General features: G+C 38.0%; 1 protein-coding gene and 1 long non-coding RNA gene across 2 annotated transcripts; one reads left to right on the top strand and one right to left on the bottom strand.

Annotated features, from left to right (window-relative positions):
- Positions 1-21,627: 21,627 nt before the first annotated feature.
- Positions 21,628-24,663, top strand: LOC139134262 (uncharacterized). Its single transcript, XR_011552757.1, has 3 exons — positions 21,628-21,722; positions 23,041-23,114; positions 24,455-24,663. It is a non-coding gene; the product is annotated as an uncharacterized lncRNA (long non-coding RNA).
- Positions 24,664-63,043: 38,380 nt separating this feature from the next.
- Positions 63,044-63,592, bottom strand: LOC139134183 (uncharacterized). The gene has a single exon (XM_070701097.1). The coding sequence runs from the start codon at positions 63,590-63,592 to the stop codon at positions 63,044-63,046; it is 549 nt and encodes a 182-aa protein (XP_070557198.1).
- Between the last annotated feature and the right edge of the window lie 8,497 nt (positions 63,593-72,089).

Raw genomic sequence — 72,089 nt, 5'->3', positions numbered from 1 at the left:
AAACTGAACAGAGCAAATTCATCTCTTATGCAGATGTTCCAGGATCCAATTGGTCTAATAAAATTGCATATAAAATCGTAAGTGATCAAGTGACAATGGCAATGATAATGGGTTTTTGGTAAAATTGCTATTAAATATATATAAATCGTCGTCTAGAAAACCAATCGATCATTTGAACTGGAATTTTGCTCATATCATTATCAGTTGAAGTGCTTGCAAGTTTGTGAAAAGTCTCCAATCTGCCACCTGGTTTGGCAGCCACGTTGCTAAGTACAGAATAATTCTGATAACCAAAAAAAATAATATCAAAAAATCTTCTTCACTACAATCAATATACTGATACAGATCAAATTAACAAGCATCAAAATTTTGACAACCTTTGACCTACTTCAGTAACTACAAGGACTGGCAGTTTGTTGTTTTTTGAAAGTTTACCAGTATGCAGAAAAATGTTTCGAAAGTTTTTGAATGGTTTTTACCCGACTTTGGCGTGTCGCAGCAAGTATACGGACTGTAGTTTTGTTTTTGTTTAATGTTTACTAGTATCACACAAAATTTATTCTTCAAACTTTTGTTTGACCTTCAATGACCTTTGATCTTTTTCATATACTCGGCAACTATAAGAGCTAGAAGTTTGGTTTCTTTAAAATGATTACCCGTATGCAAGGCAATTGATATATCCAAAGTTTTTGATGACCGCTGATGAACTTTGACCTAATTTTAAGTTTCTAAGAATCAATAAAAACTAGAGTTTTGGTTTCTGTTGGATGATGACAGCATGAGACATTTTTTATTTAAAATTTATGATGCCCTTGGATGACCTTTGATATACCCTGATGTATCCTAAAGCATCACGGCAAGAAGTTCCGGTTGTATTGTTTTCCAAACGCTTTGGATGACCTTCAAGCTTCTTTCCTGTATCTCTTGAGCTGTCGTGTTCAGATTAGGGAAATTACGAGTTGAGGTACCAATCTGAATCGTAATATTTTCAGTAACCGAAGCTGACACATCAAGATGTAGATTGTAGCACAACTTTAATCTGTATTCGAGATGGCTCCTGACACGCCTCGTTTCAAAGTCTTATCATCAGTTTACATTTGCTACAAAGTTATATACCTTCACTAAACTTACCTAAATAAAAAGTAATCATCATTATATTTCCCCGCCAGTCTTTGATTGTTTTTCAAGATTAAACAAGATTACACCATGGAATATCCCGTACTCGATTGTTAGGGGCCCAAGATTTTTAAAGTATTATTTTTCACATTTTTCAATGACCTTTGACCTGTGCTATACCTCTGTAGCTAAGCTATGGCAATGGCATATGCAGACCTATGTAAGAGTCAGGGAAAGGTTACTGTCAAATGAACATCAACCAGTTGGGGACCAAAATGTACACAAAAATTTTGGGGGATAACCTCTGACCTTTGACCCAGGCATACTATACCTCATTAGTTATACACGTGTCCGATAATAAGGTTCCAAATGAAGCTAGAGGTTTGATTTTTGGTATGTAGGGATAACTATCAGAGCAAAGTATTTTTACGAAAATGTAATGTTACCTCTATGACCTTTGACCTAAAATATATATATATATATATATATATATATATATATATATATATATATATATATATATATATATATATATATATATATATATATATATATATATATATATATATATATATATATATGTCCATAACTCAGTAACCACAAGTGCTACATCCTTCATATTTTTATGATGGGAAACCTACTGCCGGCACATCCTATAACTCATCAATTATGCTCATACCTAGTTCTGGGCTTACCAATAAAGATAGAGGTCTGATTTTCGGTACATAGGGATAACTATGGAATACAATTTTTCTGACAAAATGTCACACGACCCCGATGACCTTTGACCAAAATATACGTATCTATCTATAAATCAGTAACACAAGGGCTACACCGTTCACAGTTGGTATGATAGGTGACCTCATGATGGCACATCCTGTACCTTATTAATTATGCACATATCTAATTATTGGCCTACCATTACAGATAGAGGAGTGACGTTTAGTACATAGCTATAACTATCGAGTACAATTTTTTTAACAAAATTTCGTGTGCCCTCGATGACCCTTGACCTAAAATATACATATATGTCCTTAACTCAATTACCAAAAGTAATACACCCTTCTTATTTGGAATGATGGGAGACCTTATGGTGTGACACCCTGTGCCTCATTAATTATACACATATCTAATTATGGGCGAGCCAATACAGCTTCTTGTCTGATTTTCGGTACACAGTGATAACTGTGGTAGCAAAGATTTTTGACAAAATGTAATATGACTTTTATAACTTTTGACCTCTAATGTGCATATACGCTTATAAATCAGTAACCACAAGTTCTATACCATTGATATTCGGTGTGATGTGGGACCTTATGGTGCAAAATCCTGTGCCGCAATAATCATGTACATATATTATTCTTGGCTGGTCATAGCGCTAGAGGTCTGATTTTTTGGTGAACAGGGATACATGGGGGGGGGGGGGGAATTGGCAATTATCCAACAGACCAAAACGACCTTTCTGCATATAAATAAGTAACCACAAGTGCTACATGCTTTAAATTTGATAGGATGGAACACCTTATCGCATTATATGGTTATTGATTATCATTCTTGTACCTTTTGCCAGTGTTTGCAAGTGCTTGGGCCCCGTGAAGCTGCTTGCAGCTTTCATTCTTATTGAAATTACCCAGTAATTAATTAAAAGTATCACACTGTCCCCTCTATCCTTCTCGTACGATTCTGAATCAACTTTCACTCGCCTTTGCCACGTGAGGGACGCTTCGAGATAAAATCTCTACCAGGGAGGGCGTTACAGAAATACAAAGGTACAGGTATGGTCTTAATAGATGTAAGGTACCTACTCAAGCTAATCACTTTCACAACAAGTACGTATGGAAAACCGTATCTGTCTTAAGTGAAGTAAAATGATTATTTAAGGATGTACGATCGGAAAAATATAAGCGTACTGCGCCGATTTCCGCGCAGAAATGTATCCATAGTTACCACGCGCGCATAGTGACGTTCCGAGCGTTTTTGCGTTGTACAAAATGTCGTCTGCAGGTAAAGGAAAATCGCGCCGAGAAAATGTTCAGCGTGCCCTCAAAACACGCTTGAAGGTACGAGAATTCAGCAAAGAGATAAAAAAATGCAACATGACCGTAGCCTGTACAGCGTAAGTCAGAAGTGTGACGTCTGATTCGCTATACAAGAGGAGGTCGTGGTTATAATCCCATTGATAGTGTCGCTAGTAGACCTACCGGAGAATGGAAGAATGGCCGTCGCATTGTCGATTTGAGTGTACTAGCCGAAAATCTTGACACTTGTGTCAGTTGCGGGCTTGCCTTTACGATTGTCATCGTGTATTGGGGAAACGCCAAGTTCACGGCCTCGGCTCCTGGCTCCACGTAGTGTGTGACAACTTAGCCTGCAGCGAAGTCAACCTAATCCCAACGACAAGCGTCACGGCAATAAATATTACGTGATTTTTTGTATGCTGTATTAATATATAGACTCTAAAAAGTAGACGAACCTAAAAGTCTTTGCTTTGTTCTGTCATTTCCCTCTCATTAAAGTTAACAGGTAGACTTCAATTATGACCATGCCTGGACAAGGCCACTGCAGGTAGCCACTGCTGGTCAGCAGCATTTGAAGAGCGCCCACGTTCGACGAACCCGGGAGAGCATGGTTTATCGCCAGAACCTGTAAATCCTAGTTAGATTTTGCAAAATTGTGAATAATCGATCTCGGTGACCTACTAAACAAAACGTGGTTTTGAAAATTCACAAAAAGAGCTATTATTTAGCAAAGTTTGAGAAAATTGACATTAGTAGAAACTATCAATAATTAATAAATTACCAACTCCCATTCCTTAAATTTGGGGCATATTTGTTGCAATTTTGGTTAAAAAATAAATATCATGACTTTTTAACTCAATTTTAATGTAAGTAAAATCTTCAAAGTAGCTTAGGTTTATAATTTCTTTATTCTTTTACAGTGTAACGTGAAAAATGCAATCGTCATATAAATATGAAAATGATGACCTGTTTTATTGATTTTCAGTGATTTTGTGAAAAACCGTGAATTTTTAATGTCATTTTCTTAAAAAAACAAGCGCGGTGACCCCATCTTTTTTCCCAGTTTTGGACTATTCACATATGTAGGTATTCAAAAATCCCCATTTGAAAAAATTGACATTACTTTTACTTTTTCCGATCGTACATCCTTAATGTGCATTTGTTATATAGTGATGCACATTTGCTATATGGTGATGCACATTCGTCATATGGTGATGAGCATTTGTTATATAGTGATCCGCATTTCTTATATAGTGATGCACATTTGTTATATGGTGATGTGCATTTGTTGTATAGGGATGTGCATTTTTTATGGTAATAGGCATTTGTTATATAATAATGGGCATTTGTTATATAGTGATGGGCATTTTATATGGTGATGAGCATTTTTTATGTAGTCATGCTGTTTGTTACATAGTGATGCACATTTGTTATATAGTGATGTGCATTTGTCATATAATATTGGGCATTTGTTATATAGTGATGGTACTTGTAATATTATAATGAGCATTTGTTATGTTCTGATAGGCATTTTCAAAATTATTATTGGCATTTTTATTCTGTGGTCGGCATTTGTTATATTGTGATGTGTATTCCTCATATTGTGATGGCCATTCCTTATATTGTGATGCGCATTCTTTATATGGTGATGCGCGTTCGTTATATTATGATACGCATTCTTAATATGGTGATGGGCATTCATTATGGTGTGATGTTGATTCATCATGTTGTGATTTGCACCATACAACGTCTATTTTTGAGATGGAAATAAAACATTTAGAATAGTGAATCTCAATTGCTAAACGGTAGCTAACCATATGATACAATATCATATAAGGCCAAAAAAAAAGAAATGTTTCTGGTCAGGCCTTTCTTAAAAAAATGGTGCGGCGACGCGGATTTTTTTTTTCTTTTTTCTCCTCCTCAAGGGAGGGAGGAGGGTCAGTTAAAGCGCCAAAGCGTAGCGGCTAATTTGCATAATCATTTGCATATCATTAATTTATATTTGCATATGGATGTAAGCTTGCACATGCATCCACACATACATGTACACTCACAACAAAATGCAATGGTAACACACAAGTGTGCAGTTTGAACATCATGGAAACTCTTTATTACACTTAAATAAATCATCACAGTATTGTAATTACAATTGCAATTAAAACAGAAGATTCAGATTGAAACTTTGAGAGCAAGAAATGGTTCGTCTGATTGGAGTTTCATTAATACATATATTGCTAATAAATTGTCAAAACTTGCCAACAAAGGGAAAATTCACAAATTTAAGCTTTACACAATTCAAATGTAATTGAGTTTTATATCCCCGTACGAAAGCTACCAGGTTGTGACAAGATAATGGTGCAAGTTTGCAACATTATTTGTCTTACAACTTTGTTACCAACTTGTTACCAGGAGGTTACTAGGATGGTATTCAAGGTTGGTATTCATTGTTGACATGGGAATGGCTGGAACTGGGGCCAACTTTGTCAGAAGCTTGTAGACTTTACCTTGTCTGTACCTTGGAGACTCCCCTTATCGCTTATGACAATCTTTGTACAGAGATTGGATATTGTTACATAACAGTTTTACATATCCTCCTTCCCCCCTCCCCCACCCTTTCCATTAATTTGGGGATAATACCAATATTCCTGCAGGCATTTTAGCAGTATATTGAACCATCACAAGTGCATCCTCATCTTCTTTCCTTTACAAAACTGTAGTGATAGTTATACTTGCACATTAATACTGCACAGGTGTATGCATAAGTATGTTTGAAAACTCTTACCACTTAGGGACAGTGTCACTCATACATTCCACAACAGTCAAGTACAAGTTCTTAATCATGAACCAGATAAGACCTAATGTAGGATGAAAGAACTTATTTACTACTAAAATGAAAAGGGATAGCGGTGTAAGTGAATAACACTACAAAAATGAGAGACAAAGCTTATATTGAAACTTGAAATAACTTTTGTCTTGTCCAGCCTTACAATACACTCAAAATAAGGATATTCGGTCCAAATTGTCAATACATTAAAAAACCTGACATACTTTCCTTTTACACATGATAAATATATATGTATGAATGCAATACATTATAAAGTGAAGGATACGTTTATATTGATTACATCATGGAAATGTAAAAATTATTGATAATAGGAAAGGTTAATCATACTCATCTTGTTTTTGAAACACGAGTTTGGTAACAGCAATTACATTTTGTGAATGTAAAATGCCAATGTATAAAAATTATGAAGCCTTCTTCATCATAAAAGTTTCTATCATTTAGGTATTTGTTGCATGCACTTGTTTCTATGTTCCTGGTAAAATTTGAGATGCCTCTATTTCATAATTATATTAATTTTAGAAATTAAACTAAGAATTCTAACTATCAATGTCATACAGTTCTCAACATTAGGTTGAAGTAAATATATTAGGTTGGTGTTTGGATCAGATTCTTAATATTTTACTATCATATCATTGTCAGCTACAAAAATATTTCTTCATGTAAACTATGCAACTGCAATATCAAAAATTTGTGGCAGTATGACTCGTAATGTAAATTACCTTTGCAAATAAAAAAATGAATACAAAGCATAAAAACAGTGCTTTTCTCGTTGGTTAAAAAACCTATCATTACAAAGCAACTCATTAAAGTCTAAGTAAGCTAGAAGTTATAATGACAGCACAAAATTGTAGACAAAAACAGTGAATTATGCAAAGCACTTCATTTATGCCAGTGATGTAGCTTGTCATGATTGAAGTCAAATTGACTGAAATAAAACACTCGTACAGTAGCGTCAAAAGTCCCATAGATCTACAAATTACTGAAATTTTTCCTCAGTGGAATTATGGCTCACCAATTTATATGTTTTTCTCTTTCTGCATTGTCTTGCTTGAGCACATTAATCGTTGATGACATCGTTGAAATTTGGTACACTGAGTCTGTCAATTTGATATTTTTTGTGACTGAAAGCTGAAACGACAGAAATTTGGAACGTAAATGATGAGTAATAAAACTTTTGTCCAGTGCAGGAGTACAAGGAACAACCTCTGCTTTTTCATCTTGACTACAGCCACTGTTTGTTTAAAATTTGAAAATAGTAAGTTGAACTTACTATGCCTAATAATATTCATACATTGCATTAGAACCCCACAAAATTGGTCCCCTTGTCTAGATCTACGTACATGTACAATCATTGTATGACCCTGATTGATACAAAATTTTGTTTGATCAATAAAGCAGCTGTTATTGATGAACATAAATGAAAAGTTGCAATATACATACCATTTATCGATCCCGTTATTTCAACTTCTACCGGTATAATCCAGAATTCTGCCACTGCCTATCCTTAGTGGCTGCAGTATTTCTTTCAAAGGCATTTGCGATGTGGTGATTTGCACTGTTTCTTGGGCTTCATGATTTTACTTTGGCCTTTAGCACTCCATTTCTTACCAGTTTTCACAGGCAGTGTGATTCCTTGATTGGTGTATTACTGGTTTGGTTTTGGTGACCTTCGACCTCTGCCCATGTGTGACATTGATTCATTGCTATTTGAGGTTGCCTCATTCAGAGTTTTCCTGTCTCCTGAACAAAAATGAAATCATGCATGAAACATAAAACCTGATAATTTAAAAAAAACAGTATTCAAGTGTCAGAGTCCTAAAATTTTTTTGCAGTTGAAAGAATTTACAATACAACTGGCAGTCCCCATGGTAATTAAATGAGCACAATTTTTTTGGTCAGGTTTTCACAAACAACCATGCATATTTAAACCAACCTTCCCTCTAGGTCTTCAGTGTTGCAATAATATCACAGTCTGAAAGATTTTTATTACTACCAAGATTATTTATTTTCAAAATTCATCATGGCTCGATTGGTTTTTGATTAAAATATAAAGAAAGAGCATTTTTCACAAGTTAACAAAAATGATAAATAGAAATATTTTTTCTTTGAAGTTTACAATAGTAAGCTGACAGTCATTTCACTTCACACCGTAGACGAGCAGTCATAAATGCAAGGTTAGTTTGTAGGTGACTGTTACAAAATACCGAGTGGATATGCGTTCTCAGATTTGGAAGGAGATAATATTCCTCAGCTCACAAAGTACAATGGTATAAATTACGTTGAGAAATACATAATTCACTAATGACTTGCAGAAAGTTTTCTGCATAATGAAATTTTGGAAGACACACAGTATGAATTCTCAACCATACTGATTAACGCAACATTCAGAAAATATGAATGAAATGATCATGCTTGAAATGTGGAGAATTGTAAGCTGACCTTCATAATGATCTGATGTTCTGAAGCCCTACAACCACTGTCAATAGGTGAAAATGTACTTGGGATTTTATTCCCGTTCATTATCGAGTGTAATGTATTTAACACAAGACTGCACTGCTCTTGCTCTGCCAACCTGACGTTTTCGGAAATACTGGGCACAGAATATGATTATAGAGACACTGATGGGGTCAATTGTTGTTTCATTTGATTAAATGTGTAAACAGTTCTCCAAAACCCAGCCAATACTGCAACCTTAAAGCTATCTCTATAAAGGGAAATTGCAGAAGACGTACAACACTTACCTGATTTCTTTGCTATGGCGCGAAAATAACGCTGATTAAATTACCACCAAATTTCCATGCGATGCTGTACCGGTATTTTTCCCCGACCTTTATACATTTGTCCTCAGTGACAACGATGAAAGAAACAGTCTGAATACTCCATGTTTCTTCAATTCACCAATACACGACAGCAAACTTGTTCGAAGCCAAATAAATATCAGTCAACGAGAAAATATTATCAAATTATAACAAATGAAGTAGTATTTAACGCAGCAGAGCCTAGAAGCAGATGTAGTATATTTCAACGGTAACTTTGTTCAGTTCAGATATTTGATTTGCCACCAAAGATAACAGAGCACATCACATGTTTGATTTGGACCAATCAGTAAGAAACATTCATATGATTGCTGATGTCATCCAGATTGATCAGGTTGATTGTAGTTGTTTTGTTTCATGTAGTTGATTTGGCACAAGAGATAACAGGCACATCACATGTTTCATTCGGGCCAATCAGAAACATCAACATGATGTATGACATCATCGGACCACTGTACTTATAGTCTTAGATTTGATGTAAACAATAATGGCAGTCTGCAGGTCTCATGTGGTAGAAGTTGCTTTGGTTAGGTGTGGTGTTTTTCTTCCAGTATCTTCAAATTACTGTGACAAGTGTAATATTGATGAATGTAGCTGTAAAATGTAAACTTTGCTGAGGTTGAAACACATATTTGTTATTCCCGTCAGTGGTATAAGGAAAAGTGTATGTTTATTATATGTAAGCAGGTGCAGATGAGCCCCTGGCTTTGAAGTAAATTTCCAAATACATTTGAAAGGGACTAGGACAGCCAAGTTTTGTAAAACTAATGAATCTGTATTGTAGGCGGCAATGCACCTACCATTAACATTTATCATCTGAATGGAGTTTAAATGCCTTAACATATGGTTCAGTATTAAAATACCCCTGTTCAAAATATAACAAAAACATCTCAAAATATTTCTGTAGCAATTTTATGTTTCTAAAAAAAATACATTTTTTGATAAAAATAATTTGCTGCAACTATAGGTTCATGAATATCACTGGATGAAAGTGAACAATTACTTCGTAATAAGTCTTTTTTTTTTGCTTAAAATGTAAGTGTGTTTGTTACAAAAGACAATATTTCAAGAAATTAGGAAAAACTACAAACCATTGTTTTCCAACTGAAATATCTCAGTATCAATGTTTTCATGATCTAACATTTTGCCAGCTCACTGGTAATCTTATATTATGGACTTACTACAAGGCTCACACATCCTTATGTAATCTCTATAAGGCCTGCCTGAATATCATACAAGCAAGATGGACTTTGTACAAGGATTGCACAAGGTAGCCAGATTCTGTAGATATCGTGTGAGGGTTGTTACAAAGATGGGCAACTTCTAAGTCAGTATCAGGCAAGTTTATCAAGGATGTCACAAAGTCTACACTACGTTGCAGTTTGTTGGGGCAACCTTGTAACTTTCGTACGGGTCATTTTTGAACGACAAACCCGCGAATAATTTTTCATTACGGGGATAGATTTCAACCAGCGGCCCCCCCCCCCCAATAACTTCTACTGCCACTGGACATCGTCGTTCGATTCTTGATTTTAAAAATACCACCAAGATGATCACAAGACATGAAATAAGTACGACTAGAATCCCTCGAAAATCAGGTGTGAAATCTTTCAGAGGACGTGTCAGAGTGGCACCACACGCGACGCCAGTATCAATGTCAACGCGTTATAAACCCGTCGACCAACATGGCCGCCGCCATATTGAAATTATGCAATGTGAACTCGATCGCGATCGTGACCGTACTAGGACAAAACTCATCGTTTTACAATCATAATCAACCTCACCAGTTAACTCTTGTTTCTTTTGCGATCCATTTCGTTGATCAAAGCATGGGAATGTGATCAAAGGCCCTGCTAGTGCTACACTGCCTACCTCTGTGAACACTTGTCCGCGATGTATACTGAGTATTAAAGGTCTTTGTTGGTCGTAATACAGCGCGTACAGGCAAGCCTTGCCACTTCGGTGCCTGGTATGCATATTTTTTTACTCACACTAAACGTTTTCATATCATTAACAGGAAGGAACCTAATGACTGGATTGTTTGTACAGGATAAACAACAGAAACCGACACCGAAATATACTTGACATGTAAGCCTTGAGATAGATTACTATCACCAGTCTGGGTGCAAATTAATGTCTTTACGACCAGATTACAAACAATCCTGTCATTAGGTTCCTTCCAGTTAATGATATGAAAACGTTCAAAGTTTGGTTTTCACGGTCGGATTGGTAGCTGACGGGCTGTGCGCCGGCTTTTTTCTGCCTCTTTGGCTGTGTAGCGCAGCGCCGGCCCTTGTACGGGCTGGCTACACAGCGAATCACGGCAGAAAAAGCCAGTGCACGGCCCACAGACGACACCGACTGCAGCTAGGTTACAGTCACCCAAAGAATTGCAACAATAGCAACTGGACCCGATCACCCGGCAATTCTACAGTGCGTGTCACCTTGGTACTGCAACTCGGCGTACAAGACGGGCACATTTCGCCTACAACACAAACATTAGCTTGGGTATCACGACACATTTGAAAGTCACGGACAACTTATCTGATGCATACCATAATTCACACCTTCCACCAGGTTGAAAGTTGCAGTGAGCGCTAATGTGTAGACAATGCATGCATCAGCTGGTAGCTACGCAGAGCGTGTGAAAAGGATGGCTGGACTATTTGAAAGCGTAACGGGGAGAATCAAAGCGTACGGGGAGAGGCGAAAGTTTAAGAATTTTAACCAAAAAATATAGGGATGCAATAGCTGTTACGGTCACGTTTTGACGAGTACCGCAAAATCACGATTTTGCGACCCACATGCATTTTCGTCAAATCTGTCTTATTCTAAATCATCTCCTGAGCTTTTTTTTAACATAACCTCACTTGTTTGGTATCATTAGAAAGGCAATTGATTCCACTTTAAGATGAAATATTGTATTGTGCAGTATCTTTTACAGTTTTCATGAGTAGTGAGTAAAAGTTGTTATTTATGACAATTTTTTTTTTACACCATTTTATTTGAAAAATAGCTACAGGGAGGAGAGGAAATTTCCCTCCCTGTAGCCCCCTTCAATAAACGGAACATGTCACTACATGTCAGTGCGGTAACCATAACAACCCTTTGGAATGGCCACTGATGCCGGTGACAGATGGTGATCTAAAAATAACTCAATGGGGAATTCCGTGGCATGTAGCAACTCGTTCTGTAAGGGCTATTTATAAAATCATTATGTTTCCGAACTATGTATTGTAAGGGACACGACATGTATAGACATGTACGTGCACCATCAAAATAAGGGGAATTCCATGGGAAATTACGTGTGAGTCATCACCATCAAACTACGTCTATATAATGGGGTTTTTACCAGTGATGCCAGTCAGTTGACGGAAGCACAGCTACCTCTTTGGAACCGGAGTACCCTGGTTCATTCTAGCTGATGAAAGTATGTGAAGATGTGAATATTTCCTACGGATTGTCATGACTGAGGTCTCATATTCTGCACCTATCGGAACGGCTTTCATGAAAAATTTCTAAGGAGTTTTTTCTGAACACGGAGTTAACTTGCTCATGCGATAGATAGAACTTTAGAAATTTCCTCTGGACTTAAAATGTGTCGGAAGACCATAACTTCAAACAAAATGAGACATTTTAGATAAATGGTACTGATATCCAAAGTGTAAGTAGTTGAATCTTTTTTAACAAATGAAATGATGCTTCTTTCTTCCCGAGTATTAATACGAGAAACAATATCTAAATCTTTTTTATCTTTATCTATAGTTGTGATAATAGTGCAAGGTGTTCTTGAATCTGTTTTCATAGCGATACTTCCGATTAAATCGTCAAACTCATCTCCGGTAGCTAACTTTACACATCTAATGAGAACTGTACCATGTTGAAGTATTTTCATATTATCAGTCATCTGTTGATTTGCTGTCTGTAAAGTTAATTCAGCTGCCTCCTCACCGACACTTTTCAAGCCCAGTTTCTGCAAAGTTGTGTCCCAAAATAATCTTACTGGAACTCCGCTAGCATTGTATGAGCAATAATTCTCCCCCTCGTTTATCCACCTTCGCAGTGTATTATCTGATGACATTATTGTCTTAAGAGGTTTGATCTTGAGGTGAATCGGTATACCGAGTAGTGTAATGTATGGATTCTTAGGAGTAAGCCAACGACGAAAATCTAGCAACTTGTACTTGTTAACATTACTATCAAAATAAATCACATTCGGAGTTCCTGGCAGTTCAGCAACTCCACCTGCAATTTCACTATCTAATATATCTAAGATGTTACGCGGTACATTATAAGGCCTAAATTGCTGACTAGCCCCATCCCATGTCAGAGCAAAAGGAGTAGGATCATTTGCAGCCTTTGTAGCGTCTATTGTGGTTTCATCGACATCTTTCAGTTTGGAAAACTCTACAGCGTGTTCGTGTTTCTGTACTGATGCGGCCGATAAAACGAAATGTTTTTCGCGGTCCTTGTAACGAAGGACGTAATCCTTATTATGATTACCTGCTATCTTAGTATCATTGTTAATTTTAACATCACTCAGATCTTCGAGCTCGAGATTTAGTCCATAATTTACACCTAGACCAAAAACAGGACCAGCTGACATTATTGTAGTATATACAGTAAAAATTAAATAATTCCTTATAATAATATACAACGCTTAAGGATGATCATTTGGATTGAAAGCAAAACGGGTGAACCCGTTACTGTTAATTTTAACCCTTGCATTGACATATCACGGTTTACTAAAATAAGACTGCTAGAGTGTGGACTATATAATTCATGGCATAACATAACATCGTCGAATAATGTACTAAAATACCAAGAAGAAAACCAACCGAAGAAGACCAAATCAATACGACCAGGACACTACAATATCGATACACTCAACAAAGCAATCGGGTTGCAGCAGAAAATCAATTTCGAAAAACATCTACCCACAAGCAAAGTTTATCTAACTTTGGCTAAAAATGTTAAAGTTTATTTTAATGCCACAGGTAGCTTTGCTAACCTCGTAGGCTTTTCAGATAGGTCAGATGACAACCCCGTAACAAAAAGTACTATGAGTCCGAAGAGAGCAGATTTCTTAACAGTCACTAAATACATAGTTCATTCAGATGTCGTTGATGTTACTGGAAATTATGTTACAAGCGGCTCCGGTGAATACATACAGGGGAAAGTATCGGATTGTTTACAAATACTTCCCATCCGGGATACAAAACAAATAAGTGAAAAGGCCACCTATGACTTAAAAAACGGGGGCTCAATTTCCATGCCATTGAGAAAGGGTTCAGACTATATGAGTTCAATGCGTATTTGGATAACAGATCAGGATGGAAACATAGTTAATTTCAATAACTGGCCAACTAGCTTTTGTATTGAATTGCTGTAGCTAACGCATCATAAACCATCCCACGACCAATCCTCCAGCAATATAGATCATTTCATATTTTTTTGCTCAGGACTGGGCTGATAATAATCTGAGAATTGAACTGCTTCGCCTGACGCAGAGTTGGCTTGCGCCACCGCTGCTGCTTCTTCAACTATTTCTGCATCTGTATCTCTTAATTCAGCCGCAGCATGAATATCTTTAGCCTGATTTTCTCTTTCCCAATCAGCCTGGAGTAATCTTTTTTCTGACCAGACATTGCGGTCATGTTCAAATTTTTCTAATGCCTTATCATGTCTAATTTTTTCTTCCATCAGAGCCCCACTATTCCCGCTAAGCTTTTGACCGATAATATTTCCTCCTGTGAATGCCGTTGCATTTAATACAGCACCGAGAACTGTCATTCCTATTGCTGCAGCCATAGCTAACTGTATATATTACTAAGTATAATCTTCGGTGGAATATTATTATTATTATTATTATTATTCGACTTCCGTTCCAAAGGTGTCTCTATATATTACAAAGTATAAGGTTCTGCAGGAATAATATTTTTCTGTTCATGGAGATCTTTTGTCGCAACCGCGGCAGCAGTTGCTCCACCTTATTTTACCTATCCAGAGAAATTTGGTCGACTTGGATCGGCCATATCCATTTTCAGAATCGAAATTTGCTGGAGATCATTAGATATCCCATCACAAGTCCAGTGATTACAATACCATCATACATTGTGTTTACAACTGTTTTAGTATCCATGATTGCTGTCACGTATATAAAATAGAAAAATAAAATAATTTCCAAAAGGTCCTTACGGAATTAATCCATCTCATACAATGTAGAGGGACCGGGACTTGGTTTAGAAAACTTACTTTCCGCCACGGGCTCTGTAGGCGTCGCTTTCTGAAGCGGCTCACATGTAAGCGGACTTGGTCGCTTAAGGGGACAAATATGTCGAGCACGCCCCCAATATAGCCCTAATGCAGTCAATGAAACTCCTATAATTCCTAAAACAAGATAACATTTATTATACCAGCTATCACACTGTTGTTTCGTCGTAGGCGGTAGGCTTATACAGTTTGCCGCTACCGCATCGCTATCATTAGTCATTGCTATTGCTTTTCGTTTCTTCTCCTTGTTTTGCCTGTTCCATTCTGCCAATCTCTTCCCTGCAGCAACTCTCCCTGGATGCTTCGTCAGCAATGTAATTTTCTCTATATTGCGCTGCGGCTCGTTCCAAATGGTAGTCGTCAGGGCCCCTTCGGGACGCGTTTCCGTTTGCTGAGTCGGTGTTGGAACCGTTTTTGGTGCTTGCGAAGTTGAATCCATTTATTTTGGGTATTATATTAAGCCCGATTTTTTTTAATCTACATGTTTACCCGTAATTAAACCGGTGGAAACTAGAGCAAGTAGGGGTCCCCATGTGTAGGCTATCCGTCCTGATAATCGTTTTATTTCACTGTTTAGAATAAAATCCTTTTTAAGATCAGTGGCATAGTTATCTCGGTCATCGATTGGAACTACCTGACTTATTGCATGGGCTCCTAGATCTATGAAACTTTTAGTGATGGTATCACTTATAAGAGAACTGTATTTCGCTTCATATATTTTGAAGGCTATAATTACCTTATCATCCCCCCATTTTTCCACGTCTCCAACTGAAATCTCCTTGCCAAAAATAACTTGCTTTGACCACTTGCGATGACACAGAGTATTTTTTCACGCTTTGTCTCTATTATGGATCAGGCACTGATGGTAGTGCCGCTGTCGCTGTCGTATTTGCCTCTGCTGATGACTTTATTAAATTCTCCATTGTTTTTTGTATGTTATCTATTCTTAGTAAAAATAATCTATTCTTAGTAAATTCGTTTAAACCTGAATCCAAAATATAGTATTAACATAGTTCCGAAGAGAAAATATGGAATATGAAAATTCTCCTCCATTAAAATCTATCTGTATATAGAAACACGTATTGTAATCATGAGTACAGACGCATTCCCGGTTGCTTTTCAATTGAATAAAAAACATATACCGACAGTACAGCATGCTGATATTCCTTCCAAACCAAACGACATAAAACCTATTCTCATGGACTTAGAAATATATGTAACGCTGACAGATAAATTTACTTTTCATCCGCGGGATATATTTAAAGATAACGTAATCACTCATCGAACAGCTAAAGAAAGTAATATATGGTTGGGCGGCCCAAACATGAAATACTGGGACCAGCAATTAAATTTCGCCGTATGGTGCAGCACCACTGGTTGTGGTATATCATTCGCCCATCTCATGGACAGCAAATTTCCGCCGCAAATACGATCATTCTGTCGTTTTCATGTATATTGTACAGTACGTCGGAGCCTTCACGAAATTTCGGTTGCACTTCCAGACGATACTGGAGGTGTCTTCAAAGCCGGCGACAATCCATACAATCTCGTGAAATATGAACTTCTCTGTACAGAATTTGGAAATATAAGTCAAACGAAGTCCGACTTTCGATATCGAAAAGGCCAAAACTCAGGTCTTGGTTATGGTTATGAATATTACACTAATCGTGGGCCCGTTCGTCAGCCTTCTGCTGTATACAATGGTCACGACTTTTTCCTCTCCGCCAACAGTGGCGTTTTCTATACACATACCATTTTTGGAAAGAAAAAACATGTACTGCCCGACAAAGACAGACCACATTATTATTTCTTCCGAAATGATGGATCGGAGGGGCAATACAATAGTTTCGTCCCTCTGAAGGGAGACTCCGGATTAACAAAGGCCGGTCTCGCCCGCCTCAATGAAAGCCTTGAAGCCTACGTATATTGCATACTTGGTGCACAAGCAAATATTCGCAGTACCATAGTGGGCGATACTGGCAGCGGCGTTCTCCTCGAAGATGAAATTCGTAATACCGACAAAGTAATCAGTTATAGGCGATATCAAGACACAATAACAAATACTGGTGTCAAACTTGATATGGCCGTTTCACCCAATTTACTTCTCTTGCCGTCTAAAATGGTCATTCTTTCGGGCCCGGCAATCACAGGTTATAATAATGAATTGCAATATGCAAAAGAATCTATGGTCTTCAAGGTAAATGGGATGTAAACACAGAAATTAGAGAAAGTGCTAAACATGAGATGGATGGGGACGAGGATGCTGTGAAGTGGCAGGATGAGCCACCTAATACGGCAGACGCTGTTGACACGAGTCGGATTCCCCTACGGAACGGAAGGCCGGCGCGGACCCTATTCATGAATTTGGCAAAATTGGTTTGCTATCTTTAGCCATATTCATTACATTTATGTACAGTATATAGATCAGATGTACCCGACCATATCATTCAACATGATTGTAACTGGACCGACAAATTCTGGCAAAACAGAATATGTGATGGATCTCCACACCAGTCCGTACCTTTTGAAATTTGACTACGTAGTTTTCATTTGTCCGACATTCATGAATAATAAAACGTATAATAAAAGATTCATTTTCACGGATGACAACGTGTTTGTGTTTCCGGTCGGACTCGATGCTGTGGATGAAACTCTAGCCTTTGTACATAAGGAATGGGCCGGCACGAACACTTTAATAATACTCGACGACTGCGCCTCGTCCAAAGATATGAAGAAGCGCAGTGACGTTTTAGTCAAACTTGGTTTCAGCTCAAGACATGACGGATTATCTGTCTGGGTTCTGACTCAACAATATACTAGTATTAGTAAACCATTTAGGGAAAACATACAGATGTTAGTACTATTTTACACACCAAGCAAGACAGACAACAAGACTATTATAAAAGAATATGGAATGGAGGTGTCAGAACGGGAGGCCACGGACCTAGTCAGACAATTGAAAAGAAGACCATTCAGTAAACTAGTATTTCATTTACGGCATCCGTACGACATACAATTTTTAGTATAATATAGCTAATCATGGCTTCGCCCGATCTCTCTACCAATAGGAACATCGAAGGAACTCTTAGAGAATTATATTACAACCCAAGAACTGGGTTTGGAGGTGTACAAAAATTATATTTTTCAGCACGCGCCAGCGGACTAAAAGTTACTAAGAAAGAGGTACAGGACTGGTTAAAAACTCAGCTAACTTATAATCTACATAAACTGGTACCTCGTACTCGCGGTGCTACGGGCGGGAGGCGCGTTTTCGTATCATCGATAGACGAGTTTTGGCAAGCAGATCTTGTGGAATTCGGATTACCGTTCACAAAAGAGAATAAAAACATTCGATACATGCTAACAGTAATCGATGTGCTCAGCAAATATGCATGGGCCAGGCCGATACAGTCAAAAACGGCAGATGATACTCTGAAGGCGCTACAAGACATAATTAAGAAATCCGGGAGGCAACCCGACAAACTTCAGACAGATGAGGGGCGGGAATTTACTAACCGAAAAATGCAGAAATGGTTGGAGGAGTCAGGCATTCACTGGTTTCACACCTACAGTGACAAAAAAGCTAGTGTCTTGGAACGTTTTAATCGTATGTTGAAGACGATGATGTGGAAATACTTCACATACAGACAGACACGTTTCTGGCTCAGTATTCTACCACAACTTCTCGAGAATTACAATAACACCGTACACGGAAGTATCAAACGACGTAACAGAGGACAACGATTGGCAGGCATTTTATACACTCTACGGTCCTGAGTTGGCGGCCATGGAAGCTACCCCTAAGTTCAAGCCAGGAGAACGAGTTAGAATTACAAAATACAAGACCATTTTCAGGAAAGGATAATTTACCAAATTGGACGCATACCATGTTGCTCGGCCCGCGCACAGAATTGAAACATCTAAGTCGGTTACTGTGACCAACTCTTTTGGGTTGGAAGCAGTGGCCGACTGGTTTTGTGTGAGGCCTAGCAGCTAGGCGATGTTGCCGTGAGTGTGCGGGGGTTCGAATCCCGTTTTGGTTATAGTAAAATTTATATTTCTTTAACCTGAGTGGACAGTTCTGCTGGTGGATATTTACTTGTCCCCGAGTCTGTCTGATAGCTCAGTAAAAAGCTTCGTGCTTTTCCGATTACTATATATGTGTACTGTGTGTGTGTACTGTGTCTGTGTGTCGTCTGCTCCACGCATACCGTGTTGCTCGGCCGCGCACAGAATTGAAACATCTAAGTCGGTTACTGTGACCAACTCTTTTGGGTTGGAAGCAGTGGCCGACTGGTTTTGTGTGAGGCCTAGCAGCTAGGCGATGTTGCCATGAGTGTGCGGGGGTTCGAATCCCATTTGGGTTATAGTAAAATTTATATTTCATAGTTTCAAAAGTGGTATACGCAGCTGGACTGGGAACGCTGCCAGTTTATAGGATAAAAGATCTGAATGGAGAGGAAAAACTTGGCACTTTCTATTGCCGATGAACTGCAGAGTGCTTCTGGCGCCGACGAGCTGTACAGAGTAGAACAAACTTTGAAGACGAAAAAAATTAGAGGAAGAAATATTATCTGATAAAATGGAAAGGTTATCCAGAAAGTTTCAATAGTTGGGAGCCAGAGGAAAATGTTATTAGAACTTCGTAACCCTTACCGAAATGACAAAGTGAAAACTTGCTTCTAGCATGCCAGATTCATACACTGTGCATGATAGTTTGAAATCAATATGCACAAAAGATGTTTACAAATAGCTGCTAAAGTTTTTATGCCCAAGGACACTTCCGTTGGTGCTGCGTATACATATACCAAACATGTTTTGTTTGTTTGTTTGTTTTTTTTGTTTTTTTGTTTTTTTGCATTCATGTTTGAAACAGGTAAGTCTGAGAGCGAATTCCAGGTAATGCACTGTTTACATGAGATAAATATGTTTAATATATGTGTATTTGTGACTTAGCTTTTTTTGCTGAAGGGCAGGTTTATAAAATACATCACATCTTATCTGTATAGTGACCAGCATCCAAATGTCGTAGCTATCAGACTCCTAAGTTTTGAGAAACTCATTTTTTGAAATTACAATATTGTAGATGTCATCATTGTTTGAAAGCATAACATTTTTATTATCCCTATGAACCTGTATACCAAATATCAAAGCTATAAGGCAAGTAGTTTTGGCGAAAACAATAGTTTGACCAAAATTGACAAAAATTATCTTGAAAATAGAAATTTATGTATTTCTGCACAATGTGAACAAATCTGGAAAAGCTCCTTATGGACCTATCTATCAAATATCAAAGCTATGTGACTTGTAGGTTTTGAAGATTTTTAATATTTCTTGAACAAAAATGACAAAAATTGCCTTAAAGTACAGATATAGAAATGTCACCTTGATTTGAACAAACCTAACTGAGGTCTACCCAAGTGAACTGCATATCAAATTTCAAAGCAATCGTACATGAGGTTTTAGAGAAATTTTTTTAACCAAAAAAAAACGCGGAGCTAAATAAAGAAGAGATTAATGTATGCAGTTGCTCAACTTATGGATGTAAATCTGTTTTTTACATCCATGCTCAACTGTGCTAACGTTGACATATTTGTTAAAAAAACCAATGTCATCTTCGTTTGTAAACATTCATTGTCTAAATTTACGACTCATAATCACGAGCACTGGACCAATAAGATCTTCATGTATTTTGTTTTCATTTTCAACATCGAGTGAATTGAAAGCAGTTACTGTCGAAGTCAAACAACCATGTGGTTAATTGTCAGCCCCATGACACAAACACATTGAGTTTCAGTAATGGAAAAAATATTTAAATTCACGGTCATTCTACGTTATAGCATGAAGGTAGCAGAGGTACCGCCATGGTTATAGCAACCTCCATGGCGCTTACTTCCGGGTTTACAAGAATGCCTCGCTGCAAAACTAAAGCTTGACGAAGTATTAGTTACCGGTAGACTTTAAAAGCATCTTGAGTAACTTTCATGAAATATTTTAAGGATGGACGCACGAAATAAGTTAGGTTTGCACTTACTCTACGCTCATAGTACTCTGGGCTCTGTCACGGTGGCTCTGTGCAACAGCTGACTCCGTGTCAAAGGTTAGTCATGTGATGTCAGAGGTCATTAAACGAACGCCTTAAAAACGCTTGTTTTTGTTCTAAACAAAGAATAGTAACCGTAATTGTCGTATAAATTTTGTGCACAGAAATTTCAATTAGTTGCCGAAAAATTCCAGCGAATCGAATCTTCTGATCGCAAGTGAGACGGGGTCGACGCTTGACTTCCGTTATGAACCAGAACGAGGCTTGATCAGTTTGAACGTCGGTTTGAACTGGTTCATTTTCCACGTTAGCTGTCTCCGTTGCTGTGAAATCGCTGTCATTTTTACACAAGAAATCATGACTTTGGTGTTTTGTGAGAACGATTCAGACGTCAGAAAATGAGTTGAGTCTGTAAAATACCATTGTAGCGGATTCCTCTGCATGTCCTTGAAGACTGGCGATTCGACTCTCGAGACGGCGTCACTGCATCAGAGTACGTTTCTATTCACGTGTGTGCCACCGGTGGTTGACACGAATTCAAGTGTTGCGATGTAATGGTAGCAGAATGGTGACAAAAACCATCCTTGATGTCATCTACATTACTCAGGGTAAGTGTAGCTGTAGCCCTGCGTACAGGTCTGTGTGTTCCTCGCGTTGTATGGCCTGCACCACAGCCCTGCAACGGTCTTTTGATTCAAAATGCCGACCTCCATGGGTAAATTCGTAAACAACCTGTCGAGTAGGTTATGTTTCAGAAAACGAACGGTTTTGGACGTTAGGAGAAATTAATCGCACCTTTTCTTGGGTCGGTTAGGAGGTTAAGGTAGGCAGGGAAAGGATTTTGCCTCGATAGAGCAGAATTTCGTCAAAGGACCGTTTTTTCGTTGCAGTCCGGATCCGGACCGCAGAGCCCCAGTTATCTCCATAGACCGTTGCAAGGCTTTGGTGGAGGCCGTATAACGCCGAGAACACACAGACCTGTACGCAGGGCTAGTGTAGCTAAATCATTTGTATTTCTGTGTTGTTATTAAATGCTTTGTTAAATTAAATTCAGTCAGACAGCCAAGCCAAAAATAGCCGAATTGTGGTTAATTTTTTATGGTTGTAATTTGGGGGCAATTTTTAGGGTTTTTGGTCAAAAAATCATTTTGTTTTGAAAATTTATATGCATGATCCAGGGGGTTGACCTCTGTCAGATTTATTAAAATTGTGGTGAAATTTATTTATCTGTATTTTTTTGGTAATTTTCTCATATATTTTTGCTCTGCTGTCCAGGACTCAGAGCTTATCAAATAGGCTACTTTCTCGGTAGTCGTCTGTCCATCTGTGGTCAGTCAACAATGGCCTTCTCCTCTGAAACCGTAAAGCCGATTGCTTTGAAATTCGATAATTATTCACTTGGGTGACTTCATTGCTCATGTGGGCACAAGTCAATTTCCAAAGCTGGCTATCACTACAGTAGAGGGGCTGTGCTATCACCATGTGTCGATCAAAGGCTGATGATAGGGGCATAGTAGTTTTGAAAGATGAGATATGACAGAGTGTTTCCCGAGAAATCATTATCTTAACAGAAAATCAGGCTACAAAAGTGTAAATGGCCGATCATGCATTTACTTTTTTCCGTAATTTTTCATATTTGTACTTAATTTATGAACGTTATGAAGGACAGGGAGAGCACAGATACATGATAGCTTTTTTTTGTAAACTAAATAGAGCAAGCAAATTATTTCAGTATACTAATGTATAACTGGACAGATTTCATTTATCAACAGTAACAACAGTTATTACACTTGTGAAGGACATGTTTTCAAACAATGCACTGTACTTTTAAGGATTCTGTGGGGAGCAGAATATAAACATCAAATGGCATTATTACTAATCATAATGTGTTTATAATATTGTATTTCACCTTTTTTTTCTCAACAGAGTTTTGTTTCACAAAAGAAAACAACTACGAGCTGGATATCAAAGACTTACCCATAACCTTGAAACATTAAATGGTAAGTAAAATTCAACCTTAAGATTCCTAAATGAATAGTACTCTCAGTTAGTCTCTGCAATTCGAGCTTGGCTTAAAGAGGAAGTTTGCCACGGGTGATATTTACATATGTTCTAGCTTTAAGGTCAATTATTCCGGAAAAGCAATTTTCGCCATTTATAACTGGTGCCGTTTTTTACAAATAAGATAAAATCTGTGGCAAAAGTTGCATTATAGGGCTTCATCAGGGGAAAAGGTGCCAAGATTGGTGCTTTCATCAGGTCATATGGCAGGGACCATCTTCTGATGGGTGTGGCATTGTCATTCATGTTCACACCAGGCTTTATGTATTTGCTTAACTATTGTGTATGTTATGCAAATGCTCACAGCCTAGCATGAATGTGAGAGAGTGTACAATGCCATACCAATCAGAAGATGTACCCTGCCATATCATGTGATGAAAGCGCCAAGCTTGGTCTGTTTTTACCATCATTCAAAATAAATTTAGTTTATGAAGCCCAAAAATGCAACTTCTGCCACTATTTTTATCCATTTTTGTAAAAATTATCAAGTTATAAATGGCAAAAATGGCAATTCTTGAATAAGTGACCAAAAATAAATGTTAAATCTTCTTTGGTGAACTCCCCTTTAATACAAAGACCTACCTTTTTCCTATGCTGCATTCCAATTTGACTTGAGAATGTTCATGTAGATATGCAATGTGTACTCAAACCAAATGAGTGGACGTTACGTAGTAGACTCTGTACAATTTTAATTGAATTATACCAATAAACATTTACTTCACTTGAACCTTTGCAAATCATACATAATTGACTGATGAAGTTTTAATTAAATAATAACATACTTGGATAAAATGTTTTGGCATATGTACATTAAGATAAAGTACAGATCAATTTTTGTGGCAATTAACGTTTCTGTCTTATTCCGTACATGAATAATTTTAAAAATTCATTGACTTAATAAAGAGGGAATCAACATTTTTTCCTGCGGGATAAATCATCTGAAAAAATATATTTTGTTTTATGCCATTGATTCCACTGTCTATGGATACACTAGTTTGAAGCTATTTGCAATATGAACAGATTGATACTTGTACAACAAATCACATCGGGTCATTCGCAAATTGAGGGTACTTGTACAACAAATCACATCGGGTCATTCGCAAATTGAGGGTACATTATTTTCTGACTACATGCGAATTTCATTCTTCAATGTTTGATGGCTGTGGAAAGAGTCAAAATTGTCAGCTTTTAGCAAGGATTCTAACACACGTGCTCTTAACATTACATATTTTTGTTATAAGCTTTATATCTAACTTGATGTTTTTTTATTTTTTTCCAGCATATGCACAGGACAACCTCAAGATAACAGGTCAAGCAATAACTAAAACCATAACAGACAATCACAGGTCTTTAAAAAGAGCTCATGGCCATGACAATATCAAGTTCTGGACTTTATGGACACTTGAACATTTTTTCAACTTAACAGTTTAATGTTGATTATGTTGATTGGCTTTAAAAATCTGGTGGATTAAATTTTATTCCTACCAATTTTTTAGCTCTCGCATTATTTTTGTTTGCGCAGTAGAGTGTTCTGAAGTGGTAAGGTGATGGCAGTTTCTCAGCAGCAGTGATTAAACAGTTTAAAGTTGTTGGGGTGACTATAATTCAGAGTGCAAAAGGTAGGTTGATTTTATAAACCACTGCAGTAGGAAATCTACTAGCAGAAAGGCAGCTAATTGCCAGGCAGAGTGGCAGCTAACCTGTTAATCTTTCTAGAAGAGATCCAGAAAATCTAATTCTAGGCTCTCCGGGAAAGATATTCCACAAGCTCTTGTACCCTTGAGAGGGACCTTCATGGAAGAGAATAGATTCTTGATTGCCAACATGTCGGAGGGGTGTTATGTCCATGTGACAAACATGTTTCATTGAGCAGCACAGATTTCGGGTGCAACTGCGTGGATTTCAAGCCATACATGTTTCCAACATGTATTGTCCATGTTGTCAATACATAACGAAAAGTTAAAATCAATATGGTCAGACACATATTTTGAAACCTGTAGGTAACATGCATATGACACATTTTGTTACCCGTAGAAACACTATGTAAATGGGTATCATTTCGGTAAGGGAAGTACCCTGTAGTACTTATGTAGTTCCTGCACTGGTACTTGGTCAAGTACTACGCAAGTACTAACCTAAGTAATTACGAAAGTTATTCAATAAGTACCATGGAGCAAGCTTTAATTCTTGAAAGCCAAAGTGTCAGTTTACCACCATTCTTCCATCCACCTGGCCAAGTATTTATCATGTATTGGCGTAAGTAGTGTTCACTTATTGCATCCTTGCAGGCTGTATGTGGATGAGGTGGTACCCCAGATGAGCATATTAAGTTTGCAAGATCTTCAAAGCGACTTCTCATGTTGTTATAAACTGTTCTTTCAAGCCCCCCTTGTTCAGCTTTATCGATAAGTTCTGGCTGAAGTATAATGTACACAACTGACATGAGCCATAGACAAGTAACTCCAAAGTCTTGTCCCTTCATCATATCAAGTGCCTGTAAGTCAAACGGAGCATTGTAAGCGTGCACAGATTCACAAGCATTAAGAAGTTTGTGTAGGTTCTTGAGTGATACCTTAGGTTGTTCTAGTTGTTCTTGATTAGGTGGATAATAAGCTTTTTCAAGTTCCTCCTCGCTGAAACCGTCTATTAAAAATCCCTGGCTGCCGCTATCGCGTACCGAAGGGCCGCCCCATGCAATTCCAAAGTCAAAAGCTCGTGGAAAATCTACTGGCCCGACTGTCTCGGTATCAATTGTTGGATTAAGTATATTCTTGAGAACGTCAGGCGTAAGTGGCTGACTAATTACCAAACATGGAAGTCTGTAGTCGTCGCAAATTTCTAAGAAAGTCTGTTTGAACTGCTTATGAATGTTTTCTAATTCTTTTAAGACGACCTCGGTTATTTCATATTGTCTTGCTTGTGTCAGAATATTCCGCCTGCAATAATCAAAAGGCATATCTTTGAATATGATAATGAAACTGTGTAAATCGTCAAATGCCTTTGAAACAATCTTTTTTTCTTCCGACTCCGTGGTAACGCCCCGGATTCGAGAAAAAGTCAGATGTTGAATTATACTTGAGTCACAAATAATGTGGTCGGTGGCGCCCGCCAAATTTACTGCATCGTAACTCTTACCACTTCCAGTTGGCCCATTTATGAATATGTATGACATTTTTTGTTATCTATATCATAAAATTTTTTTTTAAATTATTTTTCGTAAAGATATATTACGATAAGACAATGACAATCCTTTCTATTTCAGATGCAATAAAAATACTGGAGAGTGGAGGAAAACGTTTAAATCAGTGAATATGGTGAATATGTAGATCCTATTATATATGTAGACAGTGATCTAGAAGTGGTTTTCCCCATCGGGCCTAAAGATGGATCAAAAGATCTTGCTACATGCGGTAAAATGTGTGTTAGTTGGCGACCGAGTCTTCAAAAGTTTACCGATTTAATAGTATTCCGTACCTTAGGTGAAAGTTTCGATGCAAGCACTGCTAAAAGTTTCGCTGCAAGCCTTTCCTCTCACTCCAAAAATCCTATCGGAACGGTTCCGATAACATCTTACAATCCATCTAAAGTGTATCAGAAGCGAGGGAGCGACAAACAGACAGAGTATTTTAAATTTCGGTTTAAAAGAGGAATCCACGATTTCGCTACATGTATTGATATATATAGTTTAGTTCGACTGTGGTTTTAAAGCAGTGAGCCGATTGCCAGCCAGAGAAAATCCTGCTATTGTACCACGTAATATCCGAAAAGGTAGTAAGATAGAATTCTTTGCATTTAAACTGCGCTTATTTAAGCGTAATCTTTCTTTCACTATAGAGAGGTTATTTTGTGTCACACCTTATAAACCAGAAATTCAAGACGCGGAAGAACTAGTCGACTTAGAAAGATTAGGTTAGATATATAAACAAATAAATGCTGACAAAAATATTGTAGTAGATTTTGATGACCTATAATAGAATTGAATAATTATTTTTTCTTTTAAATTTTTTTTTAGTATAGTATATAGTACAGTTACGATGGTGACAATCAATGAATATAAGATAAGTCAATTGTCCGATATACTTAACTCGATTTAAATAGGGGGCTAGATACTCAAAACTACTGATACACCATAGAACTCGTATATGTAGCATATTCTTCAGGCTTATTTTTTGGTCTAGAAGAAAACCCCTTCAGTAAAAAACAGAGAGTAAATTTCAATGATCTTAGAGAAGAATTAATAAAGAAATTGGAGGAAGTATTTAAAAGAAAACGGAGGAAAATGGTGGCACTGCAGTTTATTCCAAGTATATTTTATATCCAATACAAAAAATGTCGCTAACGTACATCATTCAAAGGTGCAGAGAAAGATTCGACTTAGAAAGATTAGGCGAGAAACAAATAAATATGACAAAAATATAGTGGATTTTAATGACCTATCATAGAATTTTTTTTTTAATTTTTAGGATAGTATATATTATAAAGATTATTATGGATGAAAATATTGATGTTAGGCGCCGATAACGTACAGCATTCAAGGGAGCAATTTTACGAAAAGAATTTCCTGAAGTAAAGCGAGTCGAGGATATCGAAACGATCGATATCGAAGGTATGACCAAAATAAGAAAGATGTACTCTGTTTATGCAGAAATGGAAGTCAAATTAGTAGATCCGAAAAACGGTAATACACAAATTCGTACATTGCCTGTTAAAGGAAACCTAAGTCCAGCGACTTTGACCGTTTATCCCTTATAAAATCACCCTTGAATAATTTGCAGCTCAAATATGCAACATAATTGCACGCGCCGACGACTACGGAGCGACGAAAAGAGACTTTGAAGTAGACGACGTTTATGGAAATGAGCACGAAATCCCATGGGCGCGAAGGGCTCATGGGAGGAGCGTGCGTGACGTCATCGGTGATACAAACGTGTGTGACAGCTTACTAAAGCATTGCAGTCTATGACTGCAGCAGTGCAGTTCTGCACGTTACGACTCTTTAATGCTCAGTTGCATAAAAATGATTAACTGTTGTTCAGTTGAGTGCAAAAATCACTCAAGGAAGAACAAACGTAGTCAGCTTTTTACCGTCTTCCCACAGAACAGCTTTTTCGAAGACAGTGGCTAAAGAAAGTCGGGCGAATTTTAAATCTGTAAAGATGAAAAGTTATGATCTACTTCTTTCAGGATGATCGTTTTATAAGGGATTTTGGGACTCTGTTACAAGACGATACTACACAATGCGGTTCGTATCTTGACATGCTGAGTCAGCCTACTGTCGCAGGTTTTAACCAGATAATATTAATATTGGCGATTTCGAGACTATAAAATCCAAAGACGAAACTATACAAAGCGTCTCTTATCTTTACAGCCCGGGTCTGCGAAATCGCCGATATATAACCAATAAATATAGGCAATTGGTATTACAAGATTCTGGAATGACTTCTTGCCTATTGTGTCTTGGCACACCGAGTCTGAGAAATCGCCGATATTATATTTACCCAATAAATATCAATTGCACCGGGACTACTAGGCTAATATTGATACCAGACGATACTAGATTTACTTGCACTGTGTGGTGTCGGCACGCCGGGTCTATGAAATCACGGATATCTTTCCGATAAATGTCGGCGACTTAGGACTTTAACTCTGATACTAGACGATACTTTGTCAAATTGTGGGTAATATCCGATGTCGGATTATTTCACCACCTATCAGATCTGACCACCCCGACTACCTCTGTCTGAGTCTTAGTTCAAAAATAGCATCCATGGCCGGTAATACTGTACGTTTTACATTATTAGATTATTCATGCACGAAATACATTTTTTACATGTAAAGCATTTTTTCATTAATGCCCACATGAAATTTCATAAACTACTATTGGGACTACGTCGAGAGGGCCGATCGGATATCATCGGGACTCGGGAGGGCCTTGCACGAAGTTTGCCTTTCTCAGTGGATATCAGCCAATGCGGCATGTCCACGAAGGACAAATTGGCGTACCTCGATCACACAATTAACATCGGGGATTACGCACAATCTTTTACGACATCATCAGTTTTATCGTATGATCACGAGTATCGCAAGAAACAGGCGACGGACTCAATCACATGGGGTTCCATGGACCTCCATTTATCACTGTATCACCTTGATAAACGACAGGCAAACGGAAACACGCCCAAGAAAAACACTACAAAGGACACTGCGCGCCGCAACTTTGTCACACGAGAAACCGTAATCTGCTTTGATTTCCAAAAAGCAGCCGGCTGCAACCACACTTCCTGCCGTTTTGCGCACGTGTGCATAGAGGACGGCTGCTGCAAGACCACCCTCTGACTGATTGCCTGGAAAAAATGGGAAAACGAACTCAAATACGACATAGATCGCGACTTCATTCTAAACGGCATAAAATACGATTTCGACATCATTGACCCTCGCACCCCCCTTCAAAAAGTGGAACGGACAAACTATGCATCATGCACGGATCCAGCTTACTACGAGGCGGTGGAACAACAAATTTGCACGAAATATCAGCAGGAAATTAAAAGATCACCAACAGTAAACCGCACATTAAAAGCAGCCTCGGTGCTATACCAAAGAAACAATCAAACCAGGTTAGACTCATTCACGATTGCAGCCAACCTACCGGCAAAAGCATGAACTCATATGCATCTACAAACTCGTTCAAATATGAAACTATCGATCATGCTGTCGCTATTGGCAAACCAGGATCGTACCTGGCCAAAGTCGATCTGAAATCCGCTTATCGCTCTGTACCCATAAGTATTGACCCACAGCATGCTACGGGCCTACGCTACAAATTCACGTAGCTAAAACTTGGACATACATGGTCAACACACGCCTTCCATTCGGTGCAGCGAAGAGCCCGGAATTTTCACTCGCATCACGCAAAGTATTACCAGAATGATGCGCAGGAAAGGGTATGATGTTGTCATCGTGTATCTCGACGATTTCCTTATCATCGCGGACTCTAAATTAGCGTGCGAACAAGCCTTTAAGGCTTAGCTACATACTTCAGCAATTGGCTTTTCCATAAACTGGGATAAGGTGGTCGAGCCTACGCAATGCTTAACATTCCTAGGGATCAAGATAAACGTACACACGGACTCTGTCCCTAGACGATACCAAGCTACAAGAAGTAAGCGACCTCCTGGAATATTGGCTTCCAAAGTGGCGAGCGACGAAACGCGAGCTTCAGCAATCAATCGGCAAACTCAACTGGGCGGCAAGAGTTACTCTCGGCGGGTGCACATTTTTGCGCGACTCATCGGTGTGACAAATTCGGTCTCACGACAGTCACATCACATACGCCTTAACAGGCAAGCGAGAGCGACATCAGCTTGAGGGCGAATCTCAGCAAATCTTTAATGATACGGCATTCTTCATAGAGGAACTCCGTTGCCCCAGCAGATTTTCACTACTGACGCATGCTCAGCAGCGGGAGCGGGCATTTACGCGAACAACTGGTTCTACACGCAATGGTCAGCGGACCACCCAACTACTGCGGATGCGCATATCAACCTCAAGGAACTTTACACCGTCCTGCTTGCGTGCAGGCGGTGGCATCGTTTCTTGGACAAACGCCACATAGTGGTATACATGGACAATACCACCACCATGTATATAATAAACTCTGGCACTTCACATAATGCAACCACCATGGAGTGGCTGCGCGAAATCTTCTGGCTGTCAGCAATCTCCAACTTTCGGATTACCGCCAGATACGTCAGAACTAATGATAACGACGCAGACTCCTTATCGCGCCTGCACGAAATTAAACACTACTTCAGAGCTTTAGACACCCTGCAAAGTCGCGAGACACACCCTTTACAGGAATGGCACTACCACATGTCTGTTTCAACACACTCCTTATTGCTCCAGGACCTTTGTAGTAAGAACTTTACAAACCAAGTAACAAGCATGGACTCATTTAGCAACAATGACGCTACTTCAAGGGCGCCGGAGGGCTAGCGCCTACTACTAGTGTTGGGGGCTTTTGGCGGAAATCGGCTCATAGCCAGTCAACATCGGAATACAGTTGTAGACCTTGACCCCCCCAACACTTGTGTCTGTCTGTATGTTGTCAGTATAGGCATCATTTAAACAACAATTAATAGATCGCTTCGACCATATGCTTGATACAATTGAAAATGTTGAGGGTTCTGGTCTCGTTCTCAAGGAGATACTTAATTTTGAAGTAATTCTAGTAGAAGTTTTACTGGGGGCCAGCGCAATCCAACAGCCTAAGTGGTTAATAAATAAGCATTGTGTGAGCGATCTAATTCTACCTTTTGGCAGCGAGAACTGCTTCCAATATGCGGTCGTTTAAAAGTATAAAGGTAAGTGATGAAGTTTCGTGAAAAGAAATGTGGTCAGACTAGAAAAAACTGGAAGACGTATGACAAATTTATGGCTGACTACTGTTTTGATGGAAAACCACTTCCTACGCCCACCGATGAGACTGTATTCAAGCGCTTCGAGCAGCAAAATCCAGGGGTCAGACTTCAAGTATTTCAGATCTATGAAAATGATCCCGACCTGTCCGGCATAACTGTCTTGTATAGTGGCTGTAGCGGAACAGTACCCGTTGGGGTTCCGAAGGGGGTAAAGCACAGATAGCGAATATTTTACTAATAGTTGGCGCCGACCCCTCACGGAACAGTGGCGGCCACTTCGTACCAATTACTAAATTAAATTGCCTTCTTAATTCTCAAAATAATCGTAAGAATGTGCACAGACGGAAGTGTATTTGAACGGTTTTATGGAAAAGGATTTGCGTCAACAGAAAAGTTGGAAGTACATCAGGTGTATTGTGGGACAGGCACGGCTCAGCCAGTTTTCCCTAAGGAAGTGTGTCAATTTGAAGGACATCAGAAGAAGGTGCCCTGCCCCTACGTCGTGTATGTAGATACTGATGCAATTATTGAGCGGGGCACCGCCTGCACATTCCAATTTGTCTTTTGCATGTTATGATTGAACGATGGCCAGGCAACAAGCCGAAAGTTTTTAGTAAAAGAACATTCACGGGCCTCTCATGTGTTACAGAATTTCTAAAGGATATGAAGAAAAGGGCTGAGAATTATTCGAAATCGTATTATTGGAAAATAAAACCGATGAAAGATCCTGATGATTACAACGATCCAGACTGTATTGCATGTGGAGATCAAGCCACATACCGAATAGTGAAGGATAAAAATACTTTTTATTGTGAAAAGTGCTGCCCGTCAAGAACCATTCCTATCTACTTTCACAACCTCAAGGGGTACGATGGTTCTTTTATTTTCAATAAGTTACATGAAATCGATACCAACACCAGAGAGGGCGTCGGCCTAGAGCCCGAAATTATAGCTGAGACAGGCAATGGTGGAATTATGTTTCTTAAGAAAAAATTTATCTTTAGTGCCTCAATTGTTGTCGGTGGAGAGAGGGAGACAAAGAAACGTTTCTTTTCTATAAAGTTTATGGACAGTGCTCAGTTGATGTCTGGGTTGCTCGCGAAGTTGGCAAAGACTGTGCCAGAGGATGGATGGACGGCAGTACCACTTTCGTACCCGGACATTCAGCGGGCGAAAGGTTTCTTCCCGTATGAATATTTAGATTCTCCCGAGCGATTGGAAGAAGAGGAGCTCCCACCAAGAAAAAAATTTCATAGCGAACTGACGGAAGAGGGGATTTCGGAGTCCGATCATGAACATGCATTGCGAGTATGGGCTGAAGTTGGATGCCGGACGATTAAAGATTATATGGAATTCTATTGTGAGACGGACGTTCTCCTTCTTGCGAATATATTCGAAAATTTCCGTGACACATGTTTAGAAGCATATAAGTTAGATCCAGCCCACTATATGTCGGCGTCCGGCTTGACATGGGATGCTATGTTACTTTACACGGGTAATAAATTTAAACTCATTCAAGATGCTGAGCAGATGAATTTCATTCAGAGGGGAATTCGAGGTGGTATCAGTCAGTGTAATATTCATTATTTACAGACAAATCATCCAGCTTATGCTACAGACGAGATAGGTGGGAATTACGATCCGGAGAAACCGTTAACCGAAATAAAATATCTCGATGCTAATAATCTTTACGGATGGGCAATGAGTCAACCAATGCCAATGGGGGGACTTCATTGGATGACGATGGAAGAATATTTAGAATGGTCTGCTCAGAATGGTGGAGCAGGCTTGAATTGGGACCCTGGCGACAGATTTCCACCAAGTTTTCTAGAAGTAGACTTAGAATACAAAACCAAATTACATGAAGAACATACCGATCTACCTCTAGCTCTGCATCACTATGAATTTCCGAGGCAGGGTAGTCGACTAATCACAAGTCTTATGGACAGAGAGAGATACGTCTTACATTATAAGTTGCTTGAATTCTATCTTCGGATGGGAATGCGGCTGAAAAAAATACATCGGGCGCTTGCCTTCAAAGAGGCGCCGTGTCTCGCGGAATATATTGACTTTAACACTAAAATGAGGACAAAGGGAAAGACAGAAAGGAATTTCTATAAGCTTATGAATAACGCGATGTTCGGCAAGACAATAGAAGACGTTCGAAAGTACAGAGACTTTAAATTTGTGACGGGTCACAGTAGTACCGATAGTGGTCGTAAAAAGATTCAGAAGTATAATCCAAAGATGAAACATATAACTCTCATAACTAGTGAAGAGGATGGCGATTCCTGCGACAGTGCCCTACTGGAACTGAAAAGGGATAAATATGAATATAAAAAGCCAGTTTTCATTGGCGCGGCAGTACTCGAACTTTCTAAGCTGCTTATGTATGAGACACATTACAATTACTTTCGGAAGCGGTTCAAAGGCATACGATTAGCCTACATGGATACTGACAGTTTTGTTTACAGTGTACCTCTTCCTTCTGCAGACACAACTTTCAATGATATAGTCCGAGAAGATGTGGAACAGAATGGTGAGAAGTCTATATATGATACTAGTGGTATGAAAGACGGGATTAGAGTTCCAAAGATTAATAAAAAGGTGATAGGTAAATTTAAAGATGAGTTGAATGGAGAACCTATTCTTGATTTTGTCGGCATACGCTCGAAAGTGTATGCTTTTCGGACTCCAACTTCGGAGAAGAAAAAATAAAGGGATAAAAGATGTTTGTGTTAGAAAACATTTAAACTTTGAAGACTATAAGGATCTGTTTGAAACTGGTGCATTCCGAAGGAAGGAGACCGAGCGGGCGCAATTTGTACGGAAAAAACCTGGTGAAATTCGTAGTGAAAAACATAGTAAAATTATGATGGCGCCAAATGATATCAAACGTGTAAAGTTATACAATCCAGACACGAGCGAATGGTTGGGAGAAACAGATCCGATAGGACTATTTTCGAAACACCTGACATCACTTCTTGGTCTTCTGGCCATGGTCCATATATCTTTCTTTCATGAATTTGACTTTGTTCGTGTACCGTCTATTTACTGTCTGTTCTGTGCTGTTTTGTGTCTATGTTTACAACTATTGTCTTACAAATTTTGACCTAGTGTTATTGGATTATGGATTGGTATGATTGCGATTATTTTCATATCCATTTCGTCCGTAATGTCGCATGTAACGTTGTAGCAGTGGACTAAATCCTTCTTGTTTTTGTATTTCTAGTGCCTGATGAAATATGTCCTGAATAAGGTCTGAGGCGTTTTCTGTTGTTGCGCCTTTTTCTTGTATTTGTGTAAGCAGCTGTTTATATGAACGTAATAATGTTTATATTTCTCTCGCCTCTTTGATACTCCTGTTTTTCTTTGTATTACATCAATAATAACACCTGGTAGAGGAGTTAAAGCTAAAAAACTGGAACTGTCCAAATTGCAGCTATTACAGCTGAACTTACAAGAATTCCCTTAGTCACATTAAGAGCCATATCAATTCGTCCCATTAATTTATAACTGCGGCGATATGCGGCGCTAGTTCTTTCGATATAGTCGGCCAATTGTTCAATGCTTTCAACAACTGAGACGTGCATTTTTTTACTGTATATGTAAGGGATGATAAAAAATAATTGTAGTAATATAGAGGGACAATTTGACAACAGAAGGAGGGGAAGATATACCACTCCAGGATTTCGATAATGCAAATTTGAATGATGACGATGCTGCTACTGCTGACACATCTTTTATCGACGATAATGCCCTTGCAAACCCGGACCCTTTACAGGATAGCCCTGCGCAGTTGGAATTTTATACAGAAACTAGTCAGATGAGAGAAATTAGAATACAATTGGTTGATAAATTCATGAAATATCATAATATCACTGATCCGGATGCACTAAGTGTATTGTATAAGGATTCTGAGATTAGGGATAGAAAGCTGTATTATAAAAACCTCAAGCTGTCAAAAGATAGAGGAGGTGGATTTTATAAGCTCTCCACATTAATGAGAGAAAAAGGAGGACATGAATTTATTAGAGAAGTATTCGGGGGTCACTCTAGCGCAGAGCCTGAATATGTGAGTCTTACATAGTATTCTGAAGATGTGAAAATGATAAAATACCAGCTGAGAAGATGACACCAGAAGACATGGGTATATACAAGATGAATTGACTTTCTTACGGCAAGATGCTAGCGGTAATGCGCATAAAATACAAGATTTGGAAATAAAAATCAAAAAATGGAACAATCTAAACCCCGAATATAGAGCTATTAATGACGAATTAAGGATCGCAAATATGCGTCTTGGCAAGCTTAACAATGAAAAGTTAAAATAAGGCTAGAGAAAAGAGAAGTTGAAAAACAGTTAAAGGAATTCCTGAACACAGGCCCAAGCAAAAGAAAAAGCCGAAAAACTACTAGCTGAACTCATAACAAGAGAAGCTAAAATTGTTGATCGAATTAAATATGAACATGATAAGATAAGTGGGGCACGTGAAAGTCTGGCTACGACTAGGTCTCTTCGTGATGTAATTTCCGATCCAGAATTGTCACTCAGGCTGAAGCTGACAGAATTATTTAAACAAAATGGTATAACAATCGCTGCAATACTGACTGCCCTTGGAATGACAATATCAACAATTGCCTTGGCTGTAACTAAAGGAGGACGGGGATCAGCAGGAACTGGCGGCTCTGGAGCAAACAATGGTTCAGGCCCGCCAAAAGTATATACAAAAGCGAAAGAAATTGTAAAGCAATTTGGCGAATGGTTAAAAACATTGGCCGCAAAAAGTGCTGCTGCAATACCAGGTTTAATTGGTTCCCTTGTCAGTTTTCTATTAAAAACAGCAGGATCGGTGGTCAGGTTTGTTGGAGAACAACTATGATATTTTTAACTGGATTAACATTAGTCATAATAAATAAAATTATTTGTTGATATATAACCCCGCATGTTTGGTGAAAAGAATATTACAAAGTTTCTTTCTAAAATAAAGACCAGTTTGGTTTCTCTGTCGAATTGGAATGGTGCAAACTCCGACGGGTAAATCGACATATCCTTCGGGCAAATCCAGGTGTCCGACTCAAAGATGATAATCTATATCATAACATATTAGCTTTCATTAAGGAATGTCAAAAGACTAACTTCTTTAAGCGACTAGAATTCATAAACGTCTTTCAGGAGGCAGAGGATGACCAAGAGTGTCATCATTTACAAGAATATTGGGTTCTTCGATTGATTCGCGACACAGGTAATCGATTTATCTTTCAGTCAGATGGAAATATTTATGTAAAGATGTGATTTATTTTTGATTTTTTCTTCTGAGTTACTATATACAATACATGAAGTGAAGATGTGATTCATTTTCTTTTTAACTGTAATTTTTTTCTGAGTTACTATATACATTACACGAAAATGGGATATGATAGATCATTATTACCGAATTTCAGCAACCGAATACCGCAGGGAACGAAGTCAGAAAGAACTCATCATGTAGTTGCTCGTAGTCCAAGTGAAGCAGATCCAGGCCAGACACTTATCATACGATGTCCAAAGTTAGAAAGCAGAGTAGTATTAGTTCCAGATACTTTCGACCTGGTTTTTGATCTCGAAGTAACGGGACATGAAGATAACCGAGTAGTTCAAAATGTTGCAAAAAATATAATCGAGCGTATGGTTCTCACATTTGAGGGGCAGGCACTTTTCAATTTGAATAAATATAACCTTATTGAATGTTATCGCGATCTCTTCAAACATAAAAAGGAGAGAACGAACATGACACTGTATGGAATTCAGAACGAAAATCTAAGAAAATTGAGAAGTGGCGCGGCCAATGCAGATGCCGCTGTCGTGGACGATCTTTTACTTTTTGACACATATAAAACAAAATATGCTATTCGTCTGTCTCATCCCCTCATAACAGGCCATGGGGTTGCATATCCATCAGCATTAGGTAGTCATATCGAATGGGAAATTATGCTTGCACCCGTCTCCCAATTAATTGTCAGTAATCATGTTGTTACACGCAATTATAAATTAAAAAACATTCCAATGGAATATGAGACAATAAGTGATCAAACACTCGCGGTGACAACTGCTGGTTATTACAACAACGGTAAAAGTTATCTTTACGAGTATTTACATTATTTTAGAATGATCCCATTCAAAGAATCAACCACAGTTATCAATGAAAATATTAATGTACCACGACGTAGCATGAGAGGTATCGTTTACTCTTCACTAAAATCAGAATCAGTCAGAACTGAATAGCGAACTTTTCTTTAATCCATCCATTGAATCTGTGTCTGTATAATTGAAGGTATTGTGAACAAAATATACGCTAAGAAGATGTTACCAAGACATTTTGGTCCGAAGCACAACGGTATTTTGCTGAAGATCGGGACTGGTGTGAAATTGATATGGATGAGGTCGATTATTTCAAGAATAAATTCTGTCTGTTTATCGATCTGCGTAGTCTTAAAGATATTGAATTTCATGGAAATGATTAAAAGTAATGAACACAAAAGATTGTATACAACTTGAAATAATAAAAAAGATACATCAGTAAAGGGTGCCGACGCTTGCGATGATAATATATTTGCTCATGTTTATGTTATCAATGGTCTCCGAAGGGACTCCGTGTTCAAAAAACAACTCCGCAGAAATTCAGACCTCAGTCATGACAATCCGTAGGAAAAATTCATCACATACTTACATCAGCTAGACTCCGGTTCCGAAGAGGTAGCTGTGCTTCCGTTAGTGTGCTTCCGTCGACTGACTGGCACGGGTAAAAGCCCTTTATATCGACGTAGTTTGATGGTGATCGTTCCGTAGGGATTCACGCGTAATTTCCCACGGAATTCCCCTTTAGTTCGATGGTGCACGTACATGTCTATACATGTCGTGTCCCTTACAATACATAGTTCGGAAACAGAATGATTTTATAAATAGCCCTTACAGAACGAGTTGCTACATGCCACGGAATTCCCCATTGAGTTATTTTTAGATCACCATCTGTCACCGGCATCAGTGGCCATTCCAAAGGGTTGTTATGGTTACCGCACTGACATGTAGTGACATGTTCCGTTTATTGAAGGGGGCTACAGGGAGGGAAATTTCCTCTCCTCCCTGTAGCTATTTTGAATAAAATGTTGTAAAAAAAAACTATCATAGATAACAACTTTTACTCACTAGTTTCATGAAATATGACCAAAACGTACCCCATATCCAAAAGTTTAACATCGCAAAATACAGTAAATCTCAAATTCTACCAATTTTTAGCTAGACACAATAAAAAAATGCAATGCTTTGTATGAAATCTGTTTTATTTGGTACAGGGACATGTCTTAGACTTTCAACTGAAAAAATATTAGGACTCTACAGCTGTAACAGTCATATTTTAAAGGGTACCGCAAAATCACAGTGTTGCCGACTTGCATGCATTTTTTGTTTAACCTGTCTTCCTATAAGTCATATACTGAACTTGTTTTTGAATATAACCTCACTTTGTTGGTAGCACTAGAAAGGTAATTCACTAGTCTTTAAATTGACATATTGTAACACGCAATATCTTGTATAGTTTCACAAAATATGACCAAAACTTACTTACAGATATAATTCAAAACATTGCCGTTTTTATTATATGTTGTTAAAAATTTGGTAGAATTTGATGTTAGCTATGACAGTGTGTTTGGATGTACACTTTTGGATATTGGGTAAGTTTTGGTCATATTTCATGAAAAGTGTACAAGATATTGCCTGTTACAATATGTCATTTTAAGACTAGTAAATTACCTTTCTAATGCACAAGATGAAAATCTAGATTTATGCGCAGCTTAAAGGTGACATAAAGTTGCATAAAGTTGATCTTTAATCATCTTTATGTAGCATAAAGGGGCGTAATGCTTTTGATGCATAGTAACTACCTGTGGCCGGTTCATTTATTATATTTGTCCTGTACAAATGTTGATAAAATTGTCCCTACGCCAGACATTGCGATCGGCTCAATCTAACTGTGGATCAACCGAAGAATCACTTGCTGATTCAAAGGAAATATCAACAGTTTATTTTGCACAGGCAGTTTATATTGCACAGTGTTATGTAGGTCTTTTTCACCCACACTCATCATGACCTGAGTTTAATTAGTCTAGAACATTCTCAAGGTCACTGCCCTTAATGACCTCACAACCTTGAATTCAATTAGTCATGTTTGGAATGTTACATCATAAAAACACCTGACAGACAAAAAAAAAACAGCTATGTCACATAAATATGCTTAAGCCATATTTGGATAGAAATAATCCTTCTATAAAACTGCCTGTCAGTGCAGTCAGCTCTAGCCATTATGAAGATAGTAATACTGAAACTGACTTGAGTGAAAATACTCTAAATTCAAAGCTGGGCGCGGTCAAGCTTCAGAACTCAGAAATCCTGGAGAATCTGGAGTTTACAAAGTTGGCACACCTCCCGCCGTCACTGAACTCAGAAATCCTGGAGAATCTGGAGTCTACAAAGTTGACACACATCCAGCCGTCACAGCAACAACAGGTGAAGGAACTGCTCCACGAATATAAACACCTGTTTCAAGATGTTCCAATGAGGACAAACGTCATCTATCACGACGTTGATGTTGGGGACAGTAAGCCTGTAAAACAACATCCATACAGACTGAATCCAACAAAAGCGAAATATCTCCAGGAAGAAGTCAAATACCTGCTGGACAATGACTTTATTGAACCCAGTAAAAGTAACTGGAGTTCGCCATGCATACTTGTGCCAAAATCAGATCACAGTTATCGTATGTGCACGGACTACAGAAAAGTGAACACTTTAACAAAGACAGACACTTTCCCAATCCCGAGGATTGATGATTGCATCGACCGAGTGGGAAAAGCCAAGTATGTGACGAAATTTGACCTACTGAAGGGATTTTGGCAAGTCCCTCTGACGGATCGTGCTCGTGAAATATCTGCCTTTGTTACACCAGACGGATTGTTCCAGTACAAGGTGATGCCATTCAGAATGAAGAACTCTCCGGCAACGATGATCAACGACGTCATATCCGGGTTAGACGGATGTGAAGATTACGTTGACGAAGTCGTCCTGTATAGTGACACCTGGGAGGAACACATCAAACTCACGCGGAAGTTCTTCGAGAGACTGAGCAAAGCAATGTTGACTGTAAACCTTGCCAAATCTGAGTTTGGTTGGGCGAGGGTGACTTACCTTGGACATACTGTAGGACAGGGTGAGGTAAAACCTGTTGATGCCAAAATCAGTGCCATTTCAAATTTTCCCATACCAAATTGCAAGAGACAACTGATGCACTTTCTCGGTATGGCTGGTTACTACAGAAAATTCTGTCCAAATTTCTCTACAATTACTGAGCCTTTGACTAACTTACTTAAAAAGAAAGTAAAGTTTGTTTGGTCAGAACAATGCCAACAGGCATTTGATACACTTAAAGCCATACTGCAAAGTGCTCCAGTCTTGTCTGCACCATATTTCAGTTTGCCATTCAAATTAGCTGTAGATGCTAGTGATACGGCTTCTACTGGTGCTGTTTTATTGCAAGAGGATAGTCATGGGATAGATCATCCTGTTTGCTATTTTTCACACAAATTTAACAAATCCCAGAGAAACTACTCTACAATTGAAAAAGAGTGTTTATCTTTGATATTAGCTTTACAGCATTTTGAAGTTTATGTTACTTCTTCAACTCAGGCAATAGTGGTTTATATTGATCACAACCCTCTTGTTTTTCTGCAGAAATTAAAAGGCAAAAATCAGAGATTGTTAAGATGGAGTTTAATGTTACAGGAGTTTAATCTTGATATTAGACATATCAAAGGCAGAGACAATTTAATTGCAGACTGTCTCTCTCGTATTTAGAGTTTATTGTTGTTCACACTTTTAAGATTACATTTGTAAAAGAAAGATTTTTCTTTGAAAAAATTTCTTTTTTGAAGAGGGGGTGTGTTATGTAGGTCATTTTCCCCCACACTCATCATGACCTGAGTTTAATTAGTCTAGAACATTCTCAAGGTCACTGCCCTTAATGACCTCACAACCTTGAATTCAATTAGTCATGTTTGGAATGTTCTGGAAATTTACTGAGTTGTGCAAGAGAGAACAGTAATTAGCATGTCAATAAAAGTTCTAGATTGTTCTTATATGCTCTTATGTAAGCACATGGGTATAAATAGGGACGTGCACAGCTTGCAGTCAGACATTTGGGATCGTGTCTCTTGCGTGTTACTTCAAGTCTTTGGAAACTCCAGCAGTATTAATTTCAAGACTTCAAGACCTTCACTGCCACGCTGGATTTATACTGTGGACTTTGTGCAACTTCAAGCCTGCTGCAAGCCAAAGGACTGTTCATTCATCCGACTGACTGTTACAATTCTGAGACTGGAGCTTTGCCGTCCCAGCTGAGATAAGTAGTCTGTACACTTTTACAGTTTGTATTCTATCCCTGACTTAGCAATTAGTTTTATTTTCCGTAATAAATTTCGTTTTACACGTAAACTGCTGAGTTCACCCTTTTGTTCGTTTTCTCTGCATGTAACAACAGGCATGGTCCTATACTAGAAACCAAGTGCAGTAGTCATTTCGCTGTCGGAATCCGTTGTTTGAAATATGCTAGCATTTCTGTTGTTCGGTCAGATTGGACGAGTAAGCTTACATTTCCCGGCGTACATTCCGCACTTGAAGTCAGACATCACAGAGACATCTGTACTGCATTGGATATGTAGCGCAATGACAGTTGAGCTGAAAAATTTACACAGTTTTTCTTTACTTCAAATGTTCGAAATTAATTCACTGCCATTTTGTATCATTCTTGAAAGGGAGGGAAGTCAGTTAATTAATACTTACTTTATACGTTTCACTCACAGGCGTTATGAGGACCGGGTTGTTCCCAAATTGTAGTTTATGCTATAAGTTTATACTACACTCTGACTTTCTGCTATGTAAGCCTATAACAGAACGCCACAGTGTAGCATAAACCCGTAGCATAAACTACACATTGAAAATTACCCAGCCCACATAACGCCAGTGGTCTCCCTCTAGTGAAGTTCGAACATTTTTGAAAAGACCATTCACCTGGAATATAAGATGGAATTTTCATCCATCAAAATTGTAAAAAAATAAATCTGTAAGCTTATCAGTCAATGCATGGTATGGTAGAAAGTTTTGCCTGGAAAAAGTCCGCCACGGTTCTCCGGCATGTCGGCTTTGAATCTTACAGTAACATGTTATAAACCATGTCAGACTCGTTTCTGATCGATTGACTGAGGTATGTTGGCGGCCTTATTTAACTACAGGAGGGTATATCATATTTAGAGTTGCGACAGGCCTGTGATCTGGGCTTTATCCGATCAACTGATCTTGGCGTTTCACACTTGATCAAAACCCTATAGGCTATACCCCTAAAATGACAGCGAAAAATACTACTTTTGTCATTTCATTGATGATATGTTCTTTGATATTAGTAATCCCCTACCCCAGCGAATTGAATGAATATTTTACTGTTTCAACAATTAATTATTTTACCATCAAGGAAGTTAGAACTTCAGAAAGAATCACAATGATTGCTATCATGGCAAAGGAAATAAAGCTGCGATGAAAAAAATAATTGGTAACTGGTCGTTTTGTCACCAAGTCGTTTCACCCCTCAATAATCGGAACGAGGTTGTCTTTCCTTCAATGACTTTTTTCTCGTCATCGAAAGTCACTCTTGCTTTGCGCTTCCTTGGTATGATGTGATTATAGGTTTTAAGAGCAGGTCGTGTTGTGTTGTTGGTGTGCAGTGCTAGCGATGAGATTTGAGTAACTGAAGAGTATGACTGTAGTTTTTTATGGCGATAAACATGGTTTATTAGAGGACGTCACACAACAAAGCATTGTTTGGCGAAAGAAGTACTCAAGCCATTACTAGCAGATCAGTCAACAAATCATTATGCAAATTAGCCTGTGTTGTCTTTCCCTCTGTCACTCACGAATAATTATGCAAATAGTCATGTAAATGATGTGTTCGGTGTTTATAACCTTGCAGGTCTACCGTGTGCTCGCCACGTGCATTTGTTTTGATTCAGTAAAGCTCAATTTACAATAAAAATCTGTTAGGGCCGTACGATTCCTGATTAGCACTATTCAATGAGGCCTCTCAGGGACTTGTGAAAAATAGACCTAAAATTTGCCACAAACTTGTCACAATACAAATTAGCTCCATGCAATACCTTAATGACGAGTGGCTATTCACACCTTGCAACTGTAGAGCAGTGGAAGAAAACTATGCATGAAGTGTCACTGCCCAACGTGTTACCGTTTCCTTCAGAACAGCAACAACAGATAGAGTGGTATATAAAAGACAAGCTTAATCTCAGTTGAACTAAGAACTAACAATTAAGAACTGTAAACATTATGAGAACTAAAGGTATGAGACCGTCTTAACCAGTATTGAGGGAATGCATGTGGTAAACTCTTGGTCTTTCCTGGTTGGTTATAGATGTACATTGTTTGATTTAACCAAAGAATCGATCATAGCGTTAACAGACCGGATATTTCTCTCCATGCTTCAAAAACACTCCCATTTGTAATGCGAGGGTGAAGGCCCGGGTGTAATCTCAAATGCTCTACAGTGTTGTAACATATACCTGAACATCATGAAACTTTATTTGATTGCATAAAGGGTCACAATTTTAGTGAGCCATTAAACCCTTTTATACAAGTCCATAAAGATGCATATAGGCACCACCCCTGACTTCCTGTTTACACTCTTTTATGCACTGCATAAAGATGCGTACAGGAACTGACCAACTTTATGCAAATTTATGCAATTGCATAAAGAATGTTAAATTTGGGATTTCATCCTGATATGATACAAAACAAGTAACGTTATATTTGAAAACAGGCTCAGCAGACGACTTATAACAAGCCAGATTTAACACAAATGTATGCGAGTCGGCAATGCTGAGATTTTGTGTTACTCTTCAAAATCTGACTCTTACAGCTACAGAATCCTAATATTTTTCTCTTAAAAGTCTACTTCATATTTCTGATATAATTCTATAGCAAATAAAACAGATTCCATACAAAACATTACCCTGTATTTCATGTTTAGGTAAAATATTGATAGCATTTTACGTTAGTTGTAAGAGTAATATTCGATACAAACTTTGGGGTATGGGGTAAGTCTTGGTCATATTCCATGAAAACTGTACAGGATATTGCCTGTTGCAATGTATCATTTTTAAAACTAGTTAATTACTTTTTAAATAATTATAAACAAGTCAGGTTATATACAATAACAAGCTCAGCAGATAACTTATAGGAAGACATATTTAACAAAAACGCATGTGAGTCAGGAATACTGAGATTTTGCGGTACCCTTAAAATCTGACTGTTACAACTACAAAATTACTTTGTACTTTACTTGTACTTTACTTTGTAAAGCTACTATTATATTTGTTTAATAGTTTCTCATACGGTTACACTTAAACTCGCTGTTGTATAATCACATTTGTTAGGTTCGAGGACTTGACTAGAGTAGTTCAAACTGAACTATTTTCATGACCCTCACCAAAAATGCTTTCTGTGTTTTCTCCTTTGTTATATAACGGTGTTGGTTATTTTCTTGAGAAAAAAATAATTTACTAACTAAATAGTTATCAAAGAGTTTCAACAGCGCACAGATTACAAAGCTGTAAGCCATTCAATATATTGCTGATATCATCGTGCAAATCAGTAATAGTTAATTCTCTGCAAGGAATAAACTGACACCTTCGGTCTCGTTTTGCTCTGTATAATTGTCTTTCAGTTTGCTTTCATTGCGGAAGTGGGGAGAACATGAGCGTCATGAATTCATATTCACGCGTTCGGTCATCTAAAACATGTCAGCACTATTCTAGAGCACAGAATTCAAGCTGTCTGGGCCTATACATTTTATTTTGCATGTGTTCCCTTTGACAAAGGTTTCATAAAATCTCTTTAATCCTTCAAACCGGTCATTAAATGACACTTTACGTTATTTCTCAAGTCCGTTACGTTGATTTCTCAAGTCCTAAAGATACAAACATTATCATAAATTTATTTTGTGTTTTTGTTATCTGAGAAACGTTTTTATGATGTAAAGAAAAACTTTATTTCATTTGATGTCGACAGTGTACGATTTAAAATGAACATATACATAATTCTACTGGGAAAGGACAATGAGAGGATCCATTAATGAAATAAATGTTCATGTTGAATGTATTGCAAAACACTGATTTGTTGTTTTTTTTGTTTGATTGTTTGCTGTTGTTTGGGGGATATTTTTAATTTATTATTGGAGGTCGCATATGTCTAAGAGGTGGAATGTAAAACAAATCCATGGGTGGTAAACGAAAAAACAATATCGAGATTTTTTAACTCTTAAACTGAAATTTAAACATTTACTTTGCAAAATGAAAAACATATTTATACAGGTGTAATTCTGTGAAAAATCGTAACAGTGTCGATATTCAATGCCTGTTGAACAAATGCGATATGTTCGAAATCAAGTGTTGGACTAGTTATTCCTTTTCATACGAGCCCGTCTCATACACATGGTGACATTTTGATATCGCAGGGTGAAAATCATACTGAATTTCAATGCAACCGTTACTTCCTGCTTTACAATATCTTTTCAATAATACTGATACTTACACTGGAACTTGTGAGTCTATAGAAGTGCTCATGATCCAAATCAAAGATCATATCTGATAGACCGCAGTTCTACTGTGTTGGAACTCGAGGATTTCGTAAGTGTAAGCAAAGCTGTTATTGACGAAATGAAGCTGTAAGATAAAAAATATAAATGTTAATTTGTAAATGGGACATTCATTGATACAATGTACAATTACATATGTCCTCAAGCTGTTCCGCATAAACATGGAATAAACTAAAAGAAACTTTCGTAAAATATGATAAGATATGATAGATAATCAGAAAATCAATGATGTAAAAACAAATTTGATTCACTTAGCGCTATAAAGGATATATGCTATGCATTTTAATGCAATTTTAGAAGAGTACCGGAAACCTTAGTTTACAGAGATCAGGAAGTTACATGTGGTCCAGCTTCAAAACAAGCAAATGTGTTTTCTTATAATGAGTGTTGACACTTGTATCTTAATTATAGCATGTTTTCTTCAATATGACTAATTTGATAAAACAGGTATAGTACGCATGGTGATAGAACTTTGTTATCAAGAGACACTCACAATAATGTAACGTCCATTATCTGAAGTGTCTGAACACGTAAGATGGTCACAAGACAGAAATCAATTTATCCATTAATTAATGCTTAATCGTGTTCGAAATATTTTGGCACCACACTAATGGATTACATTGAGAACCAAAAACAGTGCGTATTACTTTCCATAGAATTGCTGAAAAAAAAATATTTTTTGGCCTCAGATACCTTGAAAACATGTCCTTTGCGTGTACCCAAGAATCCAACAGTGTGATGTCCAACAGTGCTGACCGTTATTGATGTAATCAGCGTACTTGGATAGTCTTGTACTGCATGTCCGTATTGGTCATCCACTCCATTGGCATACCTATAGTAACTCAATGCATGACATTCGTGTATTCCCCGTACGAAACCCTGGAAATCCGAATTTAGAATGGATATAAAAACAGTGTCATGTAAACACTACACCTTCACAACTTTCCAATGCAGTAATTAAACAGTGTAATTGAGAATTTTCGTTTGGTTAGTTTAATGGTCGAAGCTCATTTCACAACATTTCTTAATTTTCGCAAAATGTGTGCTTAATACTTCACATCACTTTTGTCAAAGTAAGCAAACTGCCGAGAACATCAACATACGATGTTTTTATCATTCGAAAATATGCTAAGAGAGAATAAGTTGATGTTCCAGGATTTGAAACGTGTTTAAAATGTCAGTGGTTAGCACAGTATAGCCAAACCTGAAGACTATCTCACCTTAAAGAGCCTGACAAATGTTGGTCTGGCAGTCTAATTATAATCTGGTTGAATGTAAGCATCACTACTAGAAATGAAAACATCTAGAAATGCGAGGACTATATTATAGTAGGTTAAGGAGTAGAAAGAATTATTAGAACATGTAAAACAGGCTTGTAGAATGTTGCTTCTCTTAACTTTTTTCATATAACAGACTACAACGAACAATATACATACCGGGACATTCATGAAACAAGCTACCACTCGACGAATATACATATATATATATATATATATATATATATATATAATATATATATATATATATATATATATATATATATATATATATATATATATATATATATATATATTAAGCACATACTTATAAGGGCGTCTTTGATACATACACAAGGTCACTAAAATACGGCGCTGAAAACCAGCGGATACACCGAACAAATTGAATATGTCAAGACCAACCAATCAGCGAGGAGAAACAGTGTTGTAGTACACAAGCATATGGTGCCCTATGAAGTTTATGCTGCAGTGTATGACAGGTGATGTGTCAAGCAATATCTCCATGGTAATTCCAATTAACTATTAAAGTAAACCACAAGTCATATGCCGCTGAAAAGAAATACAGAGGTTTGAACTGAACTGTTGCTGTGCTGGTTGAAAGTGCAAGACAGACTCTGTAAACTGTATATATATATTTTTTCTTCTAAATACATGCTCAATATCTGATTGACATACTTGTGTTTGTACAAGCAATGATGGATACCCCCCACATACCTGTACACCCAGCGAATTTCGAGCCCTCTGGGACCATACTGTTTATGTTAAGGGCATTGCAGGGAGAGCTACATGTGAGGAGTTGAATGAATTCCTGTCATCTGTCTGTACAGTCATCCATATTGTCTGGCCGATCGACCCAGAGTCAGTTAGTTGTAGTGACCATGCTTTCTGCCAGTTTGCTGACAAGGACATAGCTCAAGAAGCAATTGTGACACTTAATGGCCGACTGTTCCTGGGCAGCAAGTTGACAATTATTAGGGTGCCTATCAGTTTATACGATCGACTCCGATATGAGGCCACACCATCAGCATCAAACACCATACCCAAGACAATGAGTAGCAATATGACATCCAGACCAGTTGTCACGCCAACCAGGTATACACCCTGTCAAAAGTTACAGTACGAGAGTAAGTAACCAATGCCGGTGAAGTCGACCAGGCAGAATTGAACTGCATGATCGAAGTTGCGTAAATCTGGACATGAAATAACCCCTGTCAGTCGGCAACCTGGTATAGGAGACAAACCAAAGTATGGTAGCCCACACATGTCATGTCCAGTTACAACTGACAAGTCTACGGTCATGCTACCACCTGCATTGTTTCAACCTCCAAGAATTTCAACTTTTTTCTGGTGACCCGAAGAATAAAGGTGACTCAGACTTTGAGTCTTGGAATATGAGATTGAGCGTTTGCAGAGGGATGGAACACATAGCAGTAGTCCGTGGCTGGAGGGGCCCACCGTGCCACCCCCCCCCCATAAACCTACTACATGGGTATTTTTTTGTTCTTTGGGATCTGCTGAACTAGAAAAAGATGTTAACATTGGATATTTTGGGATGCACTACCTGTCTGCACTGGTTTTTGATTTGTATGTACCGCAAAAAATGGCGAAAAATGGGTAGGGGTAAGGGGTACTATATCCTCCCCTAATTGAGTAAACTAGCATGAAATAGCACAAACCTTACATTTTTGGAAAGCTCAGATACTGCTCTTTCTGAGGAATACCAACTTTAGCAAAATTAATTTGTGTACATAGAATAGGACGACTTTAAAATGAATTTTTTTGACAATTTTGAAATTTTTTACCCAAAATACCATGTAACAATTGTGATTTACTTTTTATTAAGCAAAATTTTCACAACTTTTTGTGTTTAAATTATTTATTCCGACATATTAAACAAGAAAAAAAGTGTTAACATCAGATATTTAACTGTACACTACTTCTTGGCGTCAATTTTGAATTGCGTGTATCTGTATGGGGTGTGCAAAAGCTAGGGGTAGGGGTACAACATTCTTTCCTTGATGAAGTAAACTGGCTCGAAATGCCATATACCTTATAGTTTTAGAAAGCTTAGATACTGGTCTTTCTAAAATGCATAAGGTTTTAGTAAAAAAATATGACGTCATAGAATTGGATAACTTTAAATCGATTTTTTCTGGTAATTCAGCAATTTTAACCGGAAGAAAATACGATAACTATTGTTTCCTCCCAATAAAGCAAATCAAACAGATTTATGGATGTTATTTACTAATTGCAATGTGCTGAAGAAGAAAATAAATGTCAAAATTGGGTATTTACAATGCATTATTGTCTCTACTCACTAAAAATGCAAGTTTTGTTACATTGGTATATCGTGAATGCGCATTTTATTGTTATGCAATGAACTAATGCACAGCCTTAAAAAGAAGACTTTAAAACGCACACACATAGTCATATTGCCATTTTCTCCTTAAAGTAAATAGATTGTTGATGACTGTCTATTTTTATAATTTACTTTTTAAATATTTTTTTATAAAATAATTTTGATAAGACGTATTTGGAAAATTGTCTATGCCTCCTTGTCTTACTTATACAGCAAGCATTACTAACAATCTATTAGGCCATGGGCTAGAGGGGGCGTCTACGTGCACCTCCCCCCCCCTCAACCGCACAGGATAACAAACCTGTATTTTTCAGAAGCCTTGGGATCCCTAGAATAAGAAATAGGATTTTAACAGACAAAATATAGGGACTCAATAGCTGTTACGGTCATGTTTTGAAGGGTACCGCAAAATCACGATTTTGTGACCCACATGGATTTTTGTCAAACCTGTCTTCATGTACGTCATCTGCTGAGCTTACTGTTTAACATGACCTGGCTTATGGGGTATCATTAGAAAGGTGATTTATTTTTCTTGAAAATGGTATATAGCAATATGCAATATATTCTATACTTTTCATGAAATAGGACCATAATTTACCCCATACCCAAAGTTTATGTCGCAAATTACTGTCAAAACTAATCTAAATTCTACCAATTATTTACCTAGACTAATACAAAGGGTAATGCTGTGTCTTAACTTTGTGTTATTTGCTACAGGTACATGTTAGTAACCTGAAATAAACTTTTGACAGAAAAGATATTGGGATCCTGTAGCTGTAACAGTCATATTTTGAAGGGTTTTGCAAAATCACAGTATTACTGAATCACATTCGTTTTTGTTAAACCTGTCTTCTTGTAAGTCTTCTGCTGAGCTTATTTTGAACATAAAGAGGCATATGCGGTATCATTTGAAAGTTAATTTACTTTTCTTTAAAATAATATATTGCAATATGCAATATCTTCTATAGTTTTCATGAAGTGAGACCAAAACTTACCCCATACCCAAAGTTTTATGTCGCAAGTTACAGTCAAAACTAATGTCAAATTCTACCAATTATTTCCTAGACACTTTACAAAAGGCAATGCTTTGTATAAAATATATTTTATTTGGTACAGGGACATGTCAAAAATATGAGTTAGACTTTTAACAGACAAAATATTGGGATTGAATGACTGTTACTTGCATGTTTTGAAGGGTACCGTGAAGTCAGAGTATTACCGACTCGCATATGTTTTTGTTAAATGTGTCGTCTTGTAAGTCATCTGCTGAGCTTAATTTTTACCATAACCTAGCTTATGGGCTGCCATTGGAAAGACAATTTATTTGGCTTTAAAATGACATATTGTAATATACAATATCTTCTATACTTTTCATGAAATAGGACCAAATCTTACCCCATACCCCAAGTTTTATGTCGTAAATTACTGTCAAAACTAATCTTAAATTCTACCAATTATTTACCTAGACATTATACCAAAGGCAATGCTTTGTATCAAATTGTTTTATTTGATACAGGTACATGTTAGAAACTTGAAATAAACTTTTAACACAAAAATATCCGGATGCTGTAGCTGTAACAGTCATATTTTGAATGGTACTGCAAAATCACAGTATTGCCAACTCGCATACATTTTCGTTAAACCTGTCTTCTTGTAAGTCGCCTACTGAGCTTGTTTTTTAACATAACGTGGCAAGTTGGGCATCATTAGAAAGTTAATTTACCCTTCTTTAAAATGATATATTGCAATATGCAATATCTTTTACAATTTTCATGAAATAGGACCACAACTTACCCCACACCCCAAAGTTTTATGTTCCAAATTACAGTCAAAACTAATCTCAAATTCTGCCAACTATTTACCGGGACATAATACAAAGGGCAATGATTTGTATTAAATTTAGTTTATTTGCTACAGGTTCATGTTAGAAACTAGAAACAAACTTTTAACAGAAAAAAATATTGTGATGCTGTAGCTGTAACGGTAATATTTTGAAGGGTACCACAAAATCATGGTAATGCCGACTCGCAAACGTTTTTGTTTAACCTGTCTTATTGTAAGTCATCTGCTGAGCTTATTTTTTAACATAAGTTGGCTATTGGGGTATCATTAAAAAGTTTTTTTTTCTTCTTTGATACAACATATTGTAATATACAATATCTTCTTTAGTGTTCAGGAAATAAAACCAAAACTTACCCCATACCCCTAAGTTTATATTGCAAATTACTGTCACTACTGATTTCAAATTCTACCAAACTTTTACCTAGACATATTACAAAAGACAATGATTTGTATGAAATCTGTTTTATTTGCTACAGAGACATGTCACAAATATGAGATAGACTTTTAACAGACAAAATACTGGGATTGAATTGTTGCTGCTGTCATGTTTTGAAGGGTACCGTAAAGTCACAGTCTTGCCCACTCGTATGTGTTTTTGTTAAATGTGTCATCTTGTAAGTCATCTGCTGAGCTTACTTTTTACTCTAACCTATCTTATGGGCTATCATTGGAAAGACAATTTTTGCCAGAAAGCGACCGACATATTGTAATATGCAATATCTTCAATAGTTTTCATGAAATAGGACCAAAACTTACCCCATATCCCAAATTCGCAAACTGCAAAGTTTTAGAACAGATGTAGTTTGCAAATCAAACTAAGGGCTGGGGTGATGAGGTATTGCTATTTCATTACAACTTAAGATGATAATGCACTTTATAATATGCTAAAAATAAGAGTGATAAAATCTTTGTAATGATACCCTACAATCTGGGTTATGGACAAAATAAAGGTTGGCAGATAAATTTCATGGAAACCTGTTTAATAAAATTTCACGGGTTTCAGCAACATATCCTGCTATCCTTCAAACCATGATGCTAACAGCTATTAAATCGCAATAATTATCCTGTTAATGGTATCTTTCATAGTTGGAAATGTCTCTGTAACAAATAAAATAGGTTTCATACATAGTTTGTCTTTTTTATAGAATTTTTCAAAATTAAATGCTAGTTTTGACAGTAATTTACGACATAAAACTTTGGGGTATGGGGTAAGATTTGGTCCTATTTCATGAAAAGTATAGAAGATATTGTATATTACAATATGTCATTTTAAAGCCAAATAAATTGTCTTTCCAATGGCAGCCCATAAGCTAGGTTATGGTAAAAATTAAGCTCAGCAGATGACTTACAAGACGACACATTTAACAAAAACATATGCGAGTCGGTAATACTCTGACTTCACAGTACCCTTCAAAACATGCAAGTAACAGTCATTCAATCCCAATATTTTGTCTGTTAAAAGTCTAACTCATATTTTTGACATGTCCCTGTACCAAATAAAATATATTTTATACAAAGCATTGCCTTTTGTAAAGTGTCTAGGAAAATAATTGGTAGAATTTGACATTAGTTTTGACTGTAACTTGCGACATAAAACTTTGGGGTATGGGGTAAGTTTTTGTCTCATTTCATAAAAACTATAGAAGATATTGCATATTGCAATATATCATTTTAAAGAAAAGTAAATTAACTTTCAAATGATACCGCATATGCCTCTTTATGTTCAAAATAAGCTCAGCAGAAGACTTACAAGAAGACAGGTTTAACAAAAACGAATGTGATTCAGTAATACTGTGATTTTGCGGAACCCTTCAAAATATGACTGTTACAGCTACAGGATCCAATATTTTTTCTGCCAAATGTTTATTTCAGGTTACTAACATGTACCTGTAGCAAATAACACAAAGTTAATACACAGCATTGCCCTTTGTATTATGTCTAGGTAAATAATTGGTAGAATTTAGATTAGTTTTGACAGTAATTTGCGACATAGACTTTGGGGTATGGGGTAAATTATGGTCCTATTTCATGAAAAGTATAGAATATATTGCATATTGCTATATACCATTTTCAAGAAAAATAAATCACCTTTCTAATGATACCCCATAAGCCAGGTCATGTTAAACAGTAAGCTCAGCAGATGACGTACATGAAGACAGGTTTGACAAAAATCCATGTGGGTCACAAAATCGTGATTATGCGGTACCCTTCAAAACATGACCGTAACAGCTATTGAGTCCCTATATTTTGTCTGTTAAAATCCTATTTCTTATTCTAGGGATCCCAAGGCTTCTGAAAATACAGGTTTGTTATCCTGTGCGGGTGGGGGGGGGGTGCACGTAGACGCCCCCTCTAGCCCATGGCCTAATAGATTGTTAGTAATGCTTGCTGTATAAGTAAGACAAGGAGGCATAGACAATTTTCCAAATACGTCTTATCAAAATTATTTTATAAAAAAATATTTAAAAAGTAAATTATAAAAATAGACAGTCATCAACAATCTATTTACTTTAAGGAGAAAATGGCAATATGACTATGTGTGTGCGTTTTAAAGTCTTCTTTTTAAGGCTGTGCATTAGTTCATTGCATAACAATAAAATGCGCATTCACGATATACCAATGTAACAAAACTTGCATTTTTAGTGAGTAGAGACAATAATGCATTGTAAATACCCAATTTTGACATTTATTTTCTTCTTCAGCACATTGCAATTAGTAAATAACATCCATAAATCTGTTTGATTTGCTTTATTGGGAGGAAACAATAGTTATCGTATTTTCTTCCGGTAAAATTGCTGAATTACCAGAAAAATCGATTTAAAGTTATCCAATTCTATGACGTCATATTTTTTTACTAAAACCTTATGCATTTTAGAAAGACCAGTATCTAAGCTTTCTAAAACTATAAGGTATATGGCATTTCGAGCCAGTGTACTTCATCAAGGAAAGAATGTTGTACCCCTACCCCTAGCTTTTGCACACCCCATACAGATACACGCAATTCAAAATTGACGCCAGAGAAGTCATGTATAGTTAAATATCTGATGTTAACACTTTTTTTCTTGTTTAATATTGTCGGAATAGATAATTTAAACACAAAAAGTTGTGAAAATTTTGCTTAATAAAAAGTAAATCACAATTGTTACATGGTATTTTGGGTAAAAAATTTCAAAATTGTCAAAAAAATTCATTTTAAAGTCGTCCTATTCTATGTACACAAATAATTTTGCTAAAGTTGGTATTCCTCAGAAAGAGCAGTATCTGAGCTTTCCAAAAATGTAAGGTTTGTGCTATTTCATGCTAGTTTACTCAATTTAGGGGAGGATATAGTACCCCTTACCCCTACCCATTTTTCGCCATTTTTTGCGGTACATACAAATCAAAAACCAGTGCAGACAGGTAGTGCATCCCAAAATATCCAATGTTAACATCTTTTTTCTAGTTCAGCAGATCCCAGGAACAAAAAAATACCCATGTAGTAGGTTTATGGGGGGGGGGGTGCACGGTGGGCCCCTCCAGCCCACGGACTACAGGGAGACGCTGGCCACAGTAGTTAGGAAGTCATTGCGCGGTGATGCAGGTAGAGTTGTGATGCACATGGGTTTAGATGTTACCATTGAGCTATCCTGGAAAAGTTGAGTGGGATATATGGTGTGGTTGAAACTGGTGCTACTCTACTAGAGCAATTTTATAACAGCAAACAGGAAAAGAAGGAGACAGTGGCTGGATATGGATGTTGCCTTGAGTTGGCAATTAACAAGGCCAAGGGGAGAGGTGGTATAGCAGCAGTGGTGGTGGATGAAGCTCTCAGAATTGTATTTTGGAATGGTTTGCGTGATGAACGAGTGAAAAATATTGCCAGACATCGCTATGATGAGGCAACTTCGTTTGATGAGTTGCTCCGCATCGCCCGCCTAGCAGAACAAGAAGTAAAGGAAACATTTGCATATGCCAAACCTGCACTTGCTGGTATCTCCAATCAGACCATCGTCCCTGAAAAGGCAAATGCTGTGAAGGAGGACTCAGTAGTAAAGGGAATTCAGCAACACATACAGTCTTTGGCAGCCAGACTTGACAGGATGGAGGGTAATGGTACGAGTTCAGACACTAACCCTCAAGACATGCCCTCATAGCAGGATCGTGGTAGAGGTAGGCAAAGAGAAAGAAATCTGCCTGAACAAAATGCTGGCACAAGAAGGAGAGGTAGAAGTCCAGAAGGTACTGGCCGCATCCGGGGACCTGTAATTTGTTACAGATGTGGTCAGGAGGGATACATAGCCAGAGGTTGCCAAAATCCCAAAATGGTGGACAACGCCCATTCTGTTCCTGGGCAATCTGGTCAGTTTAACCCCCATCTGCCTCCACCAGCAGGCGGGTGGTAGGCAGAACCAATGAGCAAGCCCAAGCAAATGTTATTGTTCACCATCAATCAGTACTCAACCGCATTGTGGGTGATCCTAATGAAGAAAATGCATTCATTAATGGGTGTGTTGCTGCAGTTTAATTGACACTGGTTCTCAAGTAACGACGGTCGGTGAATCATTGTACAAGAACAATTTGCCGTCATGCGAGATACATCCCATTGAAGAGCTGTTAACCATAACTGGAGAACAAGGTCAGGTGGTGGAATTCCTGACTCAACACTGATGCGAGCCTTAATGGTCTAGGTGCTGCTCTATATCAAGAACAAGATGGCAGGAAGAGAGTTGTTGCATATGCGAGTAGGGTTTGTCTCCAAGTGAAAGAAACTACCCAGCTCATAAGCTTGAGTTTCTAGCCTTGAAGTGGGCAGTACCTGACAAGTTCCACGATTACCTGTACGGGAACTCATTCAAGGTAGTTACTGACAACAACCTTTAACCTATGAACAACAATTGCAAAGTTAGATGCCACTGGTCATCGATGACTTGCCGCACTTTCAACATATAAGTTCAGTCTTGCTTACCGACCAGGAACAAGAAATGCCAATGCTGATAGCCTATCACGCGCGGCCTCACACTCCTAACCCAGAGACCCACTCTGACTCACTTCAGGATACCCTCAGTCACTATGAGACAGGAGGGAGTGAAGTGCCATGTGAATCGGTAGCAGCTGTGTGTCAGTCTTATATGACTGCAAGGATTCCGTTGGTAGAGATGGTTGGTTGTTCAAATACAGCAGTACCAGAGACCATAGATTGTCCCCCAATGCTGCCAGGGAGTGAATCTTTACTCACACTGACTAGGGATGAGCGGGTGGCTGCACAGCAAAGGGACCCGCCATTCAACGCATCCTCATCCTCAAGGAGAGTGGAAAACTTCCAACCAGAACAAATGGAAGACTGAGAGCTCAGAGGTTCAGCGTTATCTCAATGAATGGCAGAGACTCAGTTTCAAGAGCGGTGTTTTGTACAGGAGTCATATTACGGGTGATGGCAAAAAGGTGCATCAACTATTACTCCCTAGACAGTACAGAGCCATGGTCCCCAGAGGTCTGCATGATGATGTCGGACATCTTGGTAAGGACAGAACATTAGACTTGGCGAGATCTCGCTTCTTCTGGCCTTACATGGCACATGATGTTGAGACTAAGATTAAGTCAGGTGAGAGATGTATGAGAAGGAAGATGTCCCCCAGGTGCAAGATCAGTTGCTCCATTGGTGAACATACAGACCAGTCAGCCAATGGAATTAGTATACATGGACTATCTGACCCTAGAAGAATCCAAGGGAGGTATGTCTAACATTCTGGTGATCACTGATCACTTTACACAGTATGATGTCGCAATTCCGACTCAGAACTAGACCGCACAGACTACAGCTCAGCATCTTTTCAACAGCTTCATGATGCATTATCGGTTTCCAGCCTGGTTACACTCAGATCAGGGAAGAAACTTTGAGTCTGAGGTCATTCAACAACTTTGCAAAATAACAGGAGTTCAGAAGTCAAGAAGGACCCCATACCACCCCATGCGCAAAGGACAGACAGAGCGTTTAACCATAGATTACTTGATATGCTTGGCACCTTGGAGGAGCACGAGAAGAAGGACTGGAAATAGTATGTTGGTCCACTTGTGCATGCATACAACTGTACTACCAACGATTCCACTGGTTATGCCCCCTACTACCTCATGTTTGGACGCCATCCAAGATTACCTATCGATGTGTACCTTTGGTTGGAACCAGTGGGCGATTTGCGAACTACATGTGGTGAATACGCTCAGGACCTCAGAGACCGACTGGATTGTGCATATGATTGCATCAAGGGCAACTGCTAAGAAGTCATCTTACAACAATTAAGAAGAGGTATGACAATAAGGCAAGGGGAGCTGTGTTGGAGCATGGTGACCGGGTTTTGGTGAAGAATGTTAGCATACAAGGGAAACACAAGATTGCTGACCGATGGGAGAGAGATGTGTATGTAGTTGTTGGCAAGACAATCCTGACCTCCCTGTGTATACAGTCTGGCCAGAGTCTGGAGTTGGCAGAGAGAGAACTCTCCATCGCAACCTACTGTAACCATGCTTCTCATTGCCCTGCCCATCTGAGAATCAAAGAGCAAAACCCAAAGAGACTGTTGATTATACAAGATCGACAAGCAAGGTAGAAGAATCACAGGATCATAGTACAGTTTCATCAGACTCGGATGGTGATCAGGATGTTCATTTCATCCCAGTCTATCATGCACTAGAGGAGAGGGTACTCGAACCTGAAGAGGCGTCAGACCCTAATACTGTTCCCCAAGCGAAGAAACAGGCCATGGTTGTGAAAGGGCCCACATCAGTGGTTAGTGGCCCCAGTCCACCTGGGACTACTTCAGATACACTTCCGATTTAGAATCCCTCACTACCAGGAGTACATTGTGTTGTTGAGAACAAAGTGAGCTGCAGTTTGGAGCCATCAAATGACTCGAGTCTACAGGAGGATGCTGAGCCACACAAGGAGTTTGAAAGTCAGGAGGAAGTACACTTCGAACCCATGCAAGAAGTGGAAGGGGAACCCTTAAGAAGGTCAAAGCGGACAATATGGCCACCAGATTGCATGAATCTTACTCAGGTTTGCAGAAAGCCAGAGTGGATGGTCAAAGCAGAATGCCCAAGGAGATTCTGCAGAACGTCTTTGTGCCGCGTTGATTGACATCGTGTCGAAGGGTTAATCACAGACTGTATTTTCTTGTGAATATCGGGACAATATTCCAGAAAGCAGGGCCTGTGTAACCATGGACAATTTTTTTAATTTTTTTTATTTTCTTTTCTGATTGTATATATATACTATATACAGGTACTATATGTACCTACCTAATACAAGTGAGTAACCTGTTGGCGAGAGTGGGTACAGCGCCACCAGTGTCAGACTTTCACTGCTGAGAATCTCGCGATATCTGGCGAGATTCATTAAAGAGTTTGACTTGCAGACAACTGCACATTTTCTGTGTCTGCCTCATCGATATTTCTTTTCAAGCTTTTGACTGCGGAGAACATTGTGGTCGAGTAAACTGTAGATGTATATTCTCCTTTATTTTAGTAGGTATGTTTGGTATAATATTTCTGTGACTTTGCCGAGTTTTGCTCAGTTGAAAGTTAGGACAACATCGCCGCCCACGAGGAGACGCACAATGTATTTCATGAGGTATTTTTAGCGACTGTGCAAAAATAATCGCAACCATACTCATCCATAATTCAATAACACTAGGTCAAAATTTGTAAGACAATAATTGTAAACATAGACACAAAACAGCACAGAACAGACAGTAAATAGTAGGTACACAAATAAAGTCAAATTCATGAAAGAAAAATATATGGACCTCTGGCCAAAAGACCAAGAAGTGATGTCAGGTGTTTCGAAAATAGTAAGCGCATCCTGCCCCACATGTGGCACCCGCCATATATCAATCTGTAAGTCAGATAGGTAGTGGTCACTAACTAAGGCCCCATGTCACCGATGCCATCAGTGATCATTTGTCGAAGAGAGATATTGTATTTATCTACCAGCTTGCGATACCTGCCAAAAAAGCGTTTGAATGTAGAGACAAGTCTTGCTCTTGTGTAACCTGATTTAACAGTTTGTAAGAGAGATGGCCATGTCTCTCTACAAAATCACCATATGAACTGCATGCTCTTGCATATCGAATAAGCTGGGAAATGTATACCCCATAAGCCGGTGAGAGTGGAATATTACTGATGAGGTGTGGAAAATTGATTATACTAAAGTTGAAATCATCTCTCTTGTCATATAGCCTAGTAGAAAGGTGACCATTAGAGTCAAATTCAAGTAAAATGTCCAAATATGAAGCAGAAGAGGCCGTTTCTGTAGTTTCTTTAATCTCCAATTCTGGAGGATAAATCATAGCGAGATATTTACTGAATTCAGAGTTATTCAATGAAATAACATCGTCTATGTATCTAAATGTAAGGTTGAAAGTACGAGCTACAGAGACCTTTTTCTGCTTGATAAGGTTCTGGACAAATTCTGCCTCGTATGAGAACAGAAATAAGTCGGCAAGTAAGGGAGCACAGTTAGTGCCCATGGGAATTCCTATACACTGTTGGAAAATGTGTCCTCCAAATTCAACAAATATGTTGTCAATGAGGAAATCAAGCATACTGATAATGTCTTTCTCGGTATAAAACACTTTAGCGTTAGTAATATTTTTAACAAAATATGTAGAATTATACTCCAATACCACATATTTGTTACGGCGTGAACCGTTTTTGTAGAAAAATGCTTGGTTGATGATGTTTTTCAAGCGTTCCTTCAATTTGTCATGTGGTATTGTGGTATACAATACGGAAAAATCGAAAGTTTTAATAGATGTTATTTTTGAAACAGATCTTGATTTCAAATTTTCCAGGAGTTCCTTCAAATTTTTTAATATCCACATTTGATTTATACCACTCCGAGAAAAGACAACATCACAGTATGCTTGAAGTCCCCGTTTAACAGTACAAAGAACAAAACTCAGTTTTTTCGATAACTCTGTTCTTGAACATTTTGAAGATCCTGCGATAAACCTAGCTTTGTAAGGTGTTTTGAAGAGCTTTGGTATCCAGTATAAGCTAGGCAACTTATTATGGTCATACTTTGTTGTAATATTAAGATTATCCATGAATGACTTATGGTTTGCCAAAATTTCAGATTTGTTGAACATTGATTGTCTGTAAGTGGAGTTGGTGGAGGTCTTAGTTACACCAGGTTTGTCTATAAGACATTCAAAATAATACTTCTTACAGACAAATACAGTGTTATAGGCAGCTTTATCAGCAGGGACGACAATATATTTGTAATGGATGAGTCTCAGTCAGAAAAATGTAACAACTTATTAACCACTCTTTTTTGGGAGTGGAGATTTAGCCGAGCGGTTCTCTCGTGGCCTCTCCGCTAGGCGACTGATGCTGTGTGTTGTGGGTTCGAACCCGATTGAAAACTAGCCATATTCAAACACTTAACAGCATCAGGATCTTTAAATACAGAATAGGGTCTTCTGCAAACATGTGATCTTAGTCGACCAATACGGCCACACACTATTTTCCTCACAGATTTGACCCATTCTGACAGTGTCTAGCTCTACATCCTCCCTTTTAGCCCGTTTCCTGGCATATTCTTCAACAGAGTCCATAATGATCTTAAAATTATGGTTCCAGTTGATCCTGCGAGGTTCTCTGAACTTGGGTCCACAAGATAATATCTTACGAAGGTGGTGATGTTCAACCAAGTTCAGATCACCAGTGATGACATGGCCAACTGGAGTATATTTGAAGGGAGATGTAGAGCAGTCACAGGATGCTGGTGTTTGAAGGAATTCATTAATTTTTAAGTGCCGCAATGCCTTATTGTAATAAGTATTTTATTGGAGATTGTCTTGGTGTATTGATATGACAGAATAGGTACAGACTGGTTCTTAAAGTACACAGGTATAGTTGATGTAACCTTTTTGTTGTGAAGTATATTGCTGATATTAATGGCATCAATTCCTTTGTTAGTAAATGAAAGATGTATGAAATGACGATGATCATCAGTCATAGGTTCAGCACGAACAGGCTTGTATAGTCTGTATAGTGCAATGTCAAACAATTATACTGACCAGTCTGTACGGTTGTGTGTTCGGATCTGCCAAAGACAATCCCAATGCATATACATGCAACCTTCTCAAGTCCCTGATGGAAAGAGCAAATAATGAAGTACAAATGTGATGGAGACCTAAAGGCTTCTGCAATAAAAGAAGCAGTTCATGAAATTTGTCATGGCAATTGGAGGTAGCTGATGTATCCAATTTAGGCCGATGGTAACGCCTATGTCCATGACTACGTCTTCTACGGACAGAAGACTCAAATAGGCCCATCACATTCACTTCTTAACAACCAGGATTTGAGAGATTGCCTATATCTTTGATGTTGTCATTACAACCATAAGGCATTGAGGTACCTAACTGTCTAATCCAGTGGTATTCTTTCTGTCTACGGAATGGTGAACTAAGTGTGGGGCTGTTGGTTGGATGGTATATTTTTTCAAGAATACGGACACGCATAGACAAAGTGGAGTGGTCGTCCTGGTTAAAATGCTTACAAAGTTGCACATCCAAAGATCGATACACTCCACTGCGATGTCCGTTCATTCTAGATCGTAAGCTGTTTCCTGTTTCACAAACATAAATGAGCTCACACAATGAACACTCAATTCCATAGATTACGTTTTTGGTTGTGCAATTCAGAGGTTCCAAGTGAACTTCTGATGTGTCGATCGATGCATCTAAAAGACTTAAGACATAGTTCTCATCATTGAAATGGGACAGGTAGCTCTGGCGATAGATGTAAACAAATTGTCTACATTGTAGTTAAAGTATCATAACTCATTTCTGTTTGTTATAGAGAAAAGGCCTTGTAGTTTAGTGTAGTATAGTGAGCGTCGATTCAAATCAGCTGTTCGGTTTTTCATGCATGTGTTGAAACAGTACGCCTAAATTTTCATGGCGTTGCCTTGTTGCAAGAGATCGTTGATTTCAAGATTCATTAAAGAGTTTGACTTGCAGACAACTGTACATTTTTTGTATCTGCCTCATTGATATTTCTTTTCAAGCTTTTGACAGCAGTGAACGTTGTGGTAGAGTAAACTTTAGATGTATACTCTCCTTTATTTTAAAAGGGTTTCCCCTTACACTGGCTACATGTGTTACGCTTTTCTCACCTTTTGATTCGCTTCCGGGATTGCTGGCCTCGCGTTTCCTGTTTGCATCACAAATCGAAGTGTGGTGTTTCTTACCGCAATTTCGACAAGAAAACTTTGTCACCATTGGTACGAGAGATTTGTGTTTTCACACTTGTAGGTAGCTTTTCAAACACGATAGGTATAGAAAGATCGCCATAACTATCTTCGGATTTTCCGAGAGCTCTAAGTCCCCTGATTGGGGTTTCGAGTGAGTCGTAAAATGATCGAACACTTTCATTGTTGTTATCTGGTTTTGGTAGGTCCATAGCGCTTTCATATGATACGAAGATTATCTTGTGTTTCTTACCGTATCTGACTTCAAGAAGTTGCAGTGCTTCTTTGTAGTTGGCGTTCGATAGTTGAAGCCCTTTTACGGTGCGAACTGCTTCACCATCTACCTGAGCTGTTAGGTACTGGAATTTCTGTATATCTTCGAGTGTTTGGTCGTGGTCAACGGCTGCCTTGAAAGTATCGATGAAGGTGGTCCACTTCAAACAGTCACCACTGAACATTGAAAGTTGAAGTTTGCTAAGTTTACCTGTCGTCGATGTGTTGATGAGGTAGACGCCATTGATACGTCTGCTGAGCTGATTGTGCATGTGTTTCCACAGTCCCCTGTGGTCAAAACAAGTGTTAGCAACATTCCAGTCACCCTCATTGGTAGGCGGCGCCAACGTCAGTAAAGTGGAGGTGACCAAGAGGTGACCGGAATGTTGCTAATGCTTATGTTTTAGCACAGTCCCTCCACCAAAGGACCAGCAAAAATCACACGAAACGAGCGTTTTTGAAGCAAATAAAGTACCGGGTATTAATTTTGAGAATGATTGGGCACGATCGACGGTTACATGATTGATGAACTTGCTACTTTTCACAGTAAAATCGAACGTCGAATTTGTTCCTATAGGAAATAGCCCTATGGTCTCCTGACTTTGTTTTTCTCAGGCATATGTACACTCGTCTATGGGGCGCATAGACACAGAGGGGAATGGACAACAGGGGACTGTGGTGTTTCTTTCTGTTGCTGCCATCTTTTATTATTCCAGGAACATCTTTAATCGTACAATGTGTTCGTTGATTTGTATATTGTAGTTGTCTGCATCTTCGAAGAGTTGCTCGTAGGTTTCTTGGATTTCAGTAGCTTCAAAGATGATTTCGTCTAGGTCTTCAAGAATCTTCATTCTTCTCTCTATGTTTGATATGGTTGCGGTCAGCAGGTCTTGATCGCTATGCTGTAGATCTTCTTTACAGAGGATTTCATCATTTTTCTGTAGCTGTTTGGTCATCTGGCATCGGTTGCTTGATCTCTTTCTCACAGTACCGTTACTTTGCGGGTCGACGGGTCGATTTGCTGGTCGCCCGAAAACGATAGCAATGAGACTTATCTTCGTGTACAATTGTTTCTTGAAATAAAGTGAACCATAAAAACACCTAGTTCCTTTAAGGTCATATTTCCTTTCGTGGATACCACGAAAAATACAACATCCTTGCCGATATTTACAATTCCGGGTTTCACCTATTGATCGAGGTTATGCAGGTCGGAGTGCGCCACCAACGACCTCATACTTTCCCGCCATCCGCCAAATCCAATCGAAATGTCCGACATTAGAAATCGAGTGATCCTATTCTTTACTAGTGTAGTTCATATGCAAAGTAGAATGATTGTCATTTAAAAAAAAAAAATGTTGTAATTGCATTTTTGACCCGAGCTGCGTGTCATGCACTCATCAAAACCTCATACGTTCTACACGTAAATACTGACTGTACTTGTTATTTATTATTTATTTGTTATTTATTATTATTATTATTTTCCTGTTACTGTTACTTGTTCAAATAAACTAAACCAGGACTGTGGAAAACAAGTACTTTGAAAAAAAAAATTATATACATTGTTTTTAAAAACTTGTGTTTATTTGTGTATAATACAGTGTGTGTTGTATACAGGATATATTTTTCAAAACATTGCTACGACATGTCATATTGACAGCAGGTCAGCAGCAGGTTGTGACAAAATTGGGGTAAAGAATTTGTTCCCATTGCAGTTATCCGCATTGCATCAAATATCGCATCTATACTTTACAGGCTGAGATATTGAAAATGTAAGTCGAAGATCATCCCAAAGGGAAACAGTAGTCCCTATAGTTACTATATTCCTCCAATATCAGGTATTCATGATGTGCAAGCAATCCAACAATTACAAAAAGCTTCATCTGTAGTACATACTGACATTTTAAAGAAGAGGTCAAAGGCTAAGCCATCCAAAATTTTGCAAAAGAAACCTGGTCCTGTTGCATGTTGTAGTCCATATCTTCAAAACCAGTTCTGCTAGCCTGGCTGGTTAGCCCACAATTAATATTACATGACAGGAGCAAGCCTTTTGTTTTATTACTTACAGTACAGTATATTACCCACAATTTCTCTTGATTTGCATGCCTGAATGTTACCTGCCAAGCCTGTTTTCTCTTCAACACATTTGTAATATTTTAAACTGTAAATTATCAGTTTATTAATATTTGATAAAAGTGTACAGATGACATGCAACATTTCTGTTTGAATTACATCAGAACTCAAATTACAGAGGTGCTGAAAATACTCTGATTTTTGATGCAAAATAATCACTAACTGAGGTGGCCTACACCTGTTAACAGTCTAAAGTGAAAATGTTCTTTAAAAACAAGAATAATATCACTTTTCAGGAAAGAAAGACAGGCGCAACGGTTTCTATATTTTTATTAGCTCCGCTGTCAGCGATGCGGAGCTTATCAAATAGGTTGATTTTCCGTCTGTCAACAATTGCCTTCTCCTCTGAAACCACTAGTCTGATTGCTTGAAATTTTATATGTAGTTCACTTGGGGTGACCTACTTAAGCTTGTTCAAATCGTGGTGAAATTTGCATATTTCTATTTTGGGGGCATTTTTTGCTGTTTTTGGTAAAAAAATCTTCTTCTCTGAAACTGGTTGTCCGATTCCTTTGAAATTTGATATGCAGTTTATTTCGGGTGACTTCATATAGATTTGTTCAAATCGTGGTAAAAGTTGCATATTTGTATTTTTAAGGCAATTTTTGTCGTTTTTGGTAAAAAAAATTTAAAAAACTTCTTCAAAACTACCAGTCACATAGATTTGATATTTAGTACATAGGTCCCTAGGGATGATCTATTTCAGATTTATTCAAATTGTGCAGAAATATGCAAATTTGCATTTGAAGGCAATTTTTGCCATTTTCGTCGAAAAATGTATTTCTCAAAAAGTACTAGTCTGATAGCTTTGAAATTTGGTATACAGCTTTCTATAGATGAACTAAGTAATATATATTGAATTTCTGATGATATCTGTAATTTTGTATTTTTTGGGAAATGTTTGCCATTTTTGGTCAAAAATGTGTATTCCAAAACTAATCATCTGATAGCTTTGAAATTTGGTATACAGGTTCCTACAGATGATACAAATGATATTTATTGACACAATGATGAAATCTGCAATTTGAATTTTTAGGGCAATGTTTTCCATTTTTGGTCAAAAAATGTGTTTCTTAAAATCTACCTGTCTGATAGCTTTGAAATTTGGTATACAGGTTTCTATAGATGAACGTAGTAATATATATTGAATTTCTGATGAAATCTGTTATTCTGTATTTTTGGGGCAATTTTTGCCATTTTTGGTCAAAAAATGTGTATTTCCAAAACCACTCATCTGATAGCTTTGATATTTGGTATACAGGTTCCAAGGGATTATTTTAATGTATGATATATTGAAATTATGGTGAAATCTGCAATTTTTATTTTTGGGGGCAATTTTTGCCATTTTTGGTCAGAAAATTTCATTCTCAAAAACTACTCGTCAGATACCTTTGGTTGACATGTTCTTAGGGATAATCCAATGTGATATATTCAAATTATGATGAAATCTTCAATTTTGTATTTTTGCAGCTATTTTAGCCACTTTTTTCTTGCCATTGAAATGAGCTATCAACGATTTCCAACTTCATCATCAACATGTGTTAAAAATAGTTATTCTCTACATAAACACAGCGGAGCTATATCGGCCGTTAGGTCGCTTGTTGAGATATTACATAAGGCATTTGAAAATGTGTCAGAAATTATACAAAATTTTAATGCAGTGGCAGCAACCAGCACTTTGCAGCCTCTAGTACCCAAAAGCAACCTGAAAACCCGTAAGAAAATAATGGCCGACAGTGACCCACAACTTGTAAACTGCTCAGAAATTTGTGGCCCGCAGCGACCCTTAACCTAAAAATTGGCCAGAAAGGAGTGACCCACACTTGCCCGCAGCAACCCGCACTGGCCTGCAGTGACCCGCAACCTAAAAACTGACGAGAAAAGAGTGGCCCGCACTGGCCCGCAGCAACCCGCACTGGCCCGCAGCGACCCGCAACCCGCAGTGACCCGCAGCCCGCATGACCGACACAATAGTTACACTCTCTTTTTCATGGCTTGAAAAAATCATTCACGGATTGGTTTTGTTGGTCGCTCCCTGCCATCGTTGGTTCGGTACTTGCTTCGGTACTTGCTTTGGTACTTGCTTCGTGGTTTGGTCAGATCTCTCAGGATCCTGGTCTCGGCATCAAAAAATGTGGCGAAGGGAAATTATGGTGGTGAGGGTAGGACGTACAGACAAGTCGGTACAGAGTGTTGCATTTGAACACTAACTACGAAATTCAACTTTATTAACAAAATCTAAGGGTTTATATACATTCGTGGTGTGTACAAGTCACATTTACATATATTAAAATTCATTAGTCTTAAAGTCTTTGCTCAGATGTGGTGTCAGGGTGGTCTTTCGATACATTAATACAAGGTGTAAAACGTGAATCGCATGAGGCCTGGAGGGTGTTGGTAAATAAACAATTGGTATATGGGATAATCACTGGAAGTGTTGATAATTAAACTAAATGTATATGTCAATCAAAAAACTTCATCTTTTTATTTCCCGACATGGTTTACAAGTATCAACGCAGGACAACGCGGAGAAAGTTTACATCGGCCTCATTGATAACACCTTCGAGACGCGCTTCGCTAACCACATGCAAGTTCCGTAGCAACAAATACAGAAATAGTGCAGAATTGTCAAAGTTTGTATTGAACTTAAAAGGCAAGGACCAAGTTCTTAACATTTCATGGCTAATAATTCACAAAGCATCGAGCTACTCTAACATAAGCAAGCGAAGCAATGTTTGTATATCAGAAAAGCTGAACATTATCAATCTGACAATCTACGCTGTTAAACAAACGCTCTACGTTGGTTTCAAAATGTCGTCACCAAATCAATATTTTTCAATATATATATATATATATATATATATATATATATATATATATAATATATATATATATATATATATATATACTATCGTAACCTTTTGTAATCTTTAGCTCATGGGGCACACAATCTGTTTTCGAAATTTGGAAGGGGTCAGTTTCTATGACGAGATATCCGCAAAAATAATCAACAACCCCTCCACGAAAACTGGCCAGTCCCTTCATACGCTATTTTCATATAAGGGGGACGTCATTATTTACATTCTGGGGTCGGAGGAATGTGAGGGGTCACTGAAAAAATATGGTTGCTCGAAATGTGGTGAGGAAAAAGAGGGGATGATTCAATATTTGGTGCGAAATAAATTGAAATACCTCTCAGATTGCACCATTGCAATTTTCTCAAATTTTCGCTGCGAGAGGGGGGACACCCGCTTCAGGATAAACTGCAAGATTCTACTGCTTATCTACAAAGCTCTGCATAATAAAACACCAGGATATCAGTGATTTAATTAAGCCATACACACCTCAACGCTCTCTCCGATCGGCGAACAAGGGCTTGTTGGCCACAACAACATACAACAACAAGACATATGGCAGCCGTGTTTTTCTTTAATTGTGATCCAAAACTGTGGAATGACTTACCACAAGAAATTCGTCAATCATCAAGTCTGGAAACATTCAAAAACAAATAGAAGACACATCTCTTCAAACTAGCTTACTGTGCGGACCAATTCTTCTAAGCGCCATTGAGCAGATATTTTTTCTTGGATTCTGGCGTTATATAAATTGTGTTTGATTGATTGATTGATTGGTTGATTGACACCCCCTTGGGTGTTTTTTAGTGGTAAAAACACATTGAAAACACCTCTCAGATTGCACCAGATTGCACCTTGCACAAATCATTTTCTCAAAAATTTTACAGGATCTAAGACAAACCTGAACTGTTTTGAATTTATCCTTTATTATCACAGAATCATACATTTTAATTGACTTTAGTTCAATAACCATTTTTGCATTGAACCGTACGTATTCAAGCTTTTTCATTAGAAGCTAGCAGCTGGAGAAATGGCACAGAAGGTCACAGGTTTTTCATTCCTGTATATTCTTTGGTCTTCAATCTCTGCCAAACTGATAACTGTTTCAAGAAAATATACTGTCATTGTTTGGTTTTTGAATAGTGTGACTGAAACAATGATCATGCAAAAATGTAATAAAAATATCAGTGTTCAATGTAATTTTCAAACAATTACTGAGTGCAAAATAAATTGAAACACCTCTCACATTGCACCATTACGAACATCAATTTATCAATTTTTACGATGCGAAAGGTGGGACACCCCTCTCGTGCTCTCCCCTTTGGGCGTTCTAAAAGTTAAACTTAGTAAAAAAGCAAATTAAAAACACCTCTCAGATTGCACCAGAATGCATAAGTACACACATCAATTTCTCAAAATTTTCCATGCACGCAGGGGACACCTTCTCTGACGATTTCCTCCTCAGCCTCTCGCGTGTTCTTACCCTTGACTTTCAATTCTGCCCAGTCAGATATCCTAGCGAAAACCTGTCATGATACCCATCCAAACGAAACAATATTCTACGGTTGGATACTGGTTACAGCGTGAGCTTTTATATCTGTATTTTGTTGTCACTTTGAATTCCATTTTGCCGGTTTCACGTTTGTCTCAACCGTCATGAGATAATCGATGATAATCTAGAAGGATACATCAGGATTTGAAAGGTGTTTAGTATTGCTGTATTTTTGTAAATTTTACAAATACATGTATCAGTATTTAACTTTTCTAAGTTCGGGGGGCCAGTCAAAATTTCTGGGTTAGAGAGGTGGGATACTCAAATTCATCACGGTTGTATAAGGGATTTTCGTTGAAATTCCTCCGACCCCTTGCTATAAATAATGACGTCTCCCTAAGTATGACTGTAAAAAGAGATTGAACTGAAATAGACAGCACTCACAATGGTTGACCAGCGGCAAGAGGCAGAATCCATCCAGTTAGCAGTGAACTCTTGTAGATAATCGCCTTCCATACATTCTTTAGCAGCGTCTTGGAAGGCTGTCTCGAGTACACTCATTTTATACATACATATTGCAGATGTTGTGGTTGGTGTTGGAGGATCATTCTTACCAACAGCAAATGCGACAAACAGAACTTCTTCAGTGTCATTTAGTGCCAACGACTGAGTGAGATCCTGACCAGGTCTTGTGAGATATGCTGCTTGAGCAAGGTTGTATGAATCATCGAGGCACTTCAGTGTCACTTCAGTGTATGAATTGAAGAAGTAGTTATCTGCCTGTTGACATACACGGACAAGCTTTGAAATGTATTCAGAACTTGAGGTGAACGACTTTTGTGTTGTCAAAAAGTAGCTGTATCCATTGTAACTAAACCCAGATACATATCGTACTGGAAAGGTGTTCCTGTAAGATACACGAAGGTTAATTTCAGTTCTGTCATAGTCGTATCCAAAGGCGTTAAATGCGTTATGCCTTTCAAGATTTCTACCACTCACAAGTGGGTAACCGGGAGCCACTGACGTACTTGCTGTACCAACATATAGTAACGGTTTACCAATATGATAATGTGGTGCGACAAAACCAACAGTTGAGTCATATGTATTATTCGCAACAACGTAAATATCTTTCGGGTCGATAATACTGATAAAGTGTACAAATCCCTCGTCTGACAAGTACCCAGGTAACCACCACAGGTTATGAGGTCACTATAGTAGTAGTTGATTGTCAGTAGTTTATTGAACTTGTCATGTGCTTTGCCATTTTCATCGTACTCTGGTCCTGTTGTTACATTGACAAGCAACTCCAAGTTTCCGTTTAACCTGTACTGCTTATTTACTCCACCAATATACACATCACCTGTTATATTATGTACGGTCAAGTGGTTGAATGTGGCAGATTTATTATCAGTGAAATTGTTCACTTCGTAAATATCACCATTTGAAAGAAGATCTAATTCTTGGGCGCTTGACCACAATGTCGTCTCAATCACCAACACCAAATGTAGAAGAACAGGCACATCCATGATAGATTCTATGCCTGATAATGATGATCTACGACAAATGTAGAAATATATGAAATTATTGAATATTTGATTACCCATAAATTGTGGTCCGCTTAACAGTTGCCGTTTTGGGTACAGATCGTGCATACGTATGCTATTATGTAAGGAGAAGAATCATATTTGGTTTAGAAAACTGAAAACTCTTATTCGCCGGTGTTGTTGTACGCTTTACTTATATGAAACTTCACTCAATTTAACCCTGCCTCCAGATTAATCATTCGCAAGAAGAAAGCTGCTGCATCTCATTAGTATTCTTTTATTCTAAGAGAGGATTTTAGTTTTGAATTATTCTTTACACCGTACTATATTCGTAATTTAACTAAAAGGCTTATGATCATGCCATGCCATTGCACTAAATGGTTAAATACTGAAATACTGATTTTCAAGTTGAATTCTTAGTGATCCAGTACTTCCACATTTTACGAGGGGACCCCCAGGTGCCTCAACATCCTCCAAGTCCCCGGTTGTTCATGAAACATTGTTCATGGTTATCGAGTACTTGTGTAACTTTGTCAAGGAAATTGCAAGCAAACTTGTTAGGGACTGGTCAGTGTCTTCAGTCTGGGGGCCAATTATTGCAGGATATGGGGCACGATTCATTTATGCAAATGAGATTTTGGGTAGCGAAGGGTAGCGGAGGTAGCGGACAATAATTTCAAAGTTTCATCTATTTTTATCTACTTAGCAATTGTTTAAAAGTATAGTACTTGCTAAATGTCAAACAATT

Source organism: Ptychodera flava, chromosome 6, assembly GCF_041260155.1.
Source record: "Ptychodera flava strain L36383 chromosome 6, AS_Pfla_20210202, whole genome shotgun sequence".
NCBI lineage: Eukaryota > Metazoa > Hemichordata > Enteropneusta > Ptychoderidae > Ptychodera > Ptychodera flava.
This window is presented reverse-complemented; position numbering and strand designations above follow the sequence as displayed.

Excerpts from the sequence above, each read along its gene's own strand:
- LOC139134183 (XM_070701097.1), bottom strand. The coding sequence starts at position 63,592 with ATGCACAATCAGCTCAGCAGACGTATCAATGGCGTCTACCTCATCAAC.